The sequence below is a fragment of the Cicer arietinum genome, chromosome 1 (assembly GCF_000331145.2).
Source record: "Cicer arietinum cultivar CDC Frontier isolate Library 1 chromosome 1, Cicar.CDCFrontier_v2.0, whole genome shotgun sequence".
Lineage (NCBI taxonomy): Eukaryota > Viridiplantae > Streptophyta > Magnoliopsida > Fabales > Fabaceae > Cicer > Cicer arietinum.
Window position 1 is genome coordinate 13,753,988 of NC_021160.2, and position 72,089 is coordinate 13,826,076.

A 72,089-nucleotide genomic window follows, 5' to 3' on the forward strand; every position below is an offset into this window, starting at 1 on the left:
TTTTTCAAACCTCATCTAATTGATTCTCTATTTATAACACCCTCTACTATCACTTTCCCATTAACACAAAAGAAGTGAGTAAGAAAACGCAAGAGTTTTTTTATCTGTTTTTTTTTAGTGTGGTGGTTAATTTTATTTGCGTTCTCCTTTCTTTATAAAATTAAAATACGGGACACACCTCAGGTATCATACTTCTACATTATATAATTATATATTCTAATTATGTGTGATATTTCTCATATGTGCAACTTCTTTATTTTTCAATTCACAACAACACTAATTATCATAAATGTCACTATTATTTCCAACAACCTTCTATTAAAATCATAATCATTTTCAACATATAAGATATAAAAAATAATTAGATAATATGCTTTTTTTATAATAAAAATAGTTAACTATACTTCAGAGTAAAAAAAATATTGAACTATATTTCTGGAGAGAAAATACTATCAACGACATTAAATTTTATATAAATAACATACAAAATAATAAATAACACATTTTTATAATAAAAATAACCAAGTAGGTCATGTTTCTTAGCAAAAACACAATTATCATGTTTTTGGAGAGAAAATATTATTTATGACTAACATCAAATTTTATATATGAGATATAAAATAATCAAACTACATGTTTTTGTTTTTTATAATAAAAATAATCTACTAAATTGACTATGTTTTCATAGAAAAAAAATATTACTTTAAGAATGAGATCAAATTTTGGTATAAGATAGATATACATGACTCAGACAACATCAAGACAATAATACAGTAGTATTTAAAAATTGTTAGTTATAATTTTTGTCGTTAGTTTAAAAATTCAAAAGAATTGAGAAGAATAAACACTCGTCACTTGTCAAAAAATAAAGAAAACACTTGTTGCCAAAACATGATTTTCCTATTACAGGTCAAAAGACAAAAAGATTAATATTTTTAGATGAATTCAGCTTTAAGTCAAGAATCATATTGCTTTCCACCACCTAATTAATATACTACTATTTCATATTCTTGCTCTGTTTTCCACGCCATATATATATTCATATATATCTCTGTAGTTTAAAATTCCATGCAATAACCATCATTCATTTGGTTAGATTCAAGTTGGCACAAGATACTTGGTATGATATTTAACAAGAATTAAATCAGCATAGTATATATGTTTATATGATGAGAAATCAAGTTTCATAACTTTGTATCTCAATTTTTGGTGTTAGAATCAAATATCACGAGGAAAGACATGTTGGAAGCAATATATCCCTCTGGCTTTATTTTGCAAAGCAAATTATAAAGGTTAGTCATGTCTTGACCCATCTTTTACTGTATGCTATTGTAGAATCTCAAGAGTAATTGTTGTCCTTGCTTGCGAAGACAGAGTTAATTAACAAGGCTATGAATTATGAAATATAAAGTTGGTTTGATGATTTCACTTGAACAATATAAAATACTAATAATATTAATGAATTATGAAATATAAAGTTGGTTTGATGATTTGATTTTAATAATAAAATATTAACAATATTAATCTGATTATTAACATTAACCATTGAAAAAAAAAGACTATAATCCATTAAAAAGAAGGAAAGTTAAAAAAAAACAAAAACAAAAAAAGAGTTAAGAGGAAGAGCAATAGACATTAAAAAGGAGGAAAGGTTAAAATTTCAATTTTTGGAGTTAAGGAGAATTTTCTGCTTTTTAAAAGGCTTGGTTAAAGGGAGTTTAAAGTATATTTTATTAGTTGTTATAAGGTTTTTTCTTGGAAAATGTTTCCTACATCCATATTATGTTTTAATGTTTAGGCGAGCTCAAAGTAGAAAAGATAAAAGGGTTTTCACGTTTATAAATGAAAGGATTAAAATGAAATAATTTTATTTTAAGGAATCAAAATAAAGACGAAAAAAAGTTTTAAAAAAAATTAACGGATTGAATTAAAAAGAACAAAACTTAAGAACTTAAAAACTTAAGAATTAAAAAGAATAAAACTTAAAAATTAACTTAAGAACTTATTAAAAAGAATAAATGTTATTGTTATCGACCTATATATTTTCTTAATTTAAATGAATAAACATTTTTTTAATAGTAATAATAATAAAAAAAGAACCCTATTTCAAAATTGAAAACCATAATTTTAAACTAGAAGTATAACCCAAATGTTTGTATATCTAGTATATTTGACAAGATACCTTGATATAAGCAAGAATCATAAACTCCCCCATGATATACCGAAATTATAAACAAGAATTTATCATATGTTTAGATGAAGATGACTGTCCGCAACAATGGAGAAAAAGAATTAGGGTATTTTTATTTTATTGGTTTGGAGTTTTCAACTTGAAACATCTTTTCTTTCTCTTTCATTTTTATTTCAGAACACTCATCATTCCATTTGATTTTATGTTTCTCATATTTCAGCATTTATGTTGGTGTATTCTTGGGAAAAACCAGAGATAATTAGCGATAACTATCTCAATAATGCGAAATATTTTTTCCCCCACCTGTGCAGATAAATGGCCAAATAGAAAATACAATTTCAGAGACCAAAAATAATTGGCAGAAAATTAAATATGAGACAAACACAATTTTTAACGTGGAAAATTTCCCTCAAATTGAGAGAATAAAAATCACAGGACCTAGTCCAGTAAAAACTTCTACTATAATAATTAATGGGTACACCAGAGTCTTTCTAATAATAATAGGGAATATCAATCAACAATAACAACCTTAGAATAATCTCTCAGAGAAGATAAAACTACTCAAACTATATATTAAAGTAACAAACTCAATGGTAGGAAAAATATACTAAATTTATAGATCAAACGGAGCAAGTTTGCTACACACTTGTTACCACCACCGGAACCAAACCCTTATTTTTCTTCTCTGACAACCGTTCTCGTTTTATTCTTCATCACATCTAAAATAAGGATTTCAAATCACTTTTATTTCCTTCACATGAGCCTAGTCCAATAATACATTTTCTTTTTCTTTTTCTATTTTTTTCCTTTTATTTCAATAATAATACTACTAATAATAATACTAATAATAATAAAACTAGTGGGTTCCACTTGCGGAGTGAACCCACCCAACAAATCTCCCCCTCACGACTCAAATGGGAAGGTACTGCTCAACGATGTCAGCTTTCTTTCTACATCATATCATCTTCAACACAAGCAAGGTCTTCGTCATCTTATTTGAACCATTCTCATCAGTATGAATCTTCTCAATTAAAAGTGTTTTCATTTCCAGTGCATCTCGTATCCAATGATACCACACTTCAATATGCTTCGACTTTGCATGAAAAGCCAGATTCTTGCTGAGATGGATTGCACTCTGACTATCACAAAATAACACAAACTTGTTTTGCTTAAGGCCTAACTCATGTAGGAATTTCTTCATCCACAAGAGTTCTATAAAAGCTTCAGTTGTTGCAATGTATTCAACTTCAGTAGTGGATAAAGCAACACACTTTTGTAGTCTTGATTGCCAAGACACAGCTCCCCCTGCAAACGTCATCATATAACCAGAAGTAGATTTTTTTAGAATCAAGATCACCTACCATATATGCATCTGTGTAGCCATCCAACACATGTTCACCACCTCCATAGCATAAACACATTTTGGAAGTGCCTCTGAGGTATCTGAGAATCCACTTCACTGCTTGCCAATGATCTTTACCAGGATTAGAGAGAAACCGACTAACAACTCCAACTGCATGAGCAATATTTGGCCTTGTGCATATCATAACATACATCAAACTACCAATTGTGGATGCATAAGGAACCTTCTTCATCTCTTCTTTGTTTTTCTCACTTGTAGGACATTTATCAAAATTCAATTTAAAATGAGTAGCAAGTGGAGTACTAATAGGTTTGCAATTGCTCATGTTAAACCTCTCTAACACCTTATCAATATAATTGTGTTGAGACAACCACAATTTATTATTCTTTTTGTCACGAGTGATTCTCATACCCATTATTTTCTTTGAAGGACCCAAGTATTTCATTGCAAAAGACTTGTTCAAATCTTTCTTTAAAGATTGAATCTTCTTAGTGTCATGACCAACAATCAACATGTCATCCACATATAATAAGAGAATAATATAATCACCATCAGAGAATTTCTTGATAAATACACAATGGTCACAAGTAGTTTTACCATATCCATGTTTCTCCATGAAAGAATCAAATTTTTTGTATCATTGTTGAGGTGTTTGATTGAGCCAATACAAGTTTTTCTTCAATTTACACACAAGTTTCTCTTTACCTTTGACTTCGAAACCCTTTGGTTGCTCCATATAGATCTCTTCCTCCAAATCACCGTGAAGGAATGCAGTTTTCAAATCAAGTTGTTCAACTTCTAGGTTCAAACTAGTTGCTAACCGAAGCACAACTCCGATAGAGGACATCTTCACCACAGGTGACAAAATTTCATCAAAGTCAATACCTTTTCTCTCATTAAAACCTTTCACAACCAATCTTGCTTTGTATCTTGGTTGAGAACTATTCTTTTTTGCCTTTATCTTGTATACCCATTTGTTCTTGAGTGTTTTTCTGCCATTAGGCAACTTTACCAAATCAAATGTGTGATTCTCAAGCAAGAAATTCATCTCTTCTTGCATGGCCTTTAACAACTTTTCTTTATCAACATTTGTAATAGCTTCTTGATAGTACTCTGGCTCTCCACTATCAGTGGTCATCACATACTCATGTGGAAGATATCTTTGAGAAGGTTGACGTTCTCTAGTAGATCTTCTCAACTCAAACTCGTCTAGTGGCTCAACTGGAACCTGCTCATCAGGGTGAGGTACATGATCACCAGTTACATTCTCATCATCTACCTGTATATCTCCCCCATCAACAAAGGTTTCTGCAGGGGGCTTAGGCGCAACATCAATGTAACTTCTGGATTTGGTTTCTGTTTTTCAGCTTTATCAAAATCTTCAATAGTCTGGTCTTCAAGAAATATCACATCTCGGCTTCTAATAATTTTCTTGTCAACCAGATCCCACAATCTATAACCAAATTCTTCATCACCATAACCGATTAATATACAGTGTTTGGATTTACTATCAAGCTTGGACCTCTAATCTCTTGGAACTCGAACAAAGTATCTACAACCAAAAACTCTCAAATGACTGTAAGAGACATATTTCCCTGTCCACACTCTATTTGGAACATCACCATCAAGTGGAATTCAAGGAGAAAGATTGATCAAATCCACTGCAGTTTTCATTGCTTCACCACAAAAGGATTTCAATAATTTTGCATGAGAGGGCATACATCTGATTCTGTCATTAATCGTACGATTCATTCTCTCTACAACACCATTATGCTGAGGTGTCTTTGGAACTGTTTTCTCAAACCTGATTCCATGTTCTCTACAATACTCTTCAAATGAACCTCTGCATTCGCCACCGTTATCTGATCGAACACATTTTAATTTCCTTCCCTTTTCTCTTTCAACACTTACATGAAAATGCTTGAAGACTCCAAATATCTGGTCTTTTGATTTCAATGGAAATGCCCACACTTTTCTAGAGTGGTCGTCAATAAAAGTAACAAAATATGATGCACCACCAAGCGATTTACTATCCATCATACAAACGTTAGTATGAACTAAATCAATAATATATTGCCTCCTATGAGGACCAGTATTATGAAAAGAAATTCTATGTTGTTTTCCAGCAAAACAATGAGTGCAAGTTTTTAGAGACGTATCTTTCACAAGAAGAAAATTTTTCTTCGCAAGTATGTTGCGGCCTTTGTCACTCAAGTGACCGAGGCACATATGCCATAAATCATAAGATGCATCTTCAATTGTGTTCACTTTTTCCTTACATAACTTTGTAGGCATCCTATAGAGATAAGTGGAACTTTGCAACCACTAGGGAGCCTTTGGTGATTTTACATATACCACCACCACCAAAATAAGTGTGATAACCATCAATATCCAAAGCTTTCATCGATATCAAATTGAGACGAATATCAGGTACATGTCTAACATTCTTCAATTGAAGCTTGCAACCAATCCCAGTTTCAACCCAAACATCTCCCATACCGATAATTTTACATACTCCTTCATCTCCAATTTTTACCATGTCAAAATCACCAGCACTGTAAGATGAGAAGAAATCACGTCTAGGAGTAATATGATATGAGGCACCCGAATCAATAATCCAAGTTGAATCATGACATGCAAGGTTTATGAAATTATCATCACAAACAATGTTCTGTTGTTGTATCTTTAACATTTTTCTTCTCTTTGTCTTCATATCTTTCCCTTGACTGATCTCTCTTAAGGAACCTACAATTTCGTTTTATGTGACCCTCTTTGCCACAATGATAGCACATCACTTCTTTTCTAGTCCTCGACTTGCTTCTTAACTTGCTACGACTTTCAGAGTTGTCATGTCTATTGAAGTTTCTAGATTGACTTCTCCCTCGTGACTCTCTAACTAGTGCTTCTGACTTTGAGGAAGAACCAATCAAACCATGTTCCTTTCTTCGAGCTTCTTCATTCAATATGCTCTCTTTAACTGTTGACATTTTCAACTTTTCACTTGGAGCTGAATTGATCAACGTCACAACAAGGACTTCCTAATTATCAGGCAAGGAACTCAACAATAACAATGCTTGCAACTCATCATCTAATTTAATTTCTGCGGTTGTCAACTGATTCACTGTATTATAAAAAATACTCATATGTTCTGCCATTGAATCCCCATCTTTGTATTTCATATTCACCAGCTTCTGAATCAAGAATGCTTTATTTTGCACATTCTTTCGTTCATACAACTCTTTTAATTTTTTCCACATCTTGTTAGCATTTATTTCAGTTTCAATATGTGGATATACACTAAGATCCAACCACTGTCTGATCAACGCCACTGCCTTTCTATCCATCTTCTTCCAGTCAGCGTCAGATTTATTTGCAGGTTTAGCAGTGTTACCCTCAATAGGATCATACAAATCTTTACTGTATAACATGTTTTCCATGAGAGTCTTCCAAAGTGTGTAATTAGAAGAGTTGAGTTTAATCATATTGGGACCTTTATTTTCCTCCTCCATTTAACTGCACAAATCAACCGAGCTCTGATACCACTTTGTTGGGATAAACCAGAGATAATTAGCGATAACTATCTCAATAATGCAAAATATTTTTTCTCCCATCTGTGCAAATAAATGGCCAAACAAAAAATACAATTCCACAAAGCAAAATTAATTGGCAGAAAATTAAATATGAGACAAACACAATTTTTAACGTGGAAAACTTCCCTCAAATTGAGAGAATAAAAACCAGGGGACCTAGTCCAGTAAAAACTTCCACTATAATAATTAATGGGTACATCAGAGTCTTCCTAATAACAATAGAGAACATCAAGCAACAATAACAACCTTCCACTAAAGTGGGTATGCCAAAGTAACTATAAGAGAAGATAAAACTACTCAAACTATATATTAAAGTAACAAACTCAGTTGTAGGAATAACATACTAAATTTGTAGATCAAACGAATCAAGTTTGCTACACACCTGTTACCGCCACCAGAATCCAACCCTTATTTTTCTTCTCTGGCAACCATTCTCGTTTTATTCTTCATCACATCTAAAATAGAGATTTCAAATTCCTTTTATTTCCTTCACATGGTCTAGCCCAATAATACCTTCTTCTTTTTCTTTCTTTTTTTTCAATAATACTAATACTAATACTAATACTAATACTCATAAAACTAGTGGGTTTCACTTGAGGAGTAAGTCCACCCAACATCATTTACTTAAGGTTCCTAGATAATATCATAAACTAAAATGAATAATATTTTAAACAACTTAAAATTTAAATGAATTTTCTATTGAGTTAAGGATTAATCTAACAGTGCCTAACATTTTAGAGACTAAATTGATTGTTTATCAGTAATATTTAATTAAATGATATTTGATAATTTTATGATAAAATTTTATTTTTTAAATATGTCAAAATGACTATATTTAATAATAATAGAAAATAGATAATCTAATATTAATTTGAAAGAAGATTTTAATTTATATACAAGATCGTAAAAATTTGTTTAGATCATAACCGTATTAAAAGTTTAATTTTAATTATGACTATTTCAAAAGTTTTTCAAATGATTAATTGTAATATGTCGAAAATGTAAATTTTTTTACTCTAACATTATATAATAATGAAATTCTTTGAATTTTTTTGTTACTAAACTTAAACAAAGACAAAATACGACTATTTTAATTCTTTAAATTATAAAAATTGGTCAATTTAATTTCTCAAATATATTAAATAATAAATTAATTTTTTAAATTAAATAATATCAATCAAACTGTATAAAAAAATATAAATCAATTTAGTCAATCCATCAAAATATTTCCTTAATAAACATATATCAAAATCCATTAAAAGACATTTATATTGATTAAAATAGTCTCTTGTTATATCAAAACTAATAGAATCTTTAAAATTGATTAGTAAAAAAAAACTTTTAAAACTGTTGTACAATATTTGGAAAAAACTAAATTGGTTGATATTTTTTATTTAAGATTTATTTCATAAATTTAAGAAACTAAATTTATCCAACATTACAATTTTAAAGAATAAAGTACCCTCTTTACTCATCTAATCCCTCAAGGAACATGTCAATGTAGTCGCTTGCTGCTGGCTGTCTACTAAGAAAAGCTGTGCATTGGAGTTCATTAAGGAGAATAAATACACTATAATAATGTTGACTTCGTCTTTACGACTTAGCTCAATTAATATGATTCATTAATTATGCACCTAATTTCTTTGTTTTTCTATTTTCTTTAATAAAATCTTTTACTTATAAAAGAAAAATAATAAATATTTACAGAATGGATATAAAAATAAATGCAAATGAATGCTTTTAAGGATTTGACTTTGAAATTTTCACTGAATGAAATACTTACCATAACTTCATTATAATTAGTTTTGTTTGTTTTTGTCAATGATTTTACCCTAATTAATTGTCTTACCTTATGCCCATCACCATTGCATTTGCACAAGGAAAATAAGGATATGTTTTTTTCTTCTTTTCCATCATCTTGTTTAAAAAAATAATTCAATTTCCACTTTAAAACTAATATTTTCCTATATTAATTTAAAGAAATATATTAGAATTAAAAAAAAAATAGGATAAGATGAAAAAATTCAAAAAAATAATACTATATATTATTATACACAATAAGCACATCAAGAGCATGAGTGGAATTTTTTTCTTCTCTTGACAAAGAGTGGAACTAAAGAGGGTATATTTGGACTATTAATATAGGTTAGGTCCCGGGGTTGCTTTGAAGTTAATCGATTGAGAAGTTTACCAACCGTGTTACTGAAAGAGGTGAGTAATCAACTTACGACACATCTTGTTTTTTACTCCAAAATAGAAGTAATAGTACCATCATATTCATAGGTATTTTCTTTTCCATGTTTTTCTCATCTGTAATAAGGTGCATAAGAAAATTATGTTGTTCTCATCTTAATTCTTTTATTTTTATTTAGACATATATAAATAACTTAGTCAGGGTTAAATTTTAAAAATTTTATACAATATATTCTCCTCATATAATTGAAGATTAATTTTTAGATGGATTGAACAGCTTTTATAATTTATAATTTAGGGTTGTTTTTTTATGTACTATCTTCTTTAGTTATTAACTTTTCAAAAGCTAAACAATGACATAAAAACTCGTTCGATTCCATTTTTTTCTTGATAAATCATCAATTTTATTAATAATTATGTAATTAACTAAAACATCCCATCTTATAAGAAGGGTTGATGATGGCACTCCATTATATTTCATTATAACTACTTATTTTGAATTTTAAATTATAGAGACACTTAAATATATGTATGGATTTACCATCACTTTGAAAAAAATCATAATGTCACTTATTTTGTAAAAACTATGGTTTGGAACTTTGATGAATTTACATGACACTATTGTTAATAATAAAGAGAAGAAGAAGAGAGACAACTACTCTAGGGTTTCACAGAATAAACTAAATTTAAGTTAAAAGGATTACAATGAGTATATATACAGGAGAATAGAAATGTCTAAAATACTCTTACTACTAATATATAATAACATTATCTAACATCTTCCCTCAAACTCACGATGCATTAACATGGAGCATCGAGAGTTTGTCAACTAAAAAACGAAAACGTTTAATGGAATACATCTTTGTGAACAAATCAACGATCTGTAAAGAATAAGAGACAAACAATAGAGTAATGGTTTCATGCTGAAGATGATGACGAGTAAGATGACAATCAATCTCAATGTGTTTGGTGTGTTCATGAAAGACCGAATTGTGAACAATTTGAATATCACTCTTGTTATCGCAGTGCATCGGAGTTGGCTCAGAAAGAGAGATACCCATATCAGACAAAAGGCAACACAACCAAATTATTTCAGCGGTAGTGGATGTCATAACACGATACTCAGCTTCTGTAGAGGAGCGAGACAATGTCATGTTTCTTACTCTTCCAAGAAATAAGAGAGTCTCCAAGAAAGATACAAAATCATGTGGTGGATTTACGATTTATGGTGTCACCAGCCCAATCAGCATCATAATAAGCTCATAACTCCAATGAGGATGACGATGGAAATAGAAGGCATTGAAATTGAGTTCCTCGAAGATAACGAATAATTTGAAGAACTGTTACCCAATGTACTGTAGTGGGAGAGACAACAAATTGACTAACAACATGAACAACATAAGCAATATCAGGTCTGATAATCGTAAGATACACTAAGCTGTCAACCAAAGTACGATACAAGTGGAATCTGGTAAAGGAACACCATCCGAGGAAGTATATTTCACATTCAACTCAAGAGGAGTATATGCTGATCTAGTATCAAAAAGACGAGTCTGGTCACAAATGTTGACAATGTACTTGGATTGAGAAAGAATGTAGCCTCTAGGAGAGTAGGCAACTTGAATCCCCAAGAAATAGCAAATAATTTCCAAGTCCTTCATCTCAAGCTGCTTGACTAACTACAATTTCAACTCATAGATTCCACTAACATCATCACCTGTAATAATCATATCATCAACATATAGAGAAAGTATAATACGACTATAAGTGGTGGACCTTATAAACAATGTAGAATCATGTTCACTAGAGCGGAAACCAAGAGCACTGGTCACAGTAGAAAATTTCTCAAACTAAGCTCGAGTAGCCTATTTAAGACCATATAGAGCATTTTTTAACTTACGTACTTCCCCTTGATTATGAGAAACTCCTTGTGGAGGGACCATATAGATTTCTTCATGAAGCTCAACATTTAAAAAAGTATTTTTGAGATCCATTTGGGAAATATGCCATTGACGAATAGATGCAACTGCAATAAGAGTACGAATAGTGGTCATCTTGGCTATAGGAGCAAAAGTTTCTTCATAATCCATACCATATTGTTGAGAGAAACCCTTAACAACAAGACGTGTTTTGTAGTGCTCAACTGACCCATCAAACTTAGTTTTGATCTTGTATACCCAACGAGACCCAATAACACGTTTTCAAGGAGGAAGAGGTACTAATTCTCAAGTGTCGGTTTTGTGCAATGCAGATAGTTCTTCTGCCACAGTCTGCTGCCAAAGAGGATCAAGAAAAGCCTCTTTATAGGAAGAGGGCTAAGACAAACTGTGAATAGATGTTAAGAAAGAAGCAAACGAAGCTGAGTAAGTGGAACAAACAAAATTAGGTAACTGAGTAGACTTACGTTGACGAGAGGGGTAACGAGGAGGATCAACAATCGCAGGAGGTGGTTGGATAGCCGGGGAGACAAGAGGGATGTTATCATGTGGAGTAGTAGTATTTGTCATGCAATTCTCAATATTACAATCACTAGAAGCGTTATCATTAGGACCAAAGGAATCAATATGGGTTAGTTCAGAACTCTTAGTAATATGATAATAAGAGGAAACAAATTAAAAAGGGATGTGCTCAAGAAAAATAACATTACGAGATACATAAAGTTTTTTTGCATGAGGATCATAACAACGATAACCCTTTTAACCATCCCCATAACCAAGAAAAACACACATAGCTGAACGAGAGGACAACTTACTGCGCTCTACTTGAGGGTGAAGAACAAAACAAGTAGTACCAAAAACTTTAAAAGAATAGTAATCAGAAGCAGATGCATACAATTTTTCAAATGGAGACAAGCCTGATATGATAGAGGATGGAATTCTATTAATAGCATGAACAACAGTAAGAACTGCTTCTCCCCAGAACTCACTAGGAATTAAAGCGGACAACAAAAGGAACGAGCAGTCTCTATAATATGACGGTGTTTCCTTTTAGCAACTCCATTTTGTTGAGGGGTATCAGTACAAGATGTTTGGTGGAGGGTGTCATCATAAACAAGTTATTTGAAAATTTTATTAGAGGTATATTCACCACCTAAATCACAACGAAATCACTTTATAACAGAATTATGTTGAGTTTTGACCATTGCACGAAACATATGATAAATGTCGAAAAATTCAGATCGATTTTTCATAAGATAAACCCAACAATAACGAGTGTAATCATCAATAAACGAAACATAATATCTAGATCCACCTTTGGTGAGAACCGGTGATGAACCCCAAATATCAGAGTGAATTAAATCAAAAGGCGCATATGAAACAGAAACACTTTTACTAAACGATAAACCTAGAAATTTACAAGTTTACAACCACAACAATCTGAGATATCACAGGTTTGTAACTTTCCTAAAACTCCAGTATAAGCCAAATATTTTAATCTAGAAGCAGAAACATGTCCAAGGAGAGAATGCCATAAATAAAAACTAGAAGATAAAGAATTCAAGCGAAAACTAGATAATAAGTCAACAGTAGTTGTTGAAGCTACAATATATGGGAGTCGCATATCATCCTAAACATAAATTCCCCCTATCTATGGCATGTCCCAATCAGCCTCCTGGAATGTGGATCATGCACACAACAAGAAGTGGAAGAAAACATAACTGAATAACCGAAATCACATATTTGACTAATAAAAGCAAGACTCAAAGTAAGATTAGGAATATAATAAACATCAGAAAGAGACAAGTTAGGTGTGGAGACAAAACCAATGCCTACTAGTGGCATAAGAGTGCCATCAACAGTCATAACCGACACATATGAGACAGGTTTCACAGACACAAAAGATTTATCATCGTATGTCATATGATGAGATGCTCCAGGATCAATAATCCGTATTGAAGGAGATATACATGACAAACCAGAGGAGTTCAAACCTTTAGAAGAGGTGGCATACATGACATGTGATTGAGTGGCAAGAAGTTTTTGAAGCTATTATGCAATATCAGATATTTGAGAAGCAGTCTCAGATGAGTATACATAACTAGAACTAGAGCCACTAGTAGGAGGAGCATAAGCAACAACATTGGACGATGTTCCCCTAAAATTCTTCTTATGTGCTTTTCCCCAATTTCCGACAATGTGTTTTCCAATGACTTTTTTCTTTGCAAAATGCACATTCATCATTACCAAGCCGAACCCTCCTTTGAGATTTTCCTTTTTGAACAGGAGCAACTAAAAAAAATGTAGGAGTTGAGAGAATTCTCTTATCTGACACACCAGAATGAGTCTTAAGTCTAATTTCTTTTGCCAATAATTCACTAACTACTGATTCAACATTAAGAAGGGGGAACGATGCAAAATACCCCCACGAAGGCCCTCAAAATCATCACGAAGAGCCATCAGAAATCAAACCAGACATTGCTTATCTCTTTAATCAATGTATGCTTTGACAGCTTTCAACGCAGGTGATTCCATAAGAGCCAATTGATCTCACAAATTAGTCATTGCCGAATAGAATTCCTGAATGGTCATATTGTTCTGCTTAAGGGCTCTAATATCACTTTCCAACTGATAACGTTTTGCAAAGTTAGACTAAACATACAAATGTGTCAAGTGATCCCAAATATCTTTAGCAGTATCATATTTTGCTAGTTTTACTCCTATAGACAACTCAACAGAATTATTAATCCAAATAATAATTTTTGAATTACTAACATTCCATGTTTTTAGATCTTTTGCATATTGAGTTTCATCATTTTTATCTGTAGGCTTAACAGAAGTTCCATCAACAAAACCCCACATATCTTTTCCAATAAAAAAAATTTTCATCACACAACTCCAATAAGAGTAATTTTGTCTATTGAGGTGAACACTAACAGCTTGAAGAGAATCATCCTTAGCACCAACCATAACAAATAATGACAGGAAAATACGACAAACACAATCACAGAGACAAAATAAATTAAAGACAACCTGGTGCTGTGCGAGCATGATTTCTCCCCCTCCAAACATTATTTCGCCGATTCGACCGTTGAAGACAAAGACCTGAATGTTGCAAACTTGCTGTCCAAAAATCAGCCTGATCAAATGGTTAACGAATGCGCAATCGATGTTTTTCTGAGGCTGATTTAACAAAATCTGAAATAAGGTTACTCTTCTCTTTTCTCTTTTGGTGGTTGTCTTTCCTATCAAAATAGTCTCTCTCTTCTTTACAATAGATCCAAAAATCAACCAAAGCTCTTTGATACCATGTGAACAACAGAGAGAGGAAGAAGAGAGACAACCACTCTAAGATTTTATAACATAGAATGACTCAAACTTTAGTTAATACGGTTATAATAAGTATATATATTTAACATTATCTAACATAGAATGACCCAAACTTTAGTTAATACGGTTTCATAACATACCCTTACTACTAATATATAATAACATTATCTAACAACTATAATTTCTTTCAATTTACAGTGATTTCAAATATAATTCATATATATATATATTTTAATTTTGATGCTATACACTACTATCTCCATTTCATAATGACTGATGGTTTAAAAAAATTGTTTACATATAAATGTCATTTTAAATTTTATTATTTAAAATATCTTACTTTAAAACTAATATATTAAAATGCTTTTAGGATGTCGCATCATAAAGATGCGATAATATGAAACAAAAATAATTAATAGAACATGTTCAAAATAATTAATAGAACATGTTCGCATGATAAAAATATGATATTCTATGTATATTTATTTTATTAATTGATACAATAAATAAAAAATAAAAAATAATAAAAAATATTAATTAATTAATAATAATATAAAATTAATTAAAATTAATAAAAAATAAAAAGAAATAGAGATTTAGTTATAACCAGATAATAAATGTTGTCATTCATTTAATTTCTTACATCTATTTTATTTATAACATTATAAATAAATATATTTTTTTTAAAAAGAAACAAAATTTGTATATACCATAAAATAAAATAAATAACTTGCTATAATATTTTAATAACTTTCTTATATTTTACCGTCAATTACAAATAAATTAACAACTTTCTCCTATAATATAGTTGACAGGTATTGTATTTTGCAGTTTATTTTATTTATTAAAATATAAATAGTATAAATATGATTATTTAAATAACACTCTTAAAAATTTTAGCATGTTCTTTTTGTGTTATATATTCAAATTTTGTTTCTTTTTTATAAAAAAAAAACAGAAATATACGTTTATTTAATTATAAATAAGATAGACGTTAAAATTAGAATACACACATTAGAAATATACGTTTATTTAATAATTTAACATGTTGTTTTTGGAGAAGAGCAAAGTAGTTAATTAGTTTTTTATAGTTTAATTTAAATAAATCAAAACAAAATATTATATTATAAAAATTTAAAAAATAAACTATTTTAGTATATTAATTTTAAAATAGAGAATTTTAAAGAAACAAAATGAAAAGTAGGATTTTCAAAAGTGAAAATTCGCATTCTTGTGCTGCTGCAACTCCGATCTAGGTCGACAATCGACATAGAAACTAAAACCGCTGGAAAAGGCTTTAATCAACGTGCTCCGGTCTATGTTGGTACAACTGTCTCTATGTGGGAATGACACGTGAAAGCTTCTAAGAAAGCCACTTACATAAATACAAGTTACAAATACATAATAATTAAAAAAATACACAAAGAAATGAGAAAAAGCAAAAGAATGAAGCCAGCACAAAGAAGCATTCAAAAGCACGTTACACCCGTCCTGTATTGAAGACACGAAGCCCACACTCTATCGATTAACTCAAAATCAAATCAATTCAAACACGTCTTTATTAATGTCAATAATTACACAAAGCGAATAAGTGCACATATATATTCTTCATATATATCATCATATCAATGAAATCGAATGTCGAACTGAATATTTAGCAAGGCGAGAATAAAAAAAAACATTATAGTAGAAATAGGGAATCTACACTATAATTACTTGCACGCGGTAGAAATTACAGTATTTTATATATTAATTATTATAATAATAATTAATTAGATAATAAATGTGGTTTAATTCCTACCGGTTTCTAAAATAGTAAATTTATACTTGTGTTTACTCTCTTAATTTTTGTGTTGGGTGCAGGTTTTTAGGATTTACTCTCGTAATTTTGTTGTAGCCAAAGCCAAAGCAAAGCACAACTAAGAACAAAAGAAGCTACATTGTTTTTATTTTCTCATTTCATCTAATTTCGTGGTAAGTTACTCTCTCACGCTTTACAGTACCTCTTTGATTCTTTCCCTTCTCACACGGCAATGAGTCAAATATACTTTATACGAGGTAGTAAATATAAATAATAAATACATAAGAGGCAATTAAAAATAATATTTTTTTTTCCTTTTTTAGTCGGTGAGATATTTTATTACGCTTTAGTACTCTTTGTCCTTTTGTTTGTTTTTAAAACTTTCAGAAAATAATTTAAAAAAAAACAAAAAACGAAAACCGTAAAGATTACTGTATACGGCAATTAATCCGTGATTGGTTGTAGAACTGCGAAAAATTCGAGTAATTTGTTTCCTTCCAAACATGTCTCATCTTTAAGTTTCTACTACTGAGAGAGTAAAGTAGTTTTTTGTTTGTGAGAGTGAAGAAAATTGATTATTGTTTATGTTATGATATTTTGGTGCGAAGAAGTTGTCTAGTGCGAGTGACGGTTTCATCTCTCCTGCGACAGTTATTGTTATTAGAGAACGATGAGTTTTCTGAACGGTTCTTCACCTCACCGGAATCCGGCGGAGGATGATATTGAAGCTGGTCCGTTGTCTCGCCATTCTTCCGATGTCGACGACGGTGATTCCTCCGATCCGTTTGATATTGCTAGAACTAAGCATGCTTCTATTGATCGACTTAAGCGGTGGAGAGTATGTTTTTAACCTCTTTCTCTCACTTACACTCACTCTCACTCTCACTCACAAATACGATTGTTTTTTTGTTTATAGTATGTGTTTATTATTTATTTATTGTTTATCTAGTTTATCTTTATCTATATGTTTGTTTTTGATTTATTTGATATCTGGTTTCACTGATTGTTGCTGTGATTTCTATTTATGGATAGTTTAGGGTTTGCTAAGAGTGGATATTTGTATTTCGTGTTAAAAATTGGTTCACTGCATAGGGATTTAGTGTCCTTGTGTACTTGTTTTGAAATTTTGAAGGATGTTTGTAGATATAATTTAATATATGAATTCGATGAAATAGTGTTGGTTTCTAAATAAGGTTGAGGAAGAACATTGATGTTTGAAAAGAGGCATGTGTGCATATTTGGAAACCATTGGAATTGTGGTTGAACAAATTCTATGCTGATTTTAATGGAGAACTAACACTATTTTTCCTTTTACAAACTGAGTTTTAGTTGGATGCAATGAATTTCCTAATGTTGGTGTTGGTTGGATAGGAAACCACACTGGCTTAGTGGTTCAGTGGCTTGAAATAAAAGAAATAACACTTTGTCTTTGACTCTTTAGTTGAAATAGAGTCAATTTTGAGTGTTCTCTTGTCTTAAGAGAAACCCAAAATCTCAAAGCACCCAAAATAATGGGTTTGATGACTCGAAAACATGGAGTGAGGGGAGTGTTTTACCTTGGAACTAGCCAACAGCTGCAACAGCTGATGATACTGAAAAACATTGGCTTAATCTTGTAGCAACCTGAGTTGCAATGGGCTGCTACAGCGGGCTATTAATAACTATAAATAGTGAGTCTTAACTTGTTTTAATAAAGGAAGGATAATCTCTCTAGTTAAATGGTAATTGTTTTCTTTTTCTCATTAAGGATGGGGAAAAGGCAAGAATGGCATTTGCGACTAGTTTATTGGTCTAACACAAACTGGTAATAGGGAAAAAAACTGCAAAGTAAACAAGGAATTCATCTCTCCCATTCAAAGAGAAGTTTCAATTTGTACTTGCCAACATCTATGTTGTCAGTCACAGATAGCGGCGCGGAGCGTCCCACCCCGAAAATGGGATCGCGCATAGCGGGATGACCGCTATTGTGAAGATTAAAAAGCAGTATATAGACAAAAGATTAAATATAAACAGTAGACAAAAATAATAAAAAATAGCAAAAATAAAATACACAAAAATAAAGGGGTAATCATAGTACTTCATATTTCATAAAAAAAACAGATGTAAAACAAAACAGAAACAAAAGTGAAAGAAGAAGAAGAAGAAGAAGAAGAAGAAGAAGAAGAAGAAGAAGAAGAAGAAGAAGAAGAAGAAGAAGAAAAACAGAGGAGGAACGGTGAAAGAAGAACAGAGGAAGAAGATAAAAAAGAAGAAAAACGAAAACGAAAACAGAAGAATAATAATAACGAACAGTGAAGAAGAAACAGTGAAAGAAGAATGAAAGGACGAAGAAAAACAGAGAAGAATGTAAATGAAAACAGAAAAACAGAGGAAGAATAAGAAGGGTTGCAGCAGTTATGAAAGGTCCAAGAAGAAGAAAGGTCAAGAAATAATAAAATAGTAGTCATTTGAGTGCGAAAAGACTCAAATGCCCTTAATGAAATTAAAAAATTCAACAAACCTGTAAAAACAGAGTAGCGAGTCATGAGTCCAGGTCTGGCGCAAAGAGTCAGCGCGTTAGGGTGCTATTCGCAGCCGCGTTTGCCGCAACGGATGACGGCAGTTTCACGGTGAGAAGTGCCGCAGAGACAGCCGCCGCCGCAACGCGTTTCCGCTATTGCGCGTGTTAGCGCCGCAATTGTCAACATTGAGATTCTCTGTTTAAAAACAATATAAATTTAATAAATTAAAATGTCATGTGCTGTTGACATTATAGGGTTTATGTAGGAAAATAGGGAGGATAAAAATAAGTTAATGGGAAATATAAAAATTGGTTGTTATGGAGAATTATTTAAATTAGTCATGAATATGTGTGTGTGTGATTTTTCGTTTGGATCTTACGCTACTTGTTACGATCCTATGTTGTTTCGATCTTGCTAACCCTTCCCAATACTAGATTGTTATTTTGGTAGGATCTTACAATCCTTGTTCTGATCTTACGTTTTATGATTTTGCTACCCCTCCCAATCCTAGGCAAGATAGCGAACTTGACAACATTGATTGAAAATACTTAAAAGAGTCCTATTTTACAATAATAATTAGGCTGAGATTTAGTATTATATCCAAGCTCAAACTGGATAATCAATTAGACTAACCCGTTGTGAAACAATCAAACAAGCCAGTAAACTATGCAGCAGTAAACTATGAAATTGGGTAACAAATGCCTCAAATTTCTTCCTCAATTTCACAACTAATAATTTGATAATAATTGTAATTTATGATATAGATATTCTAAAATATTCTAAGGATTCAATGTAAAGTATGGTAAGATATTATATAGTAATTTGAGATATTCTGAAATTACCAATAGGAAATAACCCTTTTGACTAGTTAAGTTCTATTTTGGATCGAGACGGTGGCAGTGGCAAATGCATAAATTTCCTTTCATGGGGGTAATGAAATAGTATATATATTTTGAACAAAGAAAAATATTACTAACTCTTACAAAATACATAACTATAATGACTAAACAAACTCAAAATACATAAGGGTTTCTACAAATTGCAATTGTCCTCTACAAGATCTCATATTCTGAAAAATGTTAAATGATTTTTTCACTGTCAACATTATCAAATATGTTCGCTCTCTATATAATAAAAATATAGAAGGTTTTATGGCAGCTTAAAATAAAAATAATAGTATTATCCAAAGGATTTTTCGTTTTCTTGTGGGGGCAAGAGCCCCCATTAGTTACACAGTGGATCCGCCACTGGAGGGTGGAATGCCAAACTACTTGTTGATAAAAGTTACTTCCCGATGAAAGAGGTACTAGGCTATTGAGAAAAGAAGTATTTTTTTTTTGTTTTGAAGTTCTACATCACTCGATATCTATGGAGAAACTAGTATTATACTTCATCTTTGTTTTTGTTAAACTTTTTTCGGTGCTACTACAGTAAGAGTAGTTTATTCCCATTATGATGAGTTAGATAAAGTTCTTTGTATGAGTTTTACTTAAAGAAATTTACAAAATATAAACCAAGTTACCAGAACTTGTCATGGAGATGAATCCTCTAGCATTTTCTTGATAGTCCAACTTTTTTTTTCAACTTTAAAAATATTGTTTTCTTATTTACTGCATTTGGATGACAGCTAGTTTCATTTGAATATTCTATATTGCTATTAGTGACATGGGAGCAATCCCTTTTGTGTTTTTTTAGCAAGCGGCGCTTGTGCTAAATGCCTCTCGTCGATTTCGTTATACCTTGGACTTGAAAAAAGAGGAAGAGAAGAAGCAAATACTGAGAAAGATTAGAGCGCATGCACAAGCCATTAGAGTACAGTTCCTTCATTGGACTTTCTTTGTTATGCTTATGTTACATATGTGAAGTGTATTAATTATTCATTTTCTCTTAACAGGCTGCGTATCTTTTCAAAGCAGCTGGGGGGCAACGGCTAGAGCAAGGGCAAGGTCCCGTGAGTGGTGAGTAATTCAATGGCGTTCATTATTATTTTTAAATGTCTTTGCTTTACTACTTGGTTTAATTTAGTTGTTGAATAGTTTAGAATAATGAACTTGTATTTCACAATGAGGTTTTTGCAAATTTATATACGAGAGAATATCTCAAGAAAGGAAAATAAGGAAACTATATCAATGATGATAAATAGATATTTGGTGAAGATATTAGCTATATGATTATTTGAGCTCATTGAAGAGGTTTTAATGATGCCAGATAGGATATTATCTCTGATGAAGCGACAATCAACTTCTATATGTTTAGTCCTTTCATGAAAAACCGGATTTGAAGAAAGATAAAATGCCGACTGATTATCACAACCTTATTAACCATATAAACTGAGAAATGGAGCTCCAGGCGTGTGTAATGACAGCATACTGTAACACTTCAACAATTGAGCGATAAAGGTAACAATCTGGAATGGGATGACATTGAAACTTAGATAGCGTACAGCTGCCAGGCATTGGCGTAGACACCAGTTTAGAATTAGCCATATCTGCTTGTCCAGATGATCCTTGATATATTTTGTTTGAGATAACAGTATAGACCTATCTGTAAGGTGCATAAAAAAATTGTTTTTTACTTCCAAATTCCCTTCATGAAAACTTGTTTCATAGGAGTACAAGATGTTATTGGAAAATGCAATCTAAATTAATTTAAGGATATTTTAGGAATGATTTCATTAAATAGAGAAGAAATGAAGAATTATTGGATGAATAAAGTTGAGGATAATAATGCAATAAAAGGTGTGGATGGAGAAGAATATGTGGGAAGAACCCCCAATTGCAGAATAGATTGAGAGGTTGTGTCTGCCAATTTGTCGACTGGCGGGGCCAAGACCTTTATGGTTAGGGGAGTATCCCAAAAATGTACATTCATCATATCTGAAATAAAGTTTATTTTGATTGTAAGGTAAAAAAAGTGTAACAATAGGCACTTTTTTTCAGCATTAAATATGTAAAATGAACTTGCCCTGATATATTATATTGATTCAGAATGGATAACTTTATATTTTTTTGTCTTTCCTTGTTCAATATTAAAAATTAATTCTTTGCACTGTTAGGAGATACAAAACCTGCTTTGACTTCTACTGGTGAATTTCCAATTGGACCAGAGCAACTTGCTTCGATTTCAAGGGAGCATGATACTGCTTCTCTGCAGCAATATGGAGGGGTATGTTTGCCAAGAATAATTTTTTTACTGGGTAATATTATAATAAAAGTCATAAATTTCACGTGTTTTTTCTGAATCACTATCAGGTTGCAGGGGTATCAAATTTATTGAAAACCGATTTAGAGAAGGGAGTTAATGGTGATGATGCCGACTTACTAAGACGGAGGAATGCATTTGGTTCCAACAATTACCCTCGAAAGAAAGGAAGAAGTTTTATGGTAACACTTCTAGTGTTGGACTATTGGAATCATTGGATATTTGATGGTTATATGATATAATTCAAACTTTGTTAACAAGTTTGACTCATTGAATCAAAGCATAACTAGTCATTTTTTGGGAGTTGGGTTACATATATTAACCTACTTAACCGTTGGTGGGAAGTGGAGTGGATTGACTTGTTTATTTTTTTATTAAATTAAATTCCTTAATATCAAATTTCTAAAACCAAACCCAAATGCAATTTTCATTGTTTCAAATTCTTAATCTCATTCACTTTTTTACCTATCAAATTGTTCATTTTTTCCAATTTAATTTCTTTCATTATGAAACAGCATGGGTTGATATTACCATATTTTTTCTAAAAAGGGTCAACCTGTTAATTTTTATGGGTTGGTGATGCGGCTGAGTAGTGCAAGTCAACTTGCATTGCAGTGACCCCTTTCCTGTTTTACTGAGGGAATATTGTAGTGACGTCTTTGTTTTTGTCGCCATAACAGATGTTTATGTGGGATGCTTGCAAGGATCTGACCTTGGTTATATTAATGGTAGCTGCAGCAGCTTCATTGGCACTGGGGATAAAATCTGAGGTGAGATTGCCTAAAATAGTTATAGGCTTATAACAGAATTCTTGGCACTTGATTGGGTGCAGACGGTGACTTATTTATGATGTATCTATCTGTTGCATCCTTTCTATTTTCTGCCCTTCCATTTGTAATTTAGGATTAGTGGTATTTTTAATTAATGTTAAAAATTCTGCTTCACCCCGTTCACAAATAATTCTGTTGCAGGGTATTAAGGAAGGATGGTATGATGGGGGAAGCATTGCTTTTGCAGTTATTCTTGTTATTGTTGTTACAGGTATTATATTATCTTTATGAGGTACTAAAGTTTATGATGGATGGAACATGGATTTGTATCCCTTAGAGTGAGGCCTTACTCTAGAGGGGAAAATAATGCAATTCAGATGTTGATGGCAATCTCAATGATTGATATTTACATACACATGTATAACAAATCATTAATGTGTTGAGATGTCAACAGTTAGTTTTTAGATGTTTTTCTTTCCCCTCGAAAGTGAATAAATCATTTCAGAGGAGCCAAATTCATAATGTATATATGATTTTTATACAAATTTTATCACTTTGTTTTGCAATTTCCTATTTGATACAAAGTCTTCGGTGGTGTCGCTGGAATTTGTTATAATTAGATGTCAAGTAATTTCGCCATTGAATAGTCTGTCACCCAATTTCAGAGTAGCCAAATTCATAATATATAGATGATTTTTATACAAATTTAATGACTTTGTTTTGCAATTTCCTATTTGATACAAAGTCTTTGGTGGTGTCACTGGAATTTGTTATAATAAGATGTCAAATAATTTCTCCATTGAATAGTCTGTCACCCAATTTCCTTTTATCATTTCTCCCTCAATTTGTAGCTATAAGCGATTATAAGCAGTCTCTTCAGTTTCGAGACCTAAATGAAGAGAAGAGAAATATACATCTGGAGGTTTGTCTTTTCTTTTGACTGTTATTTTTTTTTAGATGGTTTGTTAGACTTATATATATATATATATATATATATATTTATTATATTATATTATATTTCACTAACAATTTTCTTGTCACAGTTTTAACCTTTTAACTGATTTTGTGCATGAGAAGGTTATTAGAGGTGGTAGAAGGGTTGAGATCTCAATATATGACCTTGTTGTTGGGGATGTTATACCCCTTAATATTGGTAACCAGGTATATGATATTTTTCATTTGTTGTTTTGCTTTTAATACTTAATACTTAACTATTACATTTCCTTTTTGTTTTTAAGTTTTCTGCTCTTTCTAGGTCCCTGCTGATGGAATTCTCATCACTGGTCACTCTCTTTCAATTGATGAGTCAAGCATGACAGGGGAGAGCAAAATTGTAAGCACTCCTTTTAACATTGTCAGAATTTGAAAATATTCCTTGATTGTAACTAACTAATTTTGGTTTTGCAGGTCCATAAGGATTCTAAGGATCCCTTTCTGATGTCTGGGTGTAAGGTTGCAGATGGCAGTGGCACTATGCTGGTAAGTTAGACTTCCTATTTCCTTACTTTTTCTTTTAAGTTTACACTGTCTTAATTTAATTTATGTCAGAGTTTTCAAAGGGCATGTAATAGCTGCTTTGCTGGAAGGGTGGGTGATAATTTTTTAAAGGGCAAAGAAATTGTGCACTAACTGGCGAAGTATTTCAGACTTGATTAATACCAGACTATTCATTCATTATATTTGAATAATTTTTTTGTTTGTAATTTTTTGTAAATGATGTTGATTATGCATTTGATGCATGTTATTCTGGAAGGGTTTTTGTCAGAATTTGATTTCTAATGTGAAAAGTGAAAACAATTGAGTCGTAGAGAAATTGAAATTGTTAAGATTTGAATTGATTTGTGCGGAAGTTCTCCCAATAATTCAATATATCTAATTGATTGTTTTTATTTTCTTACTTTTGTCCAATCTGTTTTATAGATTAAAAAGATCTGTTTTAAAGATAAAAAATGCATGTTTGGTGTTTTTACCCCCACTGGTTTATATGTTTTTGCAGGTAACAGGTGTTGGAATCAATACCGAGTGGGGCCTTCTAATGGCTAGTATTTCAGAAGATACTGGTGAAGAAACACCTTTGCAGGTCTTCTTCTTAGTTGTGGTTTCAGGCTGTGCTCTTTTGTTTCTTATAATTCAATTACCCTTACCCTTTTTAGTTCTCAATATAGGTCCGCTTAAATGGTGTAGCCACCTTCATTGGTATTGTTGGACTCAGTGTTGCTGTTCTTGTCCTGATTGTGCTACTGGCCAGGTAATTAGTTGCTGTCTCATGTTTGCCATGTTTTCTTAGCTTGAGTCAACAACGGTGTTGTTTTGCATATCTCTGAAGTGGAAACTTGTTATCAGATATTTCTCTGGGCATACTGAGAATGCTAATGGGACGAAACAATTTGTAGCAGGCAAGACTAGAGTTCGGGATGCTGTTGATGGAGCAATTAAGATAATAACTGTTGCGGTAGGTACCTTGATAAATACTAGATTTCCAGAGCATGCTTGGTGCAGTTAAAGTTGCTCAACCATATTTATTAATTTCATTGGTTTAAAAATTTAATATCTGTAATGTGATTGTAACCCATTGAGTTTTTAGGTCACTATTGTAGTTGTTGCAGTGCCTGAGGGACTCCCACTTGCAGTCACTTTAACGTAAGTATTATAATTCTGGTCCATGCATCTAGTTTTATTTCGTCTGTTTTCGCGAAGTCTTAATGGACCGTATTTTAACATTAGTGTCATTGCAGATTGTGATAAATTTGCCATGGTTCTTGTCTTTCATTATTGATAGAATATTAGAAAATATCTTATAATATCTTTTATATTATATTAGAGTATCTTGAGTTATTTCTTATGATCAATTTATAATCATAGAGATATCTTAAAATATCTCTCTTTATTATTATGATTTGTTCCTGATCTAGGATTAAGTCATGTTTCTCTATAAATAGAGATTAGTATTGAGTATTTTGAAATCAAGTTAGCATAAAGCTATTATCAATAATATTCAAACCCTTATTATTTTCTCTCCTCATTTTCTCTAAAATCCTACGACTTCAACATGGTATCAGAGCCTATTTCGATCCTCCTTCAACGATCCCGCCGCTATTCCCTGCCGAGTTTCCAACAGTTAGGGAATATAATCATAGTTTCTCTTTTTCAACATTTCAACACGTTTCACTCGTTTTCTGTTCAGTTCGCTACTGTCGCCGCCACTATTTCTGGCAAATTTTTCTGCGAACAACATTGTCATCTCCAGATCAGGTCATGTCCGAAAGCGCGTCGTCAAAAGCCATCAAATGCGCTCTCACGCGCTGCTAATCTCTCTTGCGAGTAGATCTCATGCGCCGCCATCTCCACAGCGTGTGACAGCGCGTTTTGACGCCTCTCAGTTGCTGCTTGGTCGTTCAATCGCGCCTCAACCTCGCGATTTCGAATCTTCGCTCGTATTCTAGTTTCGGGCAACAGTTACACCTACTATCTTCAAGATCTGTCATCTACTGCTGCCTTCCATCTGTTGTCGCTGTTGGAAAAGTTTTCCAGTAAGTTTTCCGACACAACAACTTTTATTGTGTGCGGAATCTCCCAATCTACACAACTCAGATTTTTTATTCCAAAAGTTGCTTCACGCGCGCTCTTGTGCCTTAAAGATCTTCTATGTTCAGTCCACGCGTTGCCGCCAACAGCCTCGAGCTTTGGCGCGTCTGTCCGCCTTCTGGCACAATGTTTCAGTCGTCTAGATTGGATTTTTCTTCCTATTTTCATATCTGCCCTTACTTTCAAATTTTGATCAACGAAAAATATGCGTCTTTGTTCAAACAACTGTTGTCTCTCCTGTTTTGGGTGCATTTTCTCACTCCTTTGATTGACCATGGTTTCGTTTCATTAGAGTCGCGTTGCTTCTTGTTTGGTGTTTGTCATGCAATTTAGTTGTTACTAATTGATTATAACAGTGACTTATATTCCCATCGACAATTACTTTGGTGGTGTCCCTTTTTCCACATATGAATCATATTAGTGATGACGTCTTCTTCGATTGATGGTTATTCTGACGATGTCTTTTATTTTCATGACTCACTTTATCTTGGCAATTTGTCGTAGATGCACTGGCCCCATCTTTGTCCCAGATGTACTGGCCTTGCATTTCTCTCCCTGAAGCATGCCGCTCTCTCCTTGAAGTATTTTCAAGTTTAATTATTGAGTCTCTAATATTATTGGTTTGAAGCTTCCAAATGCAGTTTTTTAGAAGAACAAACCTTGCTTCGTTCAATTGTTTGCCATAAATTTCTCTCATGCTGATGATCATTCCGGCTATCTGGCTAGGCTATATTTATAGCAATTCTCTCCGACTTCACCTGCATCCCTAAGTTGCCTTTCCATCCACTTTTAGAATATTGAAAAATATCTTATAACATATTTTATATTATATTAGAGTATCTTGAGTTATTTCCTATGATCAATTTATAATCATAGAGATATCTTAGAATATCTCTATTATTATGATCTGTTCCTGGTTTAGGATTAAGTCTATGTTTCTTTATAAATAGAAATTAGTATTGAATCTTTTGTAATCAAGTTAGCATAAAGCTATTATCAATAATATTTAAACCCTTATTATTTTCTCTCCTCTTTTTCTCTAAAATCCCACAACTTCAACAATTATGATTGCTCTATGATTGCTCTGTTAATACTTTCAGTGGTCATATTTTGGTAAACAATGATGCAATGCTGGGTCCAATATATAGAATATATGGTTGCTGCTTAGTATTCCGTTTTTCTGTTTAGTAGTATTTTATTCTCTTTCAGATGTGTAATATAGTTTTTTCGGCTCTTACTCAATCTCCCACTCTCATATCTTATTAGTCCTTACACATATTTCCCGTTAATTTTGTTACAGACTTGCCTACTCAATGAGAAAAATGATGGCAGATAAAGCTTTGGTATGCTAATTGATGGTTGTGCTTTGACTGGATTTTGACATGACTACACAAGTAACATAGTACATTGAATTGTAGGTGAGGAGGCTCTCTGCGTGTGAGACAATGGGCTCTGCTACAACCATATGCAGTGATAAGACTGGCACATTGACTATGAATAAGGTTGGTTGTGATGCAGTATTTGAACCATTGATTTACTTGATAATTCTTTATGACAAGTTACATAAACTTGTTGGAGAGTACTCCTTGCAAATGTTTTCCACTTTAGTGGCTTTCTTGCTTGCAATCTTATACAATACATTACTAGAAATGAAGAGTTTTAAATGTCTACTATTCTATCAATGTGTTGTGATATCCAATAAAACTTTGGTTTATATCTTGTGGGAGTTCATTTATGTTGGCATATATTTCTATCTGTATCGAAGATTTTCACAAATTCTTGATTTTTATGAATTCCGAGACAGATGACTATTGTTGAGGTTTACGCCGGGGGCACGAAGATTGATCCTCCTCACCAGTTGGAGAGCTCTCCTAAGCTACGCTCTCTACTCATTGAAGGAGTTGCACAGAACACTAATGGAAGCGTTTATGTCCCTGAGGTATGCCTGAATTAATTTTCATGTGCTGTCCTCCCTCCAGAAAAACTCTTATCAGCAGAAAGTTAGCTGGTTCAATTACTTATTGCATACTATTGTCCTGTACAGGGTGGCAATGATGTTGAGGTTTCTGGATCACCAACAGAGAAGGCAATTTTACATTGGGCAATACAGGTCTGTTTTTGAATTGCTGTTTTTTCCCGAATTTTTCTGGTTGATGCATGTGCTTACAACTACTTGTGACTGTTGCATCGAATCTTAGGTCGGAATGAATTTTGCGACTGCTCGGTCAGAATCATCAATTATTCATGTCTTTCCATTCAATTCCGAGAAAAAAAGAGGCGGAGTTGCAATACAGACGGTACTATCTTATTGGCATTTTAATTTAATTATGTAGATATTTTACGTCCTTTGAAGACACACTGGAAATATTAGGTCGCAAATACATAGCATAATGATTTCTTACATCTGCCAAATGATGTAGTTTGTACTTTTTTGCAGGCTGACTCTGATGTTCATATACATTGGAAAGGTGCTGCTGAGATTGTTCTAGCCTGCTGTACAGGGTATATTGATACAAATGACCAGTTGATGGAGATGGATGAGGAGAAGGTTTGAAAAACTATAACTACATGTTATTGGACTAAAGTACTAAATTAGTAATGACGACGATGATGATAATAATAATAATAACTCTTGCTTGAGTTACTCTGCTTAATATTTCTTTGTAGCCATTAAATTTCATCAATCAAGCCGTTCAATGTTTAGTATACTTTAACGATCATGCATACCAAAAATTACAAAAATTAGATATGTGTAGCTTTAGGATCTTATCATCAATATTTTACTTGTATTTTAAAAAGTATATAGAATTGAACTTACTTGATAAAGTATCAAATACTATTAAAATTCTATACAAATTTACATATTTGATCTACTCAATAAGAACGATTAATTTGACGGTTAGATTAATTAGATTTAATGTCTACAAAGAGATGTTAAGATGAGTAACTCAAGCAAGACTTACTCCTAGAGTTGACGGATCTCCACTCTAATAATAATCATAATAATAATAGCAGCAGCCATCCTGTGTTTTTGGGGTAGGCCGTCTGCATCCTGGGATTGATAACATTGTTGATCATTAAACAGTTCAAAAGCATGCTAGAATCTCAATTCAATACACCACTCAAAGCCCTTGTAAAGCATGGTATAGCAATTAGTAATACTCAGCTACTACATTGCATTTCATACTAGACTCTCCAATTTGTAGCATTGTGCATCTGGCTTATCTGATTATTAAGTCTATATTTTTCCTGATTAGACTAGATAGTTGTAGAAACATTAGCTGCTGTAGCTAACTGCAACTGAATCAATTAATGGCAGCTCGTTTAGCTGATAAGTATCTTACAAAGCATGAACCTCGATAGATATGTTGTTCTGCTTGTTGTATATACAGATTCAGAACATGCAATAATAACCACTCTCGCTGTTTCTTTCTCTCTTACCACTATCTCAATACATAGTAGCATCATGTGGTTGGATAATGACTTCTGTAAAAATCTTAATTTGCAAATTAATGGTTAGGTAATGGCATTTTCTTAAAAAAATTGTTTCAGTTTTCTCTCTTTCCCAGTAGACATCTTCCCCCCAATCTTCTGTCCGTTTTTTTTTGTATTTTTCCATTTCATGGAATCATCAAATGTATAATTTTTCCTGTGACCAGATAATTTTGAAAGATGTAAATGAACAGGACAAAGCAACCCAATTACTATATATTTAGATGTTTTGACGGTCCTCTTGATACGAAACAGCAATTATTTATTTATTTTTTTTGGTAAAAGGTCTGAGTATAATTTTCTGGGCTTGCAGATGACTTCTTTCAGAGAAGCTATTGAAAACATGGCTGCTGATAGTCTGCGTTGTGTTGCCATTGCATATAGATCGTATGAGAAGGAGAAAGTTCCAAATAATGAGGACCTACTTGCTCAATGGTCTTTGCCAGATGATGAACTTGTTTTACTAGCTATTGTTGGCATCAAGGTTCGCATTTTCATTAGAAACTTTTCTATCATTGTCATCTTCGTTACTCCTTTTCTATTTATGTATGCTATTATACTCCTGGTTTTTTTTCTTTCTCTGATTTGAAGTTGAAGCTACTTACCATTCATGCCTGGATTGCTTTTACACTTGTTGCATACTTTCTGTACTCAGTACTTCGGGGGCAGCAGATAATTTTATGATAGTTTATTTTATTTGTTGTGCCTTTCTCCTTGCTCTTGACATTATTATTTTGAGCATTTTCTATCTATAACTTGCAAAGGGCTGTCTATCTTTAGACTTCACAAAGAAACATAGTTGATAATTTATAGTTTCTGACGGCATTCGACTCGGGAATTTGCTTCCACTGGTTAAATTTATATGGCTTTTGAATAATTTTTGTATTTCCTTTGTGTGTTGAAATGCAGGATCCTTGTCGACCTGGTGTCAAAGAGTCAGTACAGCTTTGCCAAAAAGCTGGGGTTAAGGTATTATAAATCTCTTATTTTGGTCCCAAAATATGCTTATTGTTTAACATGTTTAGTTTTCATTTCAAAGTGTGATCAATGGCGTGATAGTGGTGCTGTGAATGAGATGTATGCAAGCCATATTAAAATTGTGAAATGTTCAATATGTCTTGCATAATACAACTAATATAACTCTAGCCGTTTATATTAAAAATGTTTTCTATCTTATCAAACTTACTACAACTGTCACAAATCATGTAAAGCAAGAAGAAACGGAGATATAGATAATGAGCATGGGGGTTCTATATGGGCTTCTGCAAATAGAGAAGAAATGAAAGATCAGAAAACATAATCAGGCTGCTGCTGTGGTAAAATGAAAATAGAGCATATTGGATTTGTTGTGGTGAAATGAAGATAGAGGAGTATATGCGTTATGACCATGGTTCTTTTCATGAGTCTAAATAGAAGTCTCAGAGAATTGAAGAATGTAATAGAAACTGAATTTTGATTATGACTCTCTTCTCAGCTACATTGTCTAATCAATGGCATATATAGTGTACAGAATCTTCTAGAAGTTAAAATTTTAAATAACAGAACTTTGTCAGACCCCATAACCAAATTTGATACTATCTGTTACTATCACTCTGTCAGTTATGCTTGGCTGGAATAGCTAACAGAAACTAACCTAGAAAGCTCAAGCAGACTGCAGAACCAATAACCAATTTCACATACTCTGTTTAGTGCATGGTTTGCAGACAGAAGGAAAGTGGGTCTCGTTGCTAGTAAAATGAAAATAAAATGAAAAATAATAAGTGGGATGAGGAGGCCGGAGAAGGACGGAGATGGAGAGCAGATTGCACACATTTTTATTTCTTTAATTTGATCTTAGATTTTGAGGACCCAATTCTATATTATTAAACTAAACACGTTCAATTGTTTACAAATTGATCCTCTGAAATACGAAAAATTCCGTAAGCAGTTTTTTATATATATCATTTTTTAACTTCATTGTTTGGGCTTCGGATTCTAGGTAAAGATGGTCACCGGTGACAATGTCAAAACTGCAAAAGCAATTGCTGTGGAATGTGGAATACTTGGTTCGTATGCTGACGCTACAGAACGAAGTGTCGTTGAAGGAAAAACATTTCGTGCATTGTCAGATGCAGAGAGAGAAGAAATTGCAGATACAATATTGGTAAAGTCCAGCTATCATGGCATTCTTGTTCTTGTGCTCTTATTGTTATACTTTTTAAATGTTCATTATGAATACAAATATTCTGTTACAGGTTATGGGAAGGTCATCTCCCAATGACAAACTATTGTTAGTACAAGCATTGAGGAGGAAGGGCCATGTTGTGGCTGTAACAGGGGATGGAACGAATGATGCCCCTGCACTTCATGAGGTTTGTATAACTATGTTTTTTTGGGCTTTTATTTGTTTGTTATATCTCTAGTTTTAAGTACACAATACAATGATGACGATAACTGAGATGGTACATAAAACAAGTTTATGTGATTGTGATTGCTTTTTCTATCTTATGTTGTTGTAGAATGTACACAGATTATGTGTACAGATTATATTGTGTTCTCCAAATTTCAATAGTTTGAATATATTGTTAAATGTAGAACCTTTCAATAGTTTCATTCCGTTATTGTGGTTTCATCTTAGAGCTTATGCTTTTGGAATAGTTAGTTCATGACATCTACTACTACTACATTTAAATGTAGGGATTTTTTGTTGTAATGAAGTTAGATAGGTTTTATTTTATGTGTTGGTAATTATCTGCTTTTTGGTATATAGGCGGATATAGGTCTTGCAATGGGTATTCAAGGTACAGAAGTTGCCAAAGAGAGCTCTGATATCATTATTTTGGATGACAACTTTGCTTCAGTTGTGAAGGTTAGAATCCTTTTGTATTTGAGTGTGCACACACGCTTGCATGCATGTAATGTAAGTTTGTAGGGGATTTAATTTATTCGCAATGAATGACGAGCTTTGGCTCTTAAAAGCATCTTGAAAAGTTATATGTTACTAATAGAAGTTCAAAAGTAGTTTTCCAATATCAACTGGAATTGAAGGGTATGTTGAAAACTGATGTGCATTACATATTTGCATAGTTTTGATATTTTCTTAAATTGGTTATAAATTGATATTTGAAGCTTAGCTGGTAATGACTTTCATGGTTTTCTGCAAATTTAGGTTGTCAGATGGGGACGATCTGTTTATGCAAATATTCAGAAATTTATCCAGTTTCAGCTGACAGTCAATGTGGCAGCTCTTGTTATAAATGTTGTTGCTGCAGTTTCCTCTGGTGAAGTTCCCCTGAATGCAGTGCAGGTATACTCTCTCTTTGTCGCCCTGTGGCTTGGCTTGCTTATTTATTTTGGAGATTCTTATCAATTTGTTTTTATTATCTGTTACTTTTTTTACAGCTTCTCTGGGTAAATCTTATCATGGATACTCTAGGAGCACTAGCCTTGGCAACTGAACCACCAACTGATCACCTAATGGATCGGTCTCCTGTGGGTCGAAGGTCACATTTTTTAATTTTTCTGATTATTACTACTCTGAATCATGATATTTATTTCATGTTACTCTTGGGTTACACAGTGCTTTAAAAATTTGGAAAATTGGTTCAATACTGTTGAGAAATCCAATTCTTGTTCTGTTTCAAATTTTTGTGCTATTTTAGTAGAAAAATAAATTTGGAAATATCTTCCGTGTAATGGAAAAATGTTGGAATAACCTATTGAAATAAAATCAATTTGGTGTGGTTACTCAATCTCTCTTCGGAGAAAAAAACAGTTCCCCTTAGCCACAGAGCTACTGCTGAAGGCTGAATTGTGTTCATGCATTTGCTGAATGCATTTGTGAGTAATAGGCCAATATCATTTGTGGATGCATGCATGTATTTACATAGTGTAACCGTAATGACGTCCTTTTTTTTTTTAGTTTGCCGTATTGCTCAAAATAATAGATGCAATGGCTATATGCTTGGATTTTTTTGAGATGTAGTTGACATGTTTTCTATGCTTTTCAGAGAACCTCTCATAACAAATATTATGTGGCGGAATTTGCTGATACAGGTGGATTCTGTTTCTCATTTATTAGTATTCCTGTTTGGTATTTTGTTGAATATGGTTGAAACTTGTATGTTGGCTTATCCAAAATCATCCTGCTAAATGATTTTAAAACAATACTTTCTTACTTCACCGTTACTGCTGTTGATGTCAAACATTTTCTTCTGAATCTAACTTATTAATAATAATTGGAACTTTTCAGGCGATATATCAAGTGTCTGTCTTGCTTGTTCTCAATTTCCGAGGTATCTCCATACTAGGTCTGGAGCATGAGCAGACTGAACACGCAACCAAAGAAAAGAACACTTTGATCTTTAATGCATTTGTTATCTGTCAAGTAAGTTGCTATCTTCCTCCTTTTAATTCTGCTAAATACTTTTTCATGTCAGAAAAAGGTTATGACATGGGATATTGCTATGCTTAATTCATTTTGCACCTGATTGATAACAAAGGAAATATGCTTTAAAAACTGCAGATATTTAATGAATTTAATGCACGTAAGCCAGATGAATTCAACATTTTTAAAGGAGTCACGAAAAACTACCTCTTTATGGGGATAATAGCCTTCACTGTTGTGCTTCAGGTTAGTCTTGTCAGATCTTCTGTTGTTGTTTAGCTTTATCTGTAAAATATTTTTAGCACCACCATACGATTTCTACTCTTCTTCAGGTTATCATCGTTGAATTTCTCGGGAAGTTCACTACAACTACCAGGCTTAATTGGAAGCAGTGGCTCATTTCTGTTGCTATTGGATTCATTGGGTCAGTTAATTATACGAACTGAAAACCTAATCTTGCTATTCATGTGATTTTTTCGTCCTTATGAAACGATAAATGCCTCTTTTGTTTTTTAATTTGTTCCAAGAATTGGTTGTGCCGAAATACTAAAAGATTTTTTTCCCTCTTTCTCCTACTTTTCAGTTGGCCTCTTGCTGTGGTTGGGAAATTGATACCAGTACCGGCAACTCCGATCAATAACGTATTCCCTAAGTTTAGAAGAACTTCAAAAAAGAAGGAACCTGAGACTTCCCAATAGTATCGTACATATTGGTTGTGCATCTTGCTGTTACAGACATTAACCGCCCTTTCATATGTTTTCCTACTGATGGTTTGTAAAGGAAAATAGTATACTACTACAAAACATGTTTCTTTTGCTACTTGGCCAACATTAACATGCTAATTTCAGGAGAAATTTGGAGTTGCTTTACACCTAGGTTCTAACAAATATATACGGAAATTTGAGCTAGTTTTGGTTTTTGTGGATTGTATTTGTTTTATGTTGATATTTTCGCAGATTTGATGAGTTACAAAGATATTGGTAATTATCACTTCAAAATTGACTGCTGCTTGTTGATTGTATGTTTGGATATTGATTGTTCTTTTAAAGTGTTAATATTTTAAAAAATGGCTTACAAAGTTAATTTAAGGCTATTGTGAACATATTCAGTTCAATTAAATTTATCTCCAAATATCATAATTAATGTTGGTATATAATTTTTTTTTTCTACACGGGCGATTGAATCTGTAAACTAAACCAGAGGGATTTTGTTTTGGTTTATTTTTGTATCACTTAGCTACGTTGAGAGGATAAATATTGATTCAATCTTCAAATTGAGAAGTATACAATTGAGAGGATAACTTGAATTGTAATATTTTCCAGAGTTGCATGGCACCTATTAATTTTTGGAATGCTGATTTTGTAAGCCAATGCTTCAAACATCATAATTGGGATGAATTCCTACAATAGTTCTTGAAGATTTTGAATGCTTTTTCATTTTACATACCAAACGCTATAAGCCGAAACAAAATAGAACTAGGGTAGCATATTGGTACTTGGTAGTCACTATTTTATTATAACAATAATCATTATGGCCATCTTGAACAGAAAGCTATAGTTGGTTGATTCAAGCACATTACATAACCAAACTTAGAGCAATGGTAATAATTCAGCAAAAGCATGCATAAGCAAAATGGCTCTTTTGGGTCACATAGGGAGAAAAGTGTTCAGATGCTGAAGCTGATGGACTTACTATTTCACTTGGAACAAGTATTTGATTTTTTCCTGACACAATCCTCTTCCCAGCAACATTATCATAGAAGGGACCAGGAATAGAAGGCACAAATATATCACTCTGAGAACATATGTAGAAATCAATGACCTTTTCAAATTCAATGCTTTCTGAGCTAAGAAACTTTTCCTTCTTAGTTGCTGACATGATATTTTCCTGTTGCAGCATGAGGTATGCAGATTTCATTCAGCAATATTACATCGAAAAAATGAATTTCAAGGGAAAAACTAAAAAGTTAACAAAAAGAAAATTGACATTGAATTAGAATTTAATCATTGAGAAATAGAAATGATTTTTCTATAACCAAATTTAGATAACTTTCGTGTGAACCTTTTTATTGGTTAACATAATTCAAATTGATGGTTAAGGTGATTAATGAATTATCAAATATAGAAAACTCATTAATCATCAACATAAACTTCATTAGCCACAAACTTAAACATAATTAACTATAATTTTCATATGTTTAACTACGTGCAAATTTGAACACAAAATAATGATGAATCACTTCATAATTTGTAGTCAATGAAAATATGTTAATAATTAACGACATTTAACATTTAAATAACCATTAACCATTTACATGAAGTAATTAACTATTTATCTAAACTGCGTTAACCGTTAACCATTGTTGTAAAACTTATCCAATTGTTCAAATAACACAATAGAAAAATTACCTTGGTATATGTTTTTGGGAACATATATCGGAGTGCATTAAGATCAGGACTCCATTTAGTCTGAGTGACATAAACAACAGTCTCTTGACCAAATCCAATTTTCTTGAGAAACTCACCAATCTCATGTCCTTGGAAACATTGTTTTCTTCCCTTTTCATCTTTTCCATTACACTCCTTTTTCAAAACATCAATCCTCAAATCCACTGCTATGAATTTTCCACTTGATTCTTGGCTCCATGTTTGTAGTTTTTGAGCTATAGATTCAGCCACTTCTTCTATCTCTGATTTCAACTCAAGAGTTCCAAACATTGCTTTGCATGTTAATGAGACCAAGTTGTTCTTATTCCTTCCCATTGTTGTATTATTACCTGATGGAAAATATGATTCAATTTTAATAATCCCTTTTGCTTTGTAGATTGGTTTAACTTTCTTCATAATGTAGTCTTGTGAAACCTTGTTAGGAACTCTTATTATTGGTGTGTTTCTATTAGACACTTGAGGAGGTAGTGTTCTTGTTACTTTCACCAACCCATTTAGCTTGTTTAAAACATTCTCAACATCATAAATATCTCCAAGGCTCCTGAAATTAAATTAGATATAACAAATAAATAAGTCACTATACTGTTTAGTATATGATTAATGAATCTTGAAGTCAATTATGACGTGAAGATAATTTTTTTATATATTATTTTACTATCATTAATATAATACATTTTTTTTTATAAAAAGTTTATCCTTACATTAAGTGGCTACATCCTAATATATAAAATCAACTACTAACAAGCTATTTTCTAATTACCTTGAATATGTCATTTATAACTGCACCATTGATAATCTAAGAAGAAAATGCAATTTGAGAGAATGAGCCAAGACTTAAAATGATTCATATGAACAAAAGTTAGTCATTCTTCCTAGACATTCCTTTGAGAAAATCTCACATAAAGTCATAACTTGATAATTTGTAGTAATCTATTTAAAAAATACACCTCTATTTTGTTAAAATTACACTCACCTCGTCTACAGTTCACAATTGCAACTCCTTTATTAAGTAAATTTTGTTGACCTCTAATCAATTACACTTACCTTTCTTATATTTTGTAAAAATAGAGAAAAAATGGAGGAATAGTTAGAGTTGTCAAATTAAATGTCAAAGGCCAAGATTCCTCTTAAAAATTCATTAATATTATGTTATTTTATTATTTTTATTTTTACGAGTCTATGTAAGAAGACTCATAAAAACCTTATGTTTTGTCGATTGAAATTTCTATCTTGAAATTTTTTTAAAATTTATTTTTTTCAAAAAAAAAATATCGAAAAAGATTCTCGATAAAAAAAAAATTTTACAAAAAATAATATATTTTTTTTTCTCGGACAAATATCAAAAACATTTTTTCTTTGAATATTTTATGACGGCAAAGATAAATTTAAAAAAGTAGATTTATGAGCCACACTGAGTCCAGATAATTTTAGAGACTTTATAGATTTGGATGTTTTCTTTAGTGTGACATTTTTAGCTATGAAATTTTTTGACCTATAAACATTAATTACTAAATTTGTGAAATCGAGGGTATATAAACCATTTAAACATATCTACTATGTATGTGTCATATTATGCATAGAACAATTGGCTACTCACATGGTATGTCCTGATTTGCTGCTCTTGATGTGAGGAAGCACAAGAGTTGCTCCTAGGTATCTTGCTACCACCACTGCATCTGCAATCTGTGCAAATATCATTTCAACAAATGCTAAAATCAGGACTACAAAAATAAACTAAATGGATAAAAAAAAGTACAAGAACAATTAAAACCTTAATCATAAGTAAAGTCCAATTAGAAATTTGTAACAACAAACCTGTGAGATATGATACTCAGGACCATTTGTCAATGAAAATAGGATGAAACCTTTTGATTGCTCTACCTCCTCTGCATGTTAAATAAAAAAAGAGTAATGAATAACAGAACAGAATATAGAAGGATAACCAAGTACTTAATAATGCTTCAATGTTCAATAAGCAACAAAGGGTTGAAAGGGTAGAAACTTACTAAGTGGAGGAGGATTCCAGCATGGTTTTAGTCCTTGATCATTTTTCTTCAAACTCTTTTTGCTTAGATGTGAAACTGTGGCAAAGCTTGGTTCTGTAACTGCTACAGACTCATGTTCTGAAACTTCAATATCAACCTTCATATATGGTTCAGTGCAAACAATAATTCATCACTTATATACTTCCTTCAAATTCAGGAAGGAATAATTTCAGCTTACATAAGCATCACTTATATTTAAGCAATTTAAGAGAATTATGAAGGAAGATGTTCTATATATGTTTGAAAAGTTCCATCAAAATGTATATCCAACCCTCATAGAAAAAAACTAGCCCCCTTTTGTGATTGGCTCACACATCAATGAAAAAAATATACATTTACAAAAATTATGTTAGTGATTTTTTACTTTATTTTTAATTCTCTAATCTCTCAACTTTTTCCCAATGTGACCCATTTTTATTTTATTATAATCTCTTCGTTGTTCATCAATAAAATATTATTATTTTCGTATGAAATAAAGTTTAAAAAAAAATTATTACCAACTTCAAGTTATAAAAAAAAAAAACTATAGCCATCTTCAAGTAGTCTTGGATATACATATACGATTGTTGGAATGCTGTGTAGCAATTTGAGCTCTTAAGCAACCCAAAAAATTTCTCCCATTGGAGACGAGATGGTCAAAGTTTATATACGATCTAATTTTTCTTCTTTTTTATTCTTTAAGAAATTAATTATTTTGTAGGTTTCATTTCCGTTTTAGCTTTCTAGTTTCGCCCATTTATAAAATTGGTGTTCCTATTTTAAGATTAGAGACAATTTGATCTCTCTAAGATTTTTTAATTAAAAATAGCGAGTTAATATATGTTAAATGATATGATATATAATTTCATGAGACAACATTAATTAAATATATTAATTAATTATATGTTATTAGTTAATTTATAAAAATGAATAATTTAATTTTTTGTATGTTATTAATTAAACTATAAAAATAAATAATTTGATAATATCATATATTATATGTCACGTTATTTAAAATATGTTATATTATTATTTTTAAATAAAATTATCCGAGAGAAGAACAAAAAAAAACTGTTAAATTTTAAAATAAAAAGATTAATTTTAAATAAGAATAAATAAACCAAAATTATAATTAAATCTACCAATTTTAGTTGACTTTTTTCTATTATATTAGTCATGTTAATCAGCCAACTCATCATAAAACAGGATAAGTTGATTTTGCTAGCTCATTTTATTTTCGCAAAAAAAACAACATTACGTGCTGTCCTCTATTTTGACATGTAAGAGTGATGTGGAAAAATAACTTAAGTCGTTTTATTAACTCTATTTTAGTTTAGTAAAAAAAAAAACAAACACTATTCTAGTAATATATCATGACAATAAATATTTTGAATTTTTCTTTTTGCACCAATTTTGTTGTTGTTGAACTGTTCAAATATTAAGCTAAGATCTTAAATGTGATGATTAATTTGAAATTAGTAAAGTGGTTGATATTTCCAGCAATTAAGTCTGATTAAACAAATGAGAACAAACTCTACTCCCTCTATCAATTGCAGTTGGCATTAGACCTTATGCTCACAATATTTATGTAAATTTTATTATAAACCTTTAAATAAAATTGGTGGTTCTCACATGGAGGATAAGATTATTCGTAAAAAGTTTTTATTTTTATTTTTTATCTATCTGAATTGTATGTGCTTGACCTATTTAGTGTATAAAAATTATGCTATTTTTAAGAATATTGCATTGATTTATTTTTAGTGGTAGACCAAATTAAATTTTGGTGTTGGTGGTGGTTGAAGATAAGTGAAAGGGTTATAGTGTGAAGTTGAGTCAATAGTAGACTTATCCATTGGTATGCTCGAGGTGTGAGCCTGAGATGTAAGGATGTATTGCTTGTCTCACCTTTTGATGGGTGCTTTGTGTGGGTGTTGGGGTTTGAGGTTCTTTTTCTTTGGTGTACTACCTTTTGTATTGGGTTTGTTAATATATTTTTGGCTTCTTAAAAAATATCTATCTTTTTTATTATTGTAAAAAAAAAAACTTCACTCCATCCATTTGAAAATAGGTGTTATTTAAGGAAATTTTACATAAATTAATATAAATAATAGAAAACAATTTTACAAAATTATTCTTGTTAACTGTTTTTTTTTCTGTTTTTTTTCTCTAACGGTAACAATTAAAAAAAAATTATTTAAATGGCATTGTCAAAATTCTATTCGACGTTAATTATTAATTTGTTAATAATATTTTTAGTTATTTATTATAGATAAAAAAATATATAATTAAGGATATTATAGAAAAAGATAAAATAATAATTAAAAAAATAATAAATTTTATTGACTATTTTGATATGTGTAAAAAAGAAAATAACAAAAAGTTAAAAAATAACAAAGTAAATAATAATTATAGTTAATTATTGAAATGTGGAAATTTTATTCATAATGTAATACACCGATTTAAAAATGATACACACAATATTGTTTAGGAGTGAGATTTAAATAATATAATCTTACATTAAAAAATAAAACAACACTTACTTTAATATAAACTGAGTAATTCGGAAAGAAGAAAGGATCGGTTTTATCTTTGATGAATCAATGTATTTATTGATGATGGTTAATCTCTCAAAATAATTGAGTTTGATTTAAAGGATTAATCTCTCTTAAAGATATTTATCATATCCACTATAGTGAATGATTAAATTTGTATAAAATATCCTCCTATTAAATATAGACCTATAAAATATTTACATTTAATTTTTAAAATTATAAAATTATAAAATTATAAAATTATAAAATTAAATATTAAAAATCGATAAAATATTTGTTGAGACTATATAGTCTAATAAAATAACATTTTATAAAATAAAATAAAAATTTATTTAATTTAAAGAAAATGATCACTGTCATTCAAATTTTTTTAGGTAAAATATGTAGATTCACCCATGAAAACATTAAAACATCAACTCTAATAATTTCAAGAAACGTGGATTCAATGTAAAAATTTAACTTTAAAACTTCAAGAAATGAAATTTAAATCTCATATTCACATTTATAAAATAGCCATTATATAATTATTTGTAAGTATATGAAGTGTATTTAAACTATATGCTTGATTATGAAATCAAATCCTGGTCAAGGAGATTTTTCTCTACCATAATATACCTTGCCCTAACAAATCTTAATACTCATGTTTGTCACCAAGAGAAAAATGTAGTATATTTTCATATACTTTATTATGGAAATTCATTCCTCTCGTAAAAGTGATGTTCTAATCTTAAAATACAGAAATGGATCATATGATTTTAAGCATCATTTCGTTGTTGTTGCATTGTTTATCAATTAAGCAGTTCAAAAGAAGTCACGTGGTTCTCTAAATTTTTGTTTTTGTTATTTTATTTAAATAAAGCATAAAAAACATAACACCGCGTGATAAGAGCCTCTCTATCATCTTCTACAATACTCTAATGTCACGCAATGATGTTGCTCCGTCCCACCTCACGACAAATTTCACCGCCTCTTAATCCCTTCTCGTTGTTGTCGTAAAACAAGGAGCATATCTTCTTTCCTTTTTTTTTCCGATTCACTTCTCGGTAATGATGGGACAATGAGTTAGACAAATTATTTCTTAGAGTAGTTTAATTTTCATCAAATTTCCATGAAATAGATGGAAGAGAAAGATGTCAAAAAAAGATGGCATATTTGTGGGATATTAAAAAACCCCATGTTTGGAGTGTGGGATAAACAAATTTAATAGTGGTAGAGCGACCGATTGTAAGAATGTGAAATTGATAACCTAACTGCAGGAATTCTCAATCTTTCGATTTCATAATAATTTTCAATCAAATATATAAATAAAATCAAAATGCAAATAACCAAGCCTAATAATGCACACTTAAAATGATTCATCTAACAATCCAAACTAAACTTTCACAAAGAAGGAAGTATGATATTAATAGCTCAAGAATTATTTTAAATTGCCATAAACAACCGCAACTTAAAACTATGATTTCAAAATATATATGCCAATTGTTAAGGAAACATTGACAACTCATCATATAATTATATAAAATGAAAAAGAAAGCAATCAAACAAATAATTAAACCCTTAAAAAACCAACTTGTAATTAAAGAGATGGGATGAGTGACTTACATCATTAATTGAATAATCAAAATGGTCCTTCTTGATCATATTACCAAGCATTATGAACATTGAGAGAGTGAGGAGGCCAGCAAAAGCTTGCCTCAAGTCCATTGAAGACATTTCTCTTCACTCAAAAACCTTTCACACCAATTCTCAAAAACTAAGTCCTCTAGAATCACAAAGTGTCTATAAAAATATTGTCTCACCGACCAAGAGGAAAAAAACAGAACAAAAAAGCAAGTGATGAAATGGAAAGAGACGAATACACGGAAATATTGTTGGAGATATAGACAAATAAGTTGAAGAAAAAATAAAAGCCAATTCTTTTGAGACAAGAATAATTACTCTTTTTTCTCTAAAATTCATTCAATTTGTAGTAATACCATATACACGCTCAATTCAACGTTGCTTGAGCTGGATTCACTCAAAAGTGAGTCCTCTTAATTTCTAAGTTATAATGCATTTTTTGGTGGATATGTGACACGTTTTGGAAAATAGTGGTGACCTTGCTTAATTAATTTGCTATGATCAAGAGGTGCATTTGATTTTCATGTGGTACAAGCTAGCCCAACTCAACAATTAATCTTGTTCACACTCACACATGCATCTAAAATTGGCTTGATTTGCACCCTCTCACTCTCACCTTGCTTGTGCTCACCTCTCTCTCTCTCTTTTCCTTGATGATTTGAGTTAGATAATTGTTGGAAAATTGAGACTAAATTCAGGGGAAGTAATTGTTTTAAATAAGTTTTTATTCCTTATAAAATATTAATCTTTAGTTTTAGTTATTGTACAATAAAAAATATAATTTTTAGTCTATACAAAATCATCATGCATGCAATTTTAGTCTTTTTGTTAAATTAACGTATATTTTTAAAACATATTTACAATAAGATAAAAAGTTCGTCTACAAGTAAATGAGGTCAAAATTCGATTTCTAAATTCATATTTTTATTAATTTTATCTTTAGTTTTTTATATTTAAAAAATTTATATTTAATTCATTTCAAGTTAAAAAATTCTAAATTTGTAGCAAAAGTTTTTATAATGTGCTAAACATGTTTGCAAAAATTTATTCAAAAATTTTAAATTTGCAAGCCAATTAAAATTATTTCAGTATGATTAAAATTATTTGCTGAAAAAATTTGTATGGATTAAAAATTATATTTTTATTTTAGAGGGACTAAAATTGAAATGTTGAAATTTTATAGGGACTAAACACATATGGAATTATGTGGCTATGACAACCGAGGATATGGGTTTTTCTTCCCCCTTAGCCTCGACTAATTGGAGAAACTTGCCCCTGTTTTTTAAAAGGGTTAGAATTTTCCATCTCGACCCCACACTCATTTATATATATAAGTTATATTTATTATAATATAATAAAATAATAACTATTATATAATAATAAATTATTAAAATTATAATTTTATAGAGAGGAGATTAATTTATAGTATATAAAAAATATTAAATAAAACGAGAAATTACATGTCTATAAAAATAGGCTAACTAAAATTTAAGTCCTATAAAATTTCACTATTTGACTTGTAGTCTTTAAAAATGTTTTATCAATTTGGATTGTCTTAAAAAAATTCATTTTTATTTTTTATCTTCAAAAAATTCGTTTTTATTTTTTATCTTTGATTTTATACCAACTATTGTGTATCTTTTAAATAATAATATTTTTACTAATAAGCCAAGTTCAGAACAAGTGCTGTATATATATCAACATCCTCAAATCTGTGATGTTCTTGAAGTTAAATTTTAGAAAAACTAACACTCGGTCAAAGCAATTTTTCTCCATTAAAATATGAAGGAGTTAGGGTTGGACGGTTGGTACCCACAGATTTATAATTATGTGAAAAAGAAATTTAGAGAATATATGCGATTTCTTTAATTTTATTTTATAGGTCATCAATGTTTTAAAATGAAGTAATTTTTTGTCTTTTTTATTTTTTTATTTATTGGATTACACTTTTAGTTCCTTATTAGTTCCTTATTAGCTTGTAATATTTTAGTTAACAATTTTTTTTTTAATTTTAAGGCACTTATTTTTTTTTAATGAAATTTTGATTCTATTGTAAATTTTGATATATTTCAAAGGAGATAAAATGTCTATATCTCCCAAGTAATTATTACTTCAATATGCTTTTATAATGAAAAAATTAACAATTTAATAAATTTTATAGTTAATTCTATTTATTATATATTTTTCTTAATTCTTGTGTTAAAAGAATTTAAAGGGACGGAATTGCGACCAAGGTATAATTGATTACCTTTTATGTCATATGTCATTTAAAATTTTGTTCTTTTTGTCGCGTTCTAATTATGAACGTGTCCAATAAGAATTCGAAAATTTTAAATACCATGTCTGCTCAATTTACACGTATTGCGCATAGGGGTAGGGGCACCATTAGCATCCATTTTGGTCCTAGTTAGAACTAGCCTCCATAAAGTCCCAAAATTTAAAGTATTTTTAAATTGTTTTTTTACCAAATTCCTTAATATTAAGTTTTTTATTAAAATAATATTTTAAAGATCTATTATTTCATAATATTTTGTGGACAAATGAGAGAGTTTATGGATTCAAATGAGAGAGTTTATGAAATTTTTTGCCCCTCCAACATGTGGACTGAGACCAATAATTAGTAGATTTGTGAAATTGATACCTATAGCTAGAAGATCTCGCATATATACTTAACCAATAAGTAGGATGGAGTCATTAAATTGATGTCTGACTTCAATTTCTAAAAGATAATCTAGCCGACTTAGCTTTTAAAAAGATAGCTTCAAACTTGGCATCAACCTTTTTTGATTAGATTGTGAACTAGAGAATCTCGATATCCAGTGACAAGAATTTCATCAACATACACAATAACACACACAAAGAGATACCATTGTTGTTATAGATAAAGAGTAAGTGATCACACTTACTAGAGGTGAAACCACACTGCAGTGAAGCTTGAGTAAAATGCTCGTACGAGGCCTTTGAGGCATGTTTAAGGCCATATAAAATTTTATTGAGTTTGCAAACCAGTCTTGAGTCATCGGTTTCAAAGTCGGGGTGTTGTTGTATGTAAATCTCGTTTAGTAGGAGCCCATTGAGAAAAACATTATTAATGTTGAAATGTTGGATTTCCCATTTGTAAGTTATGGCTAAGGTGGGCACAACTCAAATTGTTGTGGGTTTTATCGCATGGGAAAAGGTATCACTGAAATCAAAACATGGTTGTTGATGGAATCCCTCGACTACTAGGCATACCTTGAACTTATTGACACTGCTATATGGATTTTCCTTGATTTGAAAAATCCACTTGCATCCAATTGTTTTTCTATGGGAGGGAAAAGGTGTGAGAGTCCAGGTATAGTTGGCAAGGAGATCATTGTACTCTTGTTTTATGGCCTCAAGCCACTCAGGAGTTGCTAGTGCTTGTTTAATGGTGGTAGGTTCTATATGAGCTAGTAAAACTTTGGGTTTGAACTTTCCTTTTTGGAGTGAGTAAGCATGGAATGGTCATTAAGAATTAAGGGTTTGACAAGAAGGCTGGAAGGTAATGCAGGTGATGGTGATATGTTAGTAATTTGAGCGTCATGAGAAAGTTAATCATGGTTGGTGATGTTGGGAATGGAAATTGGTGATAAGGTGAGAGTATTCAGTGGGGAAATATGGTTGGTTCAGGGAGAAGCAGTGATAAGACATATTGATTTGTATTCTAATGGATTTGTATTCAGGTGTGGTGTTATGGAGTGTTGCATAGGGAGAGATGAATTGAGGAAGGGTTAATAATGTTGCAGCTTGTTGATGAGGTAAATTGAGGTAGTGAAACTATGGTCTCAATGGAAGATGGGAAGAGAAGCATAAGTCCTATGTCCATAATTTGTCTATGTTTTCTCTCTATCGTATCATTTGAGTGAGAGGTGTGCGGACATATGAGTCCATGCAAAATATGCATTTCATTGAGAAATTTGGTGAAAGTGAGAAGTTCACCTCCAAAGTTAGATTGTAGGGCTTTAATAGTACCATTAAACTATGTTTTAATAAGAACATTAAATAATTTAAAGGCGTGTAAAGCTTTAAACTTTTGCTTAAGAAAATAAATCCAAGTATACTTTGTAAAATCATCAATAAATGCAATGGAACATGCATAGCCACAACTAGAAAGAGAAAAGGAATGATCCCACATATTAGTTTGTGTTCCTTCAAATGGTTTGGAATAGTGGGGGGTATGGGACATATAATATGTATGATTTTCTTAAACAACAAGAATTACCAAAGTCAATAGTACTCTTAATCAGGAGATGAATATTACATAGATTGAGCACATGTCTAATAGCACTTGAATTTGCATGGCCTATGCGATAATGCCAAGTTGAAGGAACATTTGGCGGTGTATATCATGCAGAAGAAACAACATCAATTGTTTTGATGGTATTCATAGTAGGCTATTACAATGATAAAGCATGAAAATAATTAGGAATTGAGAATTCCAGGGCAAATTCTTAAAATAATAAAGTCCACTATCATCAATGAAACCCTCAAAGAGCATGATTTGATGCTTGAGATTTAGCCTAACAGTGGGTAGAATGAAATTCAAAGAATACATAAGTATCCTTTGCAAATTTAGACACATAAAGTAAGTTGAATGTATTAGAAGGAACATGCAACATGTTTTTGAGAGATAAAATGGTATTAGGAACTAGATGAGAGGGAAAGGTAAATTAGTCTACTAAATGAAGGGCTAAGCCTTGAGCATTTTCTACATGAACTATATCAGTTTCGTCATAGGGAATGTAATTCCGTAAAAGGGAATAAGTAGAGGTAACATGATGAAATGCACTCGAGTTAGCAAACCGAGCTTGTGAGTCAAGACTTAGGGGAATGTTTAGTTCCTAAGTTTAGGCAACAGGGTGGCGATTAGTACTCAAAAGTGTACTAACTTGATGAGGTTGACTAATGGTGGATGTTGTATCATAGAGAAACGCCTCAATGTCGTAAAGAGACAGTGAATCGGATAAACCATAGATCATCATAACAAAGTGATTGTACTCTTCAAGGTGACCATCAAGAACAACATCCATTTGATCTTGCTTAGAAATTGGATCTCACATAGCTAAAAGGGAATATGCGATATTCTTGATGCGAAGGACGAACTCACAGATATAACGATTTGATTTATTTGTTGATTTCAGTTCACATCTTAGTTGACGAGCTTGAGCCTTCAAGAACGCATAAAAATATTTATGAGTTTTATCACAAACATCGTGAGCATGTTTGCACGAAATAATCCTAGATAAAACCAATTCAGAGATCGTGGATAAAAGCCACATGAAAAGAGCTTGATCTTGCACGATCTAAGCTTCATACTCCTCATAAATGATATTTGCTTTACGATTTTCATCAAATTTGTACATAGACAAAAATTCGTGGATTTACAAGAAACCTGTGCAATTTATGCATCGAGATTAAGGCTTCAACATGTTGTTCCCACAATAACAAATTTGTATCTTTTAGTTTAATGGATAGTTTTGGACCAAATAAGTTGTTACTCGAGGAAATCTGCATATGCGATGCAAGAGATTGAGAGGATCGAGACAAAATTGGTGAAACTTGCTTCGATTTAGTAGGATCTTTGTCATTGGTGTAGCAAGAAGCTTAGATGAGAACATGATTTGCATGAGCTAAAATGTGATCAAGAAGTAGAACCATGATATATAATGGTGATTGGTACCATAATGAAAAGATTGATATAATCGTATTAAAAGTAAAATGGATGTAATCGAAAATTCTTAATTAAGTTAGTTACAAGCATGCCTTATATAGGTTGTTACATGAGTGTAAGGTCTAGCTATCTTGTGCCCCCCTAGCACTATATAAGAGGTTACAATATCAAATTACACATTCGCTATTAAAACCTCATACTTTGGTTATGTTATTGTTTTTTCTTTTGGTTTTGTTATTTTAATTGTAGGCTATATGAGTTTTATGTTAGACAAGTACAATCCTTGTGGAAAATCTAAATGTAGTTTCTTGACTATTGATGAGTCATTGTGTTGTATAAGTCAGATTAAACTTTATTGACACAGTACAATCAATATTTTTTGAATTCTACCTTTCTTTATTTTTGGATTTTTTGACTTAAGCTCATACAGTTAGGATTCTCTGAATTTGTAAGGCGCAAAGATAAACCTTATGAGAAAGTATATGAGGGAGAATAAATCATTTCATTGATGATAATAAATGGTATTTATAGCCTTTACACAAACAATAATATTTCCTCTATAAGATATTCTCTTATATCACTATTAACATATTTCTAACAAACTTGATTGAGTCAACATCCTTCTAGAAGAAAAGATTCTCCTATCATGCAACGTAATCCTTCACCTTCTTGGAGTAAATGATTTTCCTTTTGGGCATAGGTAGATTCATTTCTACTATTGGCTTTCATTTTCCTATAATGTATTGGGTTGAGGGTTGGCTCACATCAATAGCTCCATCAAAATCAACCTTGTCCTCAAGGTGATTTGTAAGCATGTTCGAGGTCAATTCAATTCCCTCATGATGTATCATATCTAGTGTGAGGTCACGCCACTAAACCAAGGCAAAACATATGAGACTTCCATTCACCTTGCAAGTTTGAAATTCAAGGACAACAAGAGGGGAGATCACTAGAGTTGTCAAATGGATCAGTCTGATTTGACTCGCTCTGATCTGAAAGGTTTGATCACGAATGGGTCAATTCGACCTGACTTATTTTGTTATTGGGTGTAACAACAAAATAGAGATCTTACATAACAAAATATAGGTCATACAACTTTAGAAATAACACCAAAATAAGGTCTCAGATAACAAAATAGATGACCAAATACAACCTTACATATAACAATATAGTTCACAAAATTCAAAATAGATAATAAAATAGATAGCTTACTAGCCTAGATCCCTTGAGTAAAATAAATGATCATCTTTATCATCTATAATTTTTAAAACTAAATCAATATTCATCATTACATTATAAAATAACATCATAAAATTAAGACCGTAAAATTTAAAGTGAATAACACTATAAAAAAATTAGTAAGATATAAAATATTGAAAGTTGTATCATGTAGTGTTGAATTTCTTTTTCCAAGTATGGTGGCTGAAAGATTACGAACATGAAATTTAGCTTTGGAATATAATTTGGTCACATAAATAGAAAGGAGAAAAAATTGTTCCAAATAAATTTGCTCTTAATTTTATTTTATAAATTACCTATATTTTTTTTATTGTAGCCGATCAATACGTAGTCCATTGACCCAACTCTATTTTTAATGTGACTCATTCATTTATTGTGATTGTTCATCTATTCATAAGATTTACTCAAAATATATAAAAATAATACTACTGAATTGGAGTTTCTAGTAACATCATTGGTCTCATTTTTTATTACCGAATTGGAGTTTTATATTACTATATTGTAGATCCAGAAAAAAGCCGAGAATTTGAGGGAGTAGAACATTGACCTTCATATTTTGGCCTATTTTATAAAGGTGAGATATTCTAAAAAAATGAATCAAACGAGATTTAGAGTTGCAAGGTGATTGTCGACCAAACGAGATAGTAGAAAATCTAGCTTAATAGGAAGTGCACCCACATGGGGTTCACCAAGTAGCACCTGAAAGACATTATGAAACTTAATTAGAGTATGATGGGAGAGCCAATTCGTATGCCCTTTGGACCAACCTATAGGATCAAATAAAGACCATAAAATTATGCATCACAAAGCAGTTGTTGAGGATTCATGTCCAACTCTCATTCTCCTCTCAACTTATATCTTTTCTCTTTGGTAAATAAAAAAATTAAAATATTAAATCCTTAAAATATTAAATATCAAGGGCGGAACTACTTGTTCTTGTATAGAGGTTGGGACCCCCTCCTACAATTTTTTTAAGGAAGTTTCTTTTCCTCCAATACTTTTTAGGATTAGTTAATTTAGATGTTAATTTTTATTAAAATACACGCTTAAATCATCCCTTATCCTAAATTTTCTTTATGAAAAAAATGTGGCACTGGGAAGAGCAGTGCAACAATGTCTTGCATATACACGTAACCAAATATTTTATTGTATTTTTTCCTTGTTGCTGACTACATACAGTTGGTCTAGATAGTAACTCTTAAGAATCTAGCTATTTGTTGACTTGTTCCATTGTCAAATTATATATAATCAAATTTATCTTTCTTTTGGTATTTGTATGTGGATTGATCAAATTATATGAAATTATCACATTTTTTGCACCAAACCAAATTACAGATTTAAATTTTTATATAATATATTATTATTCTAAAATATGAATTTTTTTTCCGCAGTTTTCTATTTGAGTAACGTCAAACACTAAATATGAATACTTATCTCAACAGGTATTTGAACCATGGTTAAAATTATTATGTAGCAATTGTATATTACTTTAAAAAGTGAAAGTTGAACAAGTGAGAGAATACATAATTTTTTAAAATTTTGAATTAAGATGTAGTGTCTAACTCCTTTATGTGGTTGTTCTTGACAAAGTTGATAATTACTACAAGAATCACCTCCTTGTATCAAAAGTATTTCAGACCAACTATCTTAAAAACAAAAATTGAGAATTTTTATAAAGACTAAAAATAAATTTTTTATTTTATTGAAACTAAAAACTTATTTAACCATTAATTATTTGTATGCTATAATTTGTTTTTAATAATAAGTGTAATTTAAAATATAAAATTAATTACAAAAATGATATTCAATATAACGTTGATTATCAACTATTTGTAACAGGCTCTTCCTGTGTAAAACGCACTGATATGAAACATGATAAAACAAAATATGTTATCATTTATTTTGAAGCGTAGCATCAAACTTGACACATATTTAATACAAAGTCTAATGACTTTTGTTAAAAAATGTCAATGACTTTCGTAACGTTTTGTACTTTGTACGATATTATAATTGTGACCTGAATTTTCAACTGATTATTAATCGATAAATAACATTGTTGCAAAAGGATAATATGTACGTATATCTGTCTATATAAATAGAATAACAACATGGTTTGATTTAGTCAAAACGGAACAAAAAGAAATACTCCAAACCTTTTTGTGAGTTTTCTTATTTCCCATGTATTTAAGAAAAGAAACGAGTGTATTTATCGTTATCTATCCATTATATTTATATATGAAAATTCATTATCTTCATAAATAATTATTGTTTAATTATATGCAAAGTTTAATTTAATTGACAAATTTTGATATTATTAAATTAAGTTTCAGTTATCATTTTATTTATCGAAAAAGAGGACTTAAATATATTTTTAATTACTGTAAATATGAGTTTTTTATTTTAATTTTTATAAAATTATTATTTTTATTTATACCTTTAAAAAATTCAAAACTTTAAAAAAGTCCTTTATATCATTTGTTCTTTTATTAAAGAGTGCTATATGTATTTCAATTTTAATGATATGACCCATAACGATCCTACATCCCTAACTGGATTTTTTTGATGTATTTTAATAATAAAAACTAATGATTAAATATTTTAGCTAAGTTATTAAACGTTTTAACTTTTAATTTTTAATTATTAAAATTAATACCAATTTTTTTATCATTTAATTAAAAAAATCAACTACATATCTAGAAATTCATACTCTCCTTACATCCAAAAGTCTAGAAAAATTAATCAAAATCCAAAACCTTCAAACTCAAACTTAAATCCAAGAAAGTACATCAAATCCAAATATTTGAAATAGACCCTGCAAACTCAAATCTAGAACGTTTGAAACTCAGCAGCAAGCAATTAAAATTCAGCATCTTCAAACCCATGAATTGGTGGGTGAGAGTGAGAAAGGTGAAATTTTGAGGGGACCTCCTTATAGAAAGTGTTTAAATAGAGATTCTTGTGTAGAGGCAATACTTGGCGGGGCTTTGAAGAACGAGAGCTATATGCACTATCTTAGGGTCGAACACAACGTGACATCCCTACCACCCAACAACATATTTTTACTCTACTATTGGTTCCCACGTTTTCTTGCTATATGGTGATTAGTGATCCAAGACTTACGTTGACACAAAATTTCTTATATTTATTAATTATGACTCCGGTCTTATTAAATATTAACTTGTGTTTTTTTTAGTGTATTTATTTAGACATAAAATCAAAAACAAGTTAATTTATGATATTTTGAAGTATGCATATTCATGCAAGATTACTTGGTCATTTTTAAAGCAATAAAATTGATTTCAACATCAAATTTGAACTGATTTCATGTACATATCAAGACAACAATACATTTTTATGAAGTATGAAATGATTTGAAAGATTCTTGAAATGAATGTCAAAACCAAATTGATGGCATGATGATTGCCAAAAATCTTGGTTCATTCTAGTTGTCTTATTAAAAGACAAAAGACAAATGGATCAGTTTTGGGATCACATAAAGCTTGTCCTGGATTGATATAATTTACACATAACATGTCTCAAGAAGTCAAATATTGAAGGTCGACATGCGAAAAATTCATGCAGATTGATCTGCAGTTTTGATCTCCAGATTGATTAGCTAAAAGCAAGTAACAAGAACTCAAGTGCACTGCAAAAAACACCATTGACGTGACATTAGAGCATGCTTTTAACTCAACTATATTCCGATGAACATATTTAGCTTTTGCGTCCAAGTTTCCTTCAAGTATTAAGGAAAAATGTTTTGAGTTTGAAGAAGAATGTTCTGGACATAATTGCCAATAAGAAAATTGTTTCAAAGAAAACAATTAACGACTAGTAAGACTGTCCAACGAAGATCCATCAGAAGATAAGGAAAAGATTTCATTAATAATCTATCTACACATGTTCATCTAAAAAGCTCAAGTTATGAAACTCTTCTCTCAAGCAAGACTCCAAGCACTTTTCAGTATATTTGTAGATCATTCTTTATGAGTTATTGCTATCAGTAAATCTCAAGCAAAGAGTTGAGAATCGTAAGATCCCAAATACTTTTTATCATACAGTTTATTTGTAACTCAAGTTTATCTTTTATGTTAGATTTAGTAGGTTGTAAAAATCATTTCTAGTTTAAAAGGTGATTGTAAAAATCATTTCTAGAGTAAAAGATGGATGTGAAAAAAATATTTTTGGATTGAAAGATGAAAGTTTTAATTGATCAAGTGTGATAAAAAAAATGTGCAATGGCAAAATATTCTGTATTTAGCATATCAGTGAAAATCTTGTAGATTGTGAGGATTAGACGTAACCGAGGTTGGGTGGACATGTATACTTCTCTTGTATAATCTTCTTATCCCTTCTCTTTTATTTATTAAGCATTCACATATCACACATCACCTATATTACACTAAGTTACTTTATTTCTAACTTTAAGTCCATAACGTTTTGGTTATTCAATCTCATGTTGTTAAGATTATTCTTGAATATATTAAAGCAAGTGCAAAGAATTAAATTTTTAAAATAAGTAACACTTGAAACTTACTTTCTTTCTTGTGACATTTATTGCTATTTCAACTTCAACAACTTGCAATTTAAGACCGATGTTGCCTCTGTTTAGATTAGTATTGATTTAGATGGCCTCTATTTGTTCAAATCTAACCTAACCAAATCACAAAACCTTCGTTTATAGGAAATAGTTTTAGTTAAGCTTAATTGTTGTTTTAGTCACCCTATTTTTTTACCATTTCACGAAATCAACCCTTTTATTATAAAATTTGACAGTTTTTGTCATTCATTCTGATTTTTTTATTAAAAAATGGCAATGCAACATGCTTTAAAATAATGTGACATATGATATGACGATGTAGAATGATTAATCCCATGAAATCGCAATAAAGCCATCTAAAGCTAAACTTTCAACTTCAATTTTTTTTTTTTAATTTAATCAATGACATATGAATAATTAATGCATCTAGATTATTTCATATCATGAAATCATATGTCAAATCATTTAAAATATGCCAAATCGATATTTTTTTAGTTAAAAAATCTTATGAAGAGACTAAAACTGTCGACTTTTAAAATATGGGGAATTAATCTCATGAATTGATAAAAATAGATGAACTAAAATTGCAATTAAATATTTTAATTATATATCAAGGCAATCATTTTCTTATATATATTTTGAAGAGCAAACAAGATAATAATAAACAAAAAATTAGTACAAGAGATACTATAATCTATTATTCCTTCCGTCTTAAAATAAGTGCCTCATTTTTATAAAAAAACGAAAGATATTTTTATTGCAATATTAATTACTCCATTTGTCTCATTATATTTATCTTATTTAAGTTGTGAGTAGTTCCTAAGAAAATAATTGATTATGTTGATTTTAATGATAAATGATTTTCATTTACTTAAAAACTCATATTAATTGTAATTATAGTGGGATTTTTAAATGGATTAAGATACAATAAATAAGAGTATTATTGAAAGAAAAAAATAATAAATTATATTGATAAATAAAATGATAAATAATTTAAAAGAAAGAAAATTGCAAAGAAGACATTTAATGAGACAGAGTAAATATTTTATCAATTCTATGCTCTAATTAATATTACATACATCATTCAAAATTTATTATTTTACCCTTTGCATTAATAATACAATGGTGAATAAACCAATAATAGATAAGGGTAAGTTAATAATAAAATAAATTCATTTATATATACATTTTTCGTGATTTGTGAGAAAATCATATACTTATAAATATATGTTTTTACAAAAATTAGTAAACGTAACCATCAAAAACAACATATTTTTTTACAAAATTAGTAAACGTAACCATGTATAAACAACATATATTATGTAAAACCATACATGTTTTTTTTTCTGAATAAAACCATTTTTCTTTTAACTTTGGTTTTACTAGGCTTTATAATTCAAGCAGAAATGAAACTAAATCAATGATGGTTTCTTGGTGGGAAAAACAAAAACTAAATAAAACCAATTTTATTTATTGAATGAGTGTGAGTGAGTTGATGAGAATGTTTGAATCGTGTTTGAAATGATTTTTTGTCAAATTTTATAAATGACAGATTTTTAAAAAAATGGTAGAGGCAATAAAATAGTATATATACTTAGATCAAAGATAAATATTATGAACTCTTACGAAATACATAAATATGATTAACAAACTCAAAATACATAAAAACTTCTACAAATTTCAATCATTTTGTCACACTCTGTATATGTAACTTTCAAAGTATTCAATCATTCATCACCATACAATTGTGCATTCCATTTTTCATAAAATTAATGACAAAAAAATATCTTTCAATTACAATTGTTACAGGTAAAATTAAATCTAACTTGAGAAGGAAATATATCATTTGATATACAATATATTTTTTTAAAACTAAAAGATTTTATGGAACGTAAAGTAAATTAATATTATTAAAATGTTTTTTTGTAGGGCAAGAACCTCCATAGACTACACATTAGATCCGCCACTAAATTTTACTTACCTCACCGTCAAATTTTGAATTACTAAGCTTGACTCCCTTAAAAATTAGAAAATTAATTAAAAATAATAATATATAGGAAGAATTGTGTTAAGTCAAATATATTTTTTTGTAATCATGGCAACGGTGAAGGACGAGGGTGGGTTTTATCACCATCACTCTTACATTCGATTAGTCGGAGAAAATTTGTATGCTCTCCTATTTTTTATTGATTGTGAAATTTAGTTATCATCCATGCACGCATCCACATCTATTCATATATATAAAATAATAAATTTAAAAGTCATATTAATTGTAATTAAAATAATAAAATAAAAAATATTAAAATCATAGAAGATTATAATTTTTAATATTTAAAAAATATTAAATATATTAAATATGTGTGTATATATATGTATATAAACATAATCAATTTATAATTTTAGAATTACTGACGAGATAAGTGCAGAGTGGATATCAACATCCTAAAATCCGTCCTCGTCCCTGAATTTAATTTCGAGGAAAATTCGCACTCAATCAAAATAGATTTTTCTGTCCAAATCGAAATAGAGTTAGATGGATACTGCAGATGAAATACTATGTAAAGTCACATAAATTAGTAGATTTACTATCCACAATCGAATCACTTTTTTATTTGTAAAATTTGATATCGAATTTTAATTACAACGGTATATATTTGTTCAAATATCAAATCAACTTCAAATTATACCATACCCTTTTCCTTGAAAACAAAGGTTAAGAACAAAAAAAAAGCATCCTAGTTGATTTTGTTTAGGTGTTTTTCAACATAAACTAGGGAAGTTTTAATTTGAATGATAAAAATATGTAAGCAAATAGGCGCAGTCATTGACTTTGTGATAATATAACCTAAATGAATTAATAGGTAGGTAATAAAATTAAAATAAAATGAGAAAAAGAACGTGGCCTAGCACACAAACCCTGACTATACGGTTCTTGTACTTTCATCACACGTCACTCTCCCAACCTCCATTAATCCTCATCCGTACGTCCTTATATCGTTTACTTTTTCTTCTTCATCTTTCTCTCTATATATATCTCATACTATCTTCTATCTCTTTCACAAAATCTAGCCACCATCTTCTCTCATTTCAATACTCCACTTATTACTAAAATATGTATGAATTGCAACAATTTCAACTTCATCATCAGAATAATCAGATGACAATGAACATGGATCATATGATGATGAAGAAAAGGACAACAAAAAAATTAACGGAGGAAGAGAGGGTTCATGTTGTGGATTTGAATGGCATGTCTTTGGATTCACTTCCTCCTAAACTTTCTATTGATTTAGGTATCATTTGCACGCTAGACTTATCTAACAACAACCTCCAGGTACTTGTCCATATTAACCTCACTTTCTCTTTTTCTTTTCATCTAAACTGTATTTATGAGACAAACTAATATGCATAAGTTATTTAATTGTGACAGAATATTCCGGAGTCGTTAACGGCGAGATTATTGAACTTGGAGAAGTTGGATGTGCACTCGAATCGCCTCAGATCACTCCCCAATTCCATTGGATGTCTCTCTAAACTCAAACTTTTGAATGTCTCTGCCAACTTCATCCAATCTCTCCCCGCAACCATTGAGAATTGCAGGTTTTTTTTCTTTATTTTTATTTTCCTTTATATAATTAAATAAATAATAAAGCATACTAATATGACAAAATAAAATTGTTCAAAATTCTTATGTCTTTCGAACACCAAGGTTGAAGACATCAAGTCATTGATTAAATTTATATTTGATTAAAATTGATTAAATTTATATTGCAATAAGACAATAAATTAAAACAATGACAAAACAAAAAAACACAAACAAATAAAAAAAAACTAAATATATTTAAAAATTACGAGAAGAAAAAATAAATGAAAATAGTAATTTTAGATTAAAAATTAACTCTAAATCATCTCTCTTGAGTGAAGTAAAGAAGAAATGACCTAAAGGAAGGATGAAAGAAGAGAGGAGACTACACTTAATCCAATTATTTGATATGCATAATTACTTTATTGAAAAATGAACCGCTTTGTTCAACATAAATTGTCTTATTAATTAGTTTTTTCTTGAAAAATGACTTATTTTTCTCTTTTATTAACCACTTTATTTATTGTATTTTGTGAAAAACTCAAAAACAACGAAACAAAAAGTCATATTCTAAGTACAACCGTATTGTAGCTAAACTTTTTTTTCTCTATCACACTTCTGTCTCATATAGTCGCTATACCACGGTAAAAGAAGAAAAACGTACCAAATGTTGTCAAAAAAGAAAAATGTGAAAGCAATTGAAAGATAAGTAAAAGTATTGACTTATTGTGGTAAAACGACCATGTGAGAACAAATGGATGTATTTTGTCCACTTGTCCTATATCCTTGACAAAGCTTTCCTACGAGAAAGAAGTGTGATAAAAAAATTTAAAAAAATAAGCTTTTACAATAGAGTTTTATTTAGAAGATATTTTTAATATCCTTATTTTTTTTAGTTTTTAACAAGATACAACAAACATAATAATTAATAGGAGAGAAAAATAAATCATTTTTCAAGAAAAGACTAATTAACAAGATTATTTGTTTATTAAAGTTGTGCATTTATTGCAGTTTAAGTTATACGATGTTGTACAGGTTAGGAAAAAAAATTATAGGCGAATATATAGTTAGTATATATGTTAGAGAGAAAAACAAAATGATAGTATCGAACTCTAATCTCTAATATATAACTTATTCGACAATCTATCCAAATAACTAAACTATTCCTTTTGGGAACAAAACAATATCACTTTGATTTCACAATTGAATTGACTATAAAAAAAATATTAAATGTCACTATTAATGTTTGACATTAATAATTATTATATAAATTCTGTAAATAGTATTAGGTTTTTTAGAGTGATCGGTGCCTTAAATTGCACACATGATAGCAACCAGTTTTTTAATACTATGTTTGTAACGATTCTTTTTGACGAAACTAGGTTTGTAATGATATAAATCTGAAATACCCTATCATGAATATCTCTTGTTTTAATTGGGCCAAAAACTTATGTGATTAAATGTCATCTTATTATAAAAATTGGTTAGGTGCGAGCTAGTGTGTGGTATGTAAATCCATGTTTGTTCATATGGATTATTACATGATTCTTTTATACTAACATGCATGCGTTGCTATATGAATTTTTACTCACCAGAGCATTAGAAGAGCTGAATGTCAACTTCAACAAGTTGAGCAAGCTTCCAGACACAATAGGCTTTGAGCTCATAAGACTTAAGAAGCTCGCAGTTAACTCGAACAAACTAGTTTTTCTTCCTAGCTCCACCTCTCACCTAATGGCTCTGAAGGTTCTCGACGCACGCCTAAACTGTCTTAGAGCTCTCCCAGAAAATCTTGAGAACCTCATCAATCTTGAGACTTTGAATGTGAGTCAAAATTTCCAGTACTTGGAATCATTACCCTACTCGATAGGGCTCCTCTTGTCCTTGGTCGAACTGGACATTAGCTACAACAATATCAAAACATTGCCCAACTCCATTGGGTGCCTCAAGAAACTCCAAAAGTTAAGTGTGGAGGGAAATCCACTCAGTTCACCTCCACCAGAAGTGGTGGAGCAAGGATTGCATGTGGTGAAGGAGTACATGTGCAACAAAATGAACTCAAGCGAAAATATTACATCCAAGAAAGGATGGTGGATCGGGAAGTTGGTTAAATGTGGTACCTTCAATGGACACATGAAAAGTGGGAAACGATTAGAACATAAGGGTTTCAGCATGCTTCAGTATCAACCCATGAATGGTCTTGCTTCACCAGGGTTCATGGGAAAGTTGTCACCTTTTCGCCTCTTCTCACCCTTTTCACCACGTCGTTCCTTCGGCTGAGAGAAGCCACGGAATATTTATGTAAATTTTGTCTACAATTGTTGTCTGTTAAATAGTTTTGAAAGATGTGTCATTTTTGAATTTCAACAATCAGGACATGGCAACTGTAAATGGGAATAATTGCTTGTTAGACTGATGTATGCAGAAATATTGTACGTGTATCATGGATTTGAAAATTGTGGACCTGTTCATGTAAAGCTTCTTCAATTGATGTAAACTAATGGTTCATAAATTACTTTTTTTACAGTTCTTTCATTTTTCAATTTGATATATGCACTAGTACTTGATTTTTTAACACATTGCTAATTTGTAATTGAATCTGGAAGGTAAGTGCTTCACTAATCACCCACAATGGAATGAGAAACTCTACCATTCCATAACTTTGTAAGTTGCAGATATATTTGTACGAGAAAAACTCCTAGTAAAAGTTGCAGACTATAGCAGTTTATATACGTTCGAACCCATATGGACAAACAAGGGACAGGCTTCCAAAAAATGGAGAACAAAGGTAGCCACGATCATGGAATATGCACTTACACACGGGATTTCTGAATTGTGAACGACAATCATGCCAAAATGGTTAACCTTTGATCACATTTCTAGGGAGACTTGGGAAATGAGTTGAGGGATTAATGCACAAATAGTAGAAAGAGTATTAGAAAATGCAAGCACACCACCATAATGAAAAACCAATCATCAGTTAAGATATCCATTAGAGCTTAACTGCAAGAAAGATCAACAATTCTAAGAGTGCAGAAATACTTTCCCATGGAGCAAACCTATCATTAGTACTTCAAAAATAATGCAAACATGTTTCTTGAATTTTGCTCCTTGAGTATCAATGACATATATATCAAGCATTTAAGGAGCAAAGGTATATAAGACAAGACAAAGTATCAGAGGATAGAAGTATAAAATAAAAAATATCAATATCTCGAAAATTTGAACGAGCACAAAAGTGAAACTTCAGTCTTAAAGAGAATAAAGACAAAAGAATGAGATAGGAGGAAACTCAGTTACATGACCAAATGCCATGTAGGCAATATAAAGAGAATGGGGGAAGAGATAGAATTAGTTGGGGTAGGTGTGAAGGGAAGATATTAGGAGACAACGAAAATGGATGAGTTGAGAAAGAGTGGGAGAAAACCAGATCTATCAAATTGCCTGGGATAACTTCCGAACTTACCATTTTGTACAGTTCTCTACTACTGATATATACCTGTATCAGTAACCAAAGTTCATTCAATAATACAAACACTCATCACATTTGATTCCAATTTTATCACCCATGCACCTCAAAAACCTAAACTAATCTAGAGTCTAGACCAAATATTTTTCAATTTTTTTTGGGGTTACATATAAGCGAGGCCTAAGACTAGGTGTGAGGTACAGAGTTGTTGCTATATGACTAAGTTAAGAGGTCGTGGATTCAAGTTGTGGAGTTAGTCTCTTGCAAAAGCAACGTGAAAAAACTCTACAAAATCCTGTTGGTGAATTCGAAAATAGCAGTTCTATGGTGCCGCTAAAGCCTCTATTTGACAACATTTTGTACTCAATAGTGTATTGCAGAACAATAGCAATTTGTTCAAATTTTTCTATGCTATAGTACCACTATAACCGTTATTTAACAAAACTGACAAAATCCCCGATGAGTCTAACCCTTTCCTAGACCCACTATTGCGGGAGTTTTATAGCAATTATTCCAAGTTTCTACCCCAAGCTCTTGGTTAGAGAGAATCAGAAGCACTGAGATCGACAACCTTAACTATATTTAACTGCTCAAGTGCCACACTAGGTTCTTTTCTATATTTAAAACAAAGCCACAAGTCCATCTTGTGTGCCCAATGTGGATTATGTTTTAAGGGTAAAAATGCGAGTTCACTAGACACACCTGTGCCTCCATGTGGATTTGCAGCTTCAATATGACATCTAAAATGATGAGTTTTTTCATATAGAAAGGAACTGTTCCATTTTGATCAAAGCACCGAGGTGTAATTAACTGGAGCCAAAGCATCCCAAATGAGGTTCCATCCTGAAATCAAGTTGTCTCCAAGAGACTAGGTGCCACACGAGCTGAGGCTATGTTAACAAATTAATAAGTCCAAAGAACAACCAAAAACCAATTTTCCTTAATCACAAGTGAAATAGAAAAGAAAAAAAGGTATGCTACCACTCTTAGAATTCTATTGTATGCTTTCAGAAATATTAGCAGGGTAAGCCACATTGATCTCCCATCTAATAGTGGAGCCTCTCACCTCTTATTTGCCTGGCCTTTAGGAGTGAATTATCCTTAACATCTAATGATATCAAAGCCTACTTTACTTCAATATAACAAAAAGTTATAACAAGATAATGAAAACCAACAGTCAATGCAAAGGTGTGTAATACCAAACAGAGCAAATGCAAGATCATCCCACAAGCAAGAAAGGCATATCTAGAAATCACATAAACAGAACACATTCTGCCTATCCCTAAACAAATCTGCACTCCCCTTTTCATGCCTGATCTTTCATTAAGCACAACTGCTTGTAATGTAACCTATAATCTGAAAGTAGCAACCACAAGACATAGTTGCACACTAAACACAGTGTAACAAAAGAAAACATCCAAGCACAGCATGTACCCATACACACAAATACAATAGAAAGTCATAGAACACCAAGCAGCTTTGGCCTTGGCAAACATGCCTTAATACACAACAAGTAACCAGTGTTTTCAATCACATATCCCCAACAATCGCCATTAATTCAAATTCTTCCATGATATAGCACTATTTTTATGATAAACCAAGGATCCTCTGCACACGCTTGCAGAGACAAACCCCTTTAGGTAATTGAGATTCATTTAAGGAGTTGACGTCTCCTAACATATGTTTAGCCATACGCACCAGTCAGGGATCAAATCCCTTACCAAATGGTTAAATGACCCAAGCATCTACTACTTGTGTCACACAACATTGTCACAAACCACAATTCAACCACATATAAACATTTGCACATCAAAACAACAAGAAAAACCACATAGTATAACCACAACAGTTTTACGTGGAAAATGTTTGACCCCCAATTTCAAGTATACCAAACCAACTAAAAGACTTTAAAATATAAATATCACAAAATCAGATCCAGTAACTATAGGCATTTCAATTCAGCAACCCTAAACTATCATAAACGGGAGCCAGAAAATGCCAAAATCTCATAAACAGTCAAACTACAAATTCCATAAAATTCCACTAAAAAAAAAAGCAGAACGAAATTCAACTAAGATAAGCAGGGATCTTGATGCGAATGAATAGCATACTCATAACATAAGAAAGAACAATCGACGAAACACCAGCAGAAGCATAAGAAACCTTAACAGATTTATCACGGTTACGATCAAGAGCAAGATCCAACATTATGATCCCAATACCACCGAGAACGAACATGAATCCAGAAGAGAGACCTTCAATGATGTACTGACCGTTAACACGGCCGGACATGAAAACGACAGGTCGTACCGATCCGGTGTATGGATCTTGAATTGAACCAATGCCAGGAGGCTCAACTATGATGTCGTACACGATGCCGGAGACGACCATGAAGTAGGTGAGGAGAACGAGAGCGAAGACGACGTTGGATGAAGGGAGGGATAGTGATGGTAGCTTCAGACGGAGACGAGGTGGACGGAGGAAGGTGAATGGAAGGATCTTGATGAGGTGGAAGATTGGATCCATTGATGCGGTGGAGGATGAGTCGGTGGTGGTGTGGGTGGAGGTGTGTTGTGCGGGGTTCTCCGATTTGGGTCGCATTTTTTCGGGTCGGGTTGATGCGGGATAGAAGAGAAATGAGTTTGTGTGAAAGTGCGAGTGCAGGTCTTCTTTCAAGTCGAAAGATGAAACTCCGAAGTTGATTTTTTTTTTTTTTGAAAGCTCCAAAATGGATTTTTTTTTTATTTACTCTATTTAAATTTCAAACTATTATCATTAATTATTAAGCCCTATCATCTTATTCTCATATTATTAAAATAAATTATAAACTCATATATTCTTTTTTTCATATACTAAAAAATAGAAAATAGAATTAATTATGTGTAGCTATTCCTAAAATACTATTCCATACATTTCACAGCAAGTGTTTTAAAAAAGAAATACATCTTGTAATTTAAAATAAGTTTATATTAAGGGATAATTTTTTTTATCAATGAACGTTTATAAACTATAATGAAAAAATAAAGGAGTAACAAGGCAGCTGTGATTTCGCCCACTAGTTGCTATTGTTTTTTAAAATATTTAAAATAACTTTTTGCAAAATTAAATATATATTTATTATTTTTTCCGTCTCACAATAATCATTGTTGAGACAAAATCTCTCAAATGATTTTAATGATAACAAAATTACTTAAGAGATTATGATTGTGGTTAATGACTAACATGTGCTCTTGAGTGTATTCATATAAGATAATATGTTATTAATCATTAAGGCAAAAAGAAGGAAAAAGTGATTTTGGCCTGAGGATGGAAAACCCTCGTGAGGATGGAAATTGCTGCAAACGTGAGGATGGGCTGCAAGTTGAAAAACTCCAGATTTGGACAATCTGATCTCTCACCAGAACAAATGTGTTTATTCAAATGCATAACAATGTCAAACATGAATAAACAAAGCATTCAAAAGTAAGAGTCAAAAGGTCAAAAGAAAAATGTGAATATGGCTAGATCTAGTATGTAAAGGATAGGCTAGCAAAAGTGAAAGCAACCTATCAAGCATGTGCAAAGGTCAAAGTCTGAACATTTAATGGGCTTGCACGATTTAATTCATAAAGAAGTCAAGTTAACAAAAGGCAACTTGAAACAAGCCAAAAATGGAAGATCACATGTTGCTGCCAGATCTGATCATCGGACTGAGTATGACAGTCCTATGTCATAGGGTAGCTTTTTCTCTCTTGTCAACATCACCTCAAAAGATGAAGCCAACCTAGACCTTAAAGTCTTCGAAAAATGCAACTCAGAAACAGCCTTGCACTTTGATTAAAGAGAAAAAGTTAGGACATGTCAAGATCAAAGCTATGCTGCAAGAGGATGGGTTCTGCCTAAGCCTAATAAGCTGAGTGGCAGTTCTGTAATTATGATGAAAACCTTGGATCCTTTGATAATGAGCTCCAACGGTCATCAAGAGCTTAGATCTCTATAAAATGCATACAAGCTCTCCATTGGAAGATACAGAACACACTTGCATAAAAAGATCAAGCATCTTAAAGCTTTCAAGAAGCAAATCACATCCTCCCTTATTACTTTCTTTGATCCTACACTATATCTTTGTATATCCTTTGAGAAAGTATTAAGTATCAATCACTCTCATTCTACTTTGTAATTTCCTAGTGAGTGAAGCTTGGAAATATTTGAAAATCGATTGTAAGCTTGGTGAAGCTTGATAATACACAGTTTGTAATCATCCTCAGGTTGAGGATCGATCTGTTTGAAAGTTAGTGAAATCTCACAAGGGTGTGAGGACTGGATGTAGCCATCTTTAGGTGAACCAGTATAAAATTGTGTGTGTGTCCCTCATATTCTACTCCATCTTTAGGTGATCTTGACATGTCCTTGCTTTTTCTCTTTAATCAGAGTGCAAGGCTGTTTCTGAGCTGCATTTTTCGAAGACTTTAAGGTCTAGGTTGGCTTCACCTTTTGAGGTGATGTTGACAAGAAAGAAAAAGCCACCCTATGACATAGGACTGTCATACTCAGTCCGAGGATCAGATCTGACAGCAACATGTGATCTTCCATTTTTGGCTTGTTTCAAGTTGCCTTTTGTTAACTTGACTTCTTCATGTATTAAAACGTGCAAGCCCATTAAATGTTCAGATTTTAGCCTTTGCACATGCTTGATAGGTTGCTTTCACTTTTGCTGGCCTATCCTCTGCCTATTCTGCCATCCTCTGCATACTAGATCTAGCCATATTCATCTTTTTCTTTTGACCTTTTGACTCTTAATTTTAAATGCTTTGTTTATGCATGTTTGACATTGTTATGCATTTGAATAAACACATTTGTTCTGGTGAGAGATCAGATTTTCCAAATCTGGAGTTTTTCAAATTGCAGCCCATCCTCACGTTTGCAGCAATTTCCATCCTCACGAGGGTTTTCCATCCTCAGGCCAAAATCACATTTTCCTTCTTTTTGCCTTAATGATTAATAACCTATTATCTTATATGAATACACTCAAGAGCACATGTTAGTCATTAACCATAATCATAATCTCTTAAGTAATTTTGTTATCATTAAAATCATTTGAGAGATTTTGTCTCAACACTCAAAAAATTTATTATTAGATAAATTACTCTAATCAATTTATAAAAGTTAAATCATATCTTCAAAACTCAAAAGTAAAATAAAATCAATTTTATGTATACTTCGTTTGGAATTAAATATAAGTAAAAATAATATTTGAAAAATTCATGAAGAATATTTTAAGTTAAGTAACAATCAATTAGTAAAGTTCACTTAATTGATTAAAAATTAGTAATTAGAGCTTATAATATATATACCAGTTAACAATATTAGATTAGTAGGATTTGGTTAATTGATTAGGTAGAGGATCGAAATCATAAAATGGTTCAGTTATGAATCAATCAAATTCAAGATTATTGTTATTCAAATGGCAAATGCTAATAAGTGCCAAAGATATTTATTAAGCCACTAATTATAGAAATTTTGAATTAAAAGTATATTAAAAATTGTGTTTTAAATTTTTAAAGTTTAAAATTTATAATTGAATGCAAAACTTCTAATTTTGTATTCCTTAACAAGGATATTTGTTAGCAAGATCCTAATCAATAAGGTTAAATAATCAAAAGTAGAAATAACTAGTTATAAGTTAACCGATTATAGATTTAAGATTAATCCAATAGGTTATGTAAAAGGATAAAGTCATTACTAATAAATAGTTATAAGAGATTAGATATTAATATATTGGTTAATAACTTAGGATTCAGATAGGAAGGTTAAATTATGTTTATATTGTTTCATTTTTGATGATGAATATTAATATGTTGTGGTAACATATTTAGGTGCAAATCTAAGTTATATATTGTTGGGCAATGATTATTAATGATGAATATTATGTCATGTGTTTCATTTATATAATAGGACATATTGGAGGGTAGTACTATGATATATTTATAGTTCAACGGTTGAGTAGACCTTGAGAGAGTTATCAATAGAAAAGTCTTACGTAAAAGTGCGGCACCATTGGATATTTCATTGAATACTGGATATTCGCCTTCATTTGTTTTTCATGTAGTTGTTTATAGACTACGTGTGTGAGTAGACGATGAGATGAACAAATGAAAAATCACTAATGAGGAAGAGATGACATAATTGACATGTTGCTAATGTAATATATTGTAATATATTGTAGTTTATTTTCTCTTAAGTGTCAACTTTTCCAGTTGAATATTTTGATTTTGTTATTTTTGTATGTTTTTTATATTGTAACATTTCTATACTTTGAGTATGTTTTATTTATGGATTAAATTTACTATACTTTAAAATATTTTTAGGATAAAAGATGTCACACTATTTACTCGTTAAAATAATTATTTATGTTAAATCATCAAAACACAAAAGCAAAATAATTTTGCATTTCTTATCAAAAACATAATAATTTTGTATTTTAAATATTGTCTTTAAAAAACATTTTTAATACAAATTATTATTATAATAAAAGTATAAAATATTATTACATATATTTGATTAAATTGATTGTGTTATTTTATATTTCCATTCAACTAATTATTTAAATTTAATCTTCAAAATTATAAAATAAGATTTATTTTACCTATATCAATTTCAATTTTAGAGAGAGGAGTACGCCATAAAGGATAATTTAAATTTTGTATTTTTAAGATTGAAGATGTCACACTATTTCTTTGTTAAAATAATTATTTATATTAAATCATCAAAACACAAAAATAAAATAATTTTGTGTTTCTTATAAAAAAATATTTTGTATTTTAAATATTGTCTTTAAAACATTTTTATTAGATAGATTATTATAATAAAAGTTATTACATATATTTGATTAAATTGATTGCGTTATTTTATCTTCTCGATCAAATAATAATTAAAATTTAATCTTAAAAAAAATAACATATTTATTTACCTATATAAATTTTAATTTGAGAGACTTCATAAAAGATACACTACGCGAAAAATGGTATTTTACAGCGCTTTTTTTAAGCCATTTACAGCGCTTTTTCAAAAAATTAAGCGCTGTAGTATCCAGCACTGTAAAAAGATACAACAGCGCTCTTTAAAATAAAAAAAAAAGCGCTGTAAATCTCTTCTAAAAACGCGCTGCTTGTTGTATTAGTTTTACGGCGCTTTTTAAAAAAAGCGCTGTAATATGCATTCCTTTATTTCAATTAGATCTCTTTCTGAGATTATAACAACAATCTCCTTCATAAATCGTAATATACAGTATCCGCAGTCTATGTTGTTAGTTTGACGAGAGCACTATAAAATAAAACATATAAGTCAATAAATATTTGTGGATTGATTGTTAATGAAATTTTAAAGCCATACATTTCAAACCTTTATTAGAATCCATGTGATTTATTTGATATTTGCTTCGACACTGTAGCACCCATTTGAGCTCGGAAAACTTGTAAAACACTATCAAATAAATGTGATTATTAGCATTAACAGACACATTATATATATATATTATTTTATTTTTTAAAAGCCTATTACAGCGCTTTTTTTAAAAAGCGCTGTAAAAGACCTTCTTATTTTATTTTTTAAAAGCCTATTACAGCGCTTTTTTTAAAAAGCGCTGTAAAAGACCTTCTTATTTTATTTTTTAAAAGCCTATTACAGCGCTTTTTTTAAAAAGCGCTGTAAAAGACCTTCTTATTTTATTTTTTAAAAGCCTATTACAGCGCTTTTTTTAAAAAGCGCTGTAAAAGACCTTCTTATTTTATTTTTTAAAAGCCTATTACAGCGCTTTTTTTAAAAAGCGCTGTAAAAGACCTTCTTATTTTATTTTTTAAAAGCCTATTACAGCGCTTTTTTTAAAGAGCGCTGTAAAAGACCTTCTTATTTTATTTTTTAAAAGCCTATTACAGCGCTTTTTTTAAAAAGCGCTGTAAAATACCTTCTTATTTTATTTTTTAAAAGCCTATTACAGCGCTTTTTTTAAAGAGCGCTGTAAAAGACCTTCTTATTTTATTTTTTAAAAGCCTATTACAGCGTTTTTTTTAAAGAGCGCTGTAAAAGACCTCTTTATTTTACTTTTTAAAAGCCTATTACAGCGCTTTTTTTAAAAAGCGCTGTAAAATACCTTCTTATTTTATTTTTTAAAAGCCTATTACAGCGCTTTTTTTAAAGAGCGCTGTAAAAGACCTTCTTATTTTATTTTTTAAAAGCCTATTACAGCGCTTTTTTTAAAGAGCGCTGTAAAAGACCTCCTTATTTTACTTTTTAAAAGCCTATTACAACGCTTTTTTTAAAAAGCGCTGTAAAATACCTTCTTATTTTATTTTTTAAAAGCCTATTACAGCGCTTTTTTTAAAGAGCGCTGTAAAAGACCTCCTTATTTTACTTTTAAAAGCCTATTACAGCGCTTTTTTATCAAAGTCTTTTACAGCGCTTTTTTTATAGCGCTTGTCAAAAAAGCGTTGTTGTATCCTCCGTTATTTTTAAAATATCATACAACAGCGCTTGTATTTAATAAGCGCTATAAAAGACGCGCTATAAAATGTCATTTTTGGCGTAGTGATAACTTAAGTTTTGTTTTTTTAGGGAAGGGCTTAAGTTTTATAGGTTGTTAACTAACATATGTACTTCCACTTTTTAATTGTATTTCCTCTGACCCACATATATTTGAGTACACAACATATAAGTGTCTTACCTCTCATTGAAATTTCATTTGCAAGGTAGTTTACTTCGCTTAGCTCTCAAGTAAATATCACAAGCCTTCACATGGATAACAATCTTGGGTATGTACAACAGGGGCGTAAATAGCTTTAAATGATAGCAGGGCCATGACTAGTTAATTTTTCAAAAAGTAATATTATCAAACAATTAATAATTACTTTTTCCAAAAAAATTGCTACAAAATATATATATATATATATATATATATATATATATATATATATATTCCATATTTTTTACATCAACTATCTCACTCTATTATTATTATTATTATTATTATTATTATTTTAACGAATTTTTCTCTCAAGTATTTTATATTTAAAAAATTAAATTAGTTTGTAATTAATTTTATGGATAACACTAACAAGTATTGATGAATAATGAATGCCACCCAAATCAAATTACAATCCAAGGGTAAATGGATTGAAAATGGTGGATTTTTTACCAATATATTCTTTTTTTCAAAATTTTAAACTAAAATGCCTTACTTTATAATTTATATACCAAAATATCCTACTTTTTTAGGCTAGTTGGAGGTCGTGGGCTGGGGATGCGACCTCCCAAGGGATTTGTCAAATTTTTGTTAAATCATTTTAGGTTTTATTTAATTGTTAATATTTTAATAAATAATAAAGTTAATAAATAATTATATTAAATAATACATTAATAAATAATAATAATAATACATTAATAAATAATAATAATAATATATTAATAAATAATAATAACAATAATTATTATTATTGTTATTATTATTAAAAAAAATTATAATTAAAAATAATTAAAAAATACAACAAAAATAAATAAATTATATTTGATTATTATTATTATTTTCATTAATTTTTATTTATTAGATAAAAAAATTAGGAGGGAGTTGTTATAATAACGGGCAAAAATTGAGGAAATTGTTATAATAATTTATCAAAACAAACAAATAGGAGGACGTTGTTACAATAACGTGTCAAAATAAATAACGCGTTCCTGATATTTTGCTATAAAATAACAAAATTATAGCAAAATACAAGGAACACGTTATTTATTTTGACACGTTATTATAAGAACGTCCTCCTATTTGTTTGTTTTGGCGAATTATTATAACAACTTCCTCAATTTTTGCATATTATTATAACAACTCCATCTTATTTTTCTTATTTAATAAATAAAAATTAATAATAATAATAATAATAATAATAAAAATTAATGAAAATAATAATAATAATCAAATATAATTTATTTATTTTATTGTATTTTTTAATTATAACAATTTTAATAATAATAATAACAATAATAATTATTAATAATTATTTTTATTATTATTTATTAATATATTATTATTATTATTTATTAATGTGTTATTATTATTTATTAATATATTATTTAATATAATTATTTATTAACTTAATTATTTATTAAAATATTAACAATTAAATAAAACCTAAAACGAATTAATAAAAATTTAACAAACTCTTTGGGAGGTCGCATCCCCAGCCAGCGACCTCCTACTAGGGAAAAAAAATGTTGCTTCAGTTAGTCGCACCCCCAGGCCACGACCTCCAACTAGCCTAAAAAAATAGGACATTTTGGTATATAAATTACGTATGACATTTTGGTTTAAAATTTTGAAAAAAGGGATATGTTGGTAAAAAAATCCTGAAATGGTAGAAGTAAAACGAAAATAGTATAAATGTATATAGAACTCTGTAAAATATATGATTAATTGAACTATATTTATAAATTAAATTGCATTATATTATTAAAAAAATTAAATCATTTAAATAGTTCATCAATTGAATCACATATTAGATTGCATTATACTACAAAAATAAAATAAAATCATTTAAATAATTCATGAATTGAATCACATATTTAAAATAAACCA

At 30.7% G+C, this 72,089-nt stretch overlaps 4 protein-coding genes across 12 annotated transcripts; 2 read left to right on the forward strand and 2 right to left on the reverse strand.

The window, feature by feature from the left end:
* The first annotated feature begins 1,059 nt into the window (after positions 1–1,059).
* On the forward strand, positions 1,060–35,341 carry LOC101492361 (calcium-transporting ATPase 8, plasma membrane-type). Of its 9 annotated transcripts, none has more exons than XM_027332780.2 (37): positions 1,060–1,120; positions 1,217–1,292; positions 9,290–9,355; positions 16,468–16,578; positions 17,014–17,243; positions 20,602–20,718; positions 20,801–20,864; positions 21,962–22,071; positions 22,158–22,289; positions 22,788–22,877; positions 23,079–23,148; positions 23,729–23,799; positions 23,955–24,038; positions 24,133–24,210; positions 24,285–24,356; positions 24,874–24,957; positions 25,043–25,125; positions 25,221–25,329; positions 25,462–25,517; positions 27,763–27,805; positions 27,881–27,964; positions 28,267–28,401; positions 28,507–28,572; positions 28,661–28,759; positions 28,900–29,010; positions 30,268–30,438; positions 30,864–30,923; positions 31,933–32,097; positions 32,189–32,305; positions 32,704–32,802; positions 33,103–33,240; positions 33,336–33,436; positions 33,944–33,989; positions 34,186–34,320; positions 34,459–34,566; positions 34,653–34,744; positions 34,904–35,341. In XM_027332780.2, the coding sequence occupies exons 5-37, from the start codon at positions 17,076–17,078 to the stop codon at positions 35,016–35,018; spliced, it is 3,273 nt and encodes a 1,090-aa protein (XP_027188581.1). In that variant the 5' UTR covers positions 1,060–1,120; positions 1,217–1,292; positions 9,290–9,355; positions 16,468–16,578; positions 17,014–17,075; the 3' UTR covers positions 35,019–35,341. The 9 variants fall into 9 exon arrangements, with proteins under 9 accessions (XP_027188581.1, XP_073226515.1, XP_012574035.1 ...); XM_073370414.1 differs by having other exon boundaries at positions 17,017–17,243; XM_012718581.3 differs by having other exon boundaries at positions 17,057–17,243.
* LOC101492691 (protein MANNAN SYNTHESIS-RELATED-like) lies at positions 34,994–43,160 on the reverse strand. The gene is made up of 6 exons (XM_004487962.4): positions 42,946–43,160; positions 38,774–38,909; positions 38,583–38,653; positions 38,365–38,450; positions 36,729–37,308; positions 34,994–36,207 (listed from the first exon to the last, which is right to left on the reverse strand). Exons 1-6 carry the CDS (start codon positions 43,054–43,056, stop codon positions 35,929–35,931), a joined length of 1,263 nt encoding a protein of 420 aa, XP_004488019.1. The 5' UTR covers positions 43,057–43,160; the 3' UTR covers positions 34,994–35,928.
* Positions 43,161–57,473: 14,313 nt separating this feature from the next.
* On the forward strand, positions 57,474–60,552 carry LOC101493027 (plant intracellular Ras-group-related LRR protein 6-like). The gene is made up of 3 exons (XM_004487963.4): positions 57,474–57,768; positions 57,865–58,034; positions 59,613–60,552. The coding sequence occupies exons 1-3, from the start codon at positions 57,547–57,549 to the stop codon at positions 60,295–60,297; spliced, it is 1,077 nt and encodes a 358-aa protein (XP_004488020.1). The 5' UTR covers positions 57,474–57,546; the 3' UTR covers positions 60,298–60,552.
* Positions 60,553–63,370: 2,818 nt separating this feature from the next.
* LOC101493358 (uncharacterized) lies at positions 63,371–64,191 on the reverse strand. Its single transcript, XM_004487964.4, has one exon. It carries the CDS (start codon positions 64,085–64,087, stop codon positions 63,554–63,556), a length of 534 nt encoding a protein of 177 aa, XP_004488021.1. The 5' UTR covers positions 64,088–64,191; the 3' UTR covers positions 63,371–63,553.
* Positions 64,192–72,089: the final 7,898 nt, after the last annotated feature.

Bases quoted from the DNA above. Each gene is read 5' to 3' on its own strand.
- LOC101493358 (XM_004487964.4), bottom strand. From the start codon at position 64,087: ATGCGACCCAAATCGGAGAACCCCGCACAACACACCTCCACCCACACC.
- LOC101492691 (XM_004487962.4), bottom strand. From the start codon at position 43,056: ATGTCTTCAATGGACTTGAGGCAAGCTTTTGCTGGCCTCCTCACTCTC. The intron at 38,451-38,582 runs GTTTGTTGTTAC...ATATTTGCACAG, and splicing joins CTGAGTATCATATCTCACAG to ATTGCAGATGCAGTGGTGGT. The intron at 37,309-38,364 runs GTGAGTAGCCAA...ATTTAATTTCAG, and splicing joins AGCAAATCAGGACATACCAT to GAGCCTTGGAGATATTTATG.
- LOC101493027 (XM_004487963.4), top strand. From the start codon at position 57,547: ATGTATGAATTGCAACAATTTCAACTTCATCATCAGAATAATCAGATG. The intron at 57,769-57,864 runs GTACTTGTCCAT...TAATTGTGACAG, and splicing joins TATCTAACAACAACCTCCAG to AATATTCCGGAGTCGTTAAC. The intron at 58,035-59,612 runs GTTTTTTTTCTT...TTTACTCACCAG, and splicing joins GCAACCATTGAGAATTGCAG to AGCATTAGAAGAGCTGAATG.
- LOC101492361 (XM_027332780.2), top strand. From the start codon at position 17,076: ATGAGTTTTCTGAACGGTTCTTCACCTCACCGGAATCCGGCGGAGGAT. The intron at 24,039-24,132 runs GTATATGATATT...TGCTCTTTCTAG, and splicing joins CCCTTAATATTGGTAACCAG to GTCCCTGCTGATGGAATTCT. The intron at 34,567-34,652 runs GTTAGTCTTGTC...ACTCTTCTTCAG, and splicing joins CCTTCACTGTTGTGCTTCAG to GTTATCATCGTTGAATTTCT.